This window comes from Euphorbia lathyris, chromosome 6, assembly GCF_963576675.1.
Source record: "Euphorbia lathyris chromosome 6, ddEupLath1.1, whole genome shotgun sequence".
Classification (NCBI taxonomy): Eukaryota; Viridiplantae; Streptophyta; class Magnoliopsida; order Malpighiales; family Euphorbiaceae; genus Euphorbia; species Euphorbia lathyris.
This window is the reverse complement of record NC_088915.1, coordinates 4,803,218-4,875,306: the sequence shown is the minus strand read 5'-3', so window position 1 is coordinate 4,875,306 and position 72,089 is coordinate 4,803,218. Positions and strand designations below refer to the sequence as shown.

The following is a 72,089-nucleotide window of genomic DNA, read 5'->3' as shown; positions in this document are numbered from 1 at the left end:
CCGTTGATTATGCGCGGTGCAGCTCCGTCGCAGAACCGCTTAGCAAGATCAACAGCCTTCATAAACAAACCAGATGTTGGCATTGATGTACATGAATGGAAGAAAATGACAATCAGAATTTAAAACCAAGTACAAAACAGCAGAGATTGGGAAGACGGGATGAGCTACCTCATTGATCACAATTTGATGTCGTGTTTCAAGAACAGAAATCTCGGACATCGCTAAATGGAGGATGCAGAATTCCAGAATTCTCCCAGCTGGCACATTCTGGTATGCAAAAACAGTGACATTGTGGGTAAGAATGACGATGAACACATTTGCATCAAGTTGTACAATACAGCAAATTCTTGCAGCTGTTTAAACTCAAGAATTCACAAACACGAATAAATAAATGCTGTGCAGTCAAGCTTCAGCTGCACGAATGCAAGCCATAGGACCTGCAATTTTCAATGCAGGCATATTATCGAGAGTGGTCGAAACACGACAGAGTTTCGTGCAGGAAGCAAAGATTTCAAACAAAACATTTTGGTCTCCACAATTCAGTTTAAGTACTCAAATGATGGTTAATTCCATAGGTCTGGATAGACTAGAAACTTGTTTTTGGAAGCTTACAGGTCAAAGAAAGCTAAACGCCTGGAAATTTACAAAATTATTCAAATGTTTTTATTTTAGGTGAATCCTAATTGTGCAAATTAACTTCGATACATAAATTTTTTGCCAACAAATGTACAATTTCCAGACTACTAACTTGGATCAAGTAGTTTTCATCAATCTTTTAGTATTCAGAGAAAGAATTAGTTCGACAAATTGTTCTCGTAGTGTAGCAGTGGAGATAAATTTTAACTAGTTGGACAACTTGGAAATTCTTAAGAGCACCTTAAGCAAATTCTTGCCTCTATCAAACTCAAGAATTTACAAACATGAATAAATACATGAAATCCTATCAAGTTTCAGCTGCAGAAGGACAGGCTGTAGGTGCTGCAATTTTAAATGCACACCTATTATCCAGAGTGGCTGAAGCACATCAGAGATAATAATAAAAGCTATTCTCGAGCCATACCTACCAGCTTAATTTAGCTCAAATGGTTGCTTGACAAAAGCACAACTGAATTTCATGTAGGATTTGTTTCAACAAGCAGAGATTTCGAGCGAAACATTTTGGTCTCCTTAAGTCAGTTTAATTTCGCAAACATAAAATGTGTTTCATTTGCTAAGTTAAGTGCATTTTCAAAAGTTGAAATTTTTGTTTTTGAAAGGGTTACAGGTCACAGAAAGCTAAACATCTGAAATTTACAAAATTGTTCAATGTTTTAGTTTAGGTAAATCCTAATTGCGCAAATTAACTTCAATATATGAATTCGTCACCAACATATTTACATTCGTTATACTACTAACTTAGATAGTCTCTATCAATCTTTTAGTATCTAGAGAAAGAATTACTTCCACAAATGGTCTCCATAGTGTAGCAGTGAAGGTTCATTTTAACTAATTGAACAACTTGCAACTAATTTATTCCATGAAACCATAAAATTACTTTCCTTGTATTCATTTGAAAAATCTTTGCAGTAAAATCGAACATAATCCTGGAGACAGTTTAAGAAAGCAGTGCACTAGGAAGATGACTAAAGTAACTTTCCAAAATTTTGTTGGCTTCTAAAGGAAGGTTGTTATAATCTAAAATTTGAAAAGCTAGAGGAAAATTGAAATTAGGAATTCGAACCTTCCAATTAGGCGGGGCAACTTTGTCAATAACAAGGACATGGCTGTCCCATTTATCCACAACTGCTACTAGAAGCTTCCTAGTGAAACTGCCATCAGCCATAGAATTAATAAAGTTCAATCTAGTTAAGTATCTCATCCCTCTCTCTCAAGTTACAAGGTAAACTAACTTATAAATTATAATGAAGGAGTTTACCGCAAAATTAATTTGCTGTACACCAACTTCGGTGGAGCTGAAAGGACTTCTGCTTCTGAAATGCAAAACAACAGAAGGGATCATTACATCACAAAAGAAGAACATTGGAAATTCAGTATGTATAAAAGACGTGAGAAACATAAATATGAAGAAAATGGCAGCAACACTCTAGTACATTATGGACAAACTGCATATGAGATTCATTCAAGCTTCCTATCCACATTTGGCACGATTCCATGAAACTACCCAATGTCAAGAACAAAGTAATGACATTTAATATGAAAGAGAGAAAAAAATCCTGATGCAACATCAGTGATAAGTATACTGCTTGATCAAATTCGTTCTACTTAATTGCAGGTTAACCTGCTTCTATTGGGGATTGGAAAATTTGGAACGGTCACGCGTAAGGGTTTATGGAACAACATTCCATAGAATCAAAGAATTTTGGTTGTTGGCATGCTAATGAAACATGAAAAGAAAAAGCCAGAAAAGAATATGAATGTTCTGTTATTCAGCATTATAATCTTATCACAGGCAAGAACATGATTGAACAAATATAATCATCAAACAACATGAACTAATGAGGTGAAATGACCTGCGAAATGAATGAGAAGTTACGGAAATCAAAGGTAAAAACAACCAGATAAAGAAGAGCATGATTACCAACTGCGGACTCCTTTTCATCACTACGCAAAAGTTCATCTGCTTCTTCAACAGTCTCAGCTGTGACAGGAGGCCCCCCGAAGTTCATATGATTGTATTCGACCAGTGATGCCTTGTCAAGTTCATAACCAGATTCTGAAAATGAGAATGAGAAAAAAATCCAATCAGATGAAAACCAATGACTAACAAACATTCACTCACTGCTTTTACTTGCATTACCTCTTCTTGCATTCATCCTTTTCTCAAAAAGTCGAATTGGGTCAGACCCTTCCAAACAGGCCGCATATATCGTCAATCTTGCAAATTATAACCAACCCCATAAACCAAATTTATCACACACAGAGTTAGAAAACAAAATCAGAAACTGGCTCTAAATTAGATGGAAATGAAACAAAGAAATCACAATAACAGAGATTCCCAATCGTCAAGCTTCCAATTATGTACAAGAGGTTTGTGCTTCAGTTGTTTGACAAAATAACTGAATGAAGAAAGACAGTTGCATTTTTCTATTTAAATTGTCATATCTACACTTCGAAATTGTCATACAAAATTATCACATACAAAATTATAAAAACAAAACGAAGCAAGAAGAAACAAAATTAGAAATTGTCTCTAAGTTAGAGAAGAAATTCCGAATCATCAAGATTCCAATTATGTACAATAGGTCTGTGCTTCAGTTGTTTGACAAAATAACTGAATGAAATTATTTGAAAAAATTCAAGTTGGAATCCTTCTTTGGTTGACATGTTTCATTATAGACATTCATACATACAAATAAAGAGAGAGGAGAAGAAAAAAAAGGAGGAGAGAGCATACAGAGCGAGCTCCCTGGCGGCTCTGGGGCTGCAAAACCTTCCACTCTTATCAATTTTGGGCATCATTTCTTTGTCCCTTGTTGAATTCTCGGCTGATTTCTCCACTACCAACGCAGAAGTACGAAGTGAGTTTCGGAAGGGAAGAGAAGAGACTGCCACCGACATTTGCCTCTTGTTGCTAAAGCTGAGACTAAGAGTTTGCCATTTGACGATAGAAGAAGACGAAGGATGTGAAGGATGGAAAATGAAAGCAGAAGATGAGGAAGGAGAAGAAGAAGACGAGTTTGAACAGCTTAAAATTGAACTTCCCTCCATTACCATCCTCTTCCTTCTTCTTCTTCTTCTGTAATTTTTCGACTAGGAAGAGAGTTTCAGTCTGAGGTGTGGATAAGAATATTTATTTCGGACAGTTCTATTTAATGATGGCATAATATCTTCGTCTCTGCGACACCGTTTTATATTGTCTAAGACTCGAGACAAACAATTTGAGAAAAAACAAAATTAACCCTTAATCTCTCAATTTTAGGGCTAATTACAAATCTGGCTCAACTAAAGGATCTCATTAGCATATCTAACACATTTTGCTTTCATTTTACCAAATTAGACACTTTCATTCATTTTGGACAAAATTACCCTTAGTTGTATATATCTTTCATTTTATTTTGAAATTCTCACAATAAAAGTCATCAACTCAACACAAGATCTAAGCACACTCCTACAACATTCAAGTTCATGCAAGTGTCATCTCTTCATTTTTCTTACACATTACTAGAAATACACAGTTGGTTATCGAATGTTTTTGCTTGAATCTTGAAATTATTCGATTTCGCCATTTCCGCCCGATAGGTCGCATTCCGACACTGTAAATGCGACAACTGTTGTCGTAGATGCGACAACATTGCTCTTGTCGCAGCTGCGACAACACAACTCTTGTCGCATCCGAGCGCATGTCGCATTTGGCGTCGCATGTGTTATTCGTGGTTGCATTCATTGTCGCATTTTACAGATGAATTGCTTTTGTTTTGTTTTGATCATGTGTTCATTTTACTAAATGTAGAAGCATGTCTACTAAAGAGAAGTGTACGTGTTTTTTTTTTTGTCTTGGAACGGACAGTTGAGCACAGAGGGAACTGTGATGACATACGTGGGTGGTAAAGCGAAGTTGTTGGTTTTGTCAACAGAAATTGACTTGCAAAAGTTAAAAGAAAAAGTTTATAGTGTCCTTCGCGTTGATTCAACCTCGTACGATCTCCAAATATCCATGCAGGCGACATATTGTCCAAATAAACTGCGTGGAGGGATAGCACATATTGATGATGATGGAGATGTCATGGAATTCATAGAGTATATATTGTCGAATGAATCCGACCGATTTGATTCCACTGTATGTTACTCTAAACACGCGAACAATAGATGTAGAAGTATTACGATGTAACGAGGACGGACATATTGGTCCTAGCAAACCACCGGAAATAGTAAGTTATGATCCCACCATCGAAATGGATGCTCGTAAGTAGGCTAAGGATGATAACGATGGTGGAAATGATATTGATTATCAGAACTACAATAATGATGATTATCTGAATAATGATAATCATGAGCATTATGATAATTATTATTGTTACGATAATGGTGACAATGTGGAAACTGAAGATATCGCTCGGAATGAAAATCAGGTTAAAGGTGTTCATGAAACATCTAAACAATCTGATCATGTTCAAGGTATTCTATATAAAAATGGTGATAAAGCTAGAAGGAAATGGGTGATTGATCCATTTCAATGGCTTCTAAAGGCATGTGCCGCGCCAGTGAATCTGATTGCATCAAAGCAATCAAACGGAGGGACTACCATGAGGGTGAATGATATATTTTCAAACAAAGTTGAATTGCAAGATTCACTTGGGAAATATGCAATGGAAAATTCGTTTGAATGGAAGGTTTACAAATCGAACAAGTCTTTGTTTGAAGTAAATGTAAAGATGTTGACAAATGTAGCTGGAGGGCTAGAGGGATCGTCATTCCAGGTTCTGATATGTTCAGGCTTTCAAGAATGGATGATATAGACATACACAGTTGTGGGAGAGATCAGATATGTCCTCACCATAGACAAGCAGGGAAACGTGTTGCAGGGATACTACTCTGAAATAGATTTGATTTGGAAAATCGGGTGCATCGACCAAAGGATATTGTTTTCAATTTTGAACGAGATTTTTCCGTTAATCTCTCTTACATGCAAGCTTGGAGAGAAAGAAACTAGGCATTGGAAGCTCAGAGTGGTTCGCCGGAGGAATTGTTTATGTTGTTACCGGACTACTGTGAGATGTTGAAGAGTACCAACCCGGGAACTGTGACACATATCGAAACTGATGATGATAATCACTTTAGCTTCTTCTTTATGGCTATTGGTGCTTCATTTAGAGGTTTTAAACAACATATTCGACTTGTCTTAGCCGTTGATGAAACTTTCCCAAAAGGTAAATCTCACGGCATTGTATACATTGCAGTTTCCCTTGATGGGAATAATTGGATTTTTCCTATTGCATTTGGAGTTGGCCTGAAAGAAAGTAATGAATCATGGCTTTGGTTTATAACTAAATTGAAAGAGTGTATGTATGATGTTGAAGATCTAGCCATTATATCAGACCAAAAGCATAGCATTATACATGTAGTTAATTTGGTTTTTCCAAATGTCGTACATGGGGCATGCGCTCGTCATTTGCAACAAAATGTGAAAGCCAAATTTTGAGGAATTCGTAAGATATATGAGGCGTTTTGGAAATGTGCAAAATCCTATCAGGTATCTGATTTTGAGAAAAAGTTCGCAACACTTCGTGCACTACATTCTGGTGCTGCCGACTATTTGGTGCAAGCTGGAAAAAAGAAATGGTTACATGCCTTATTTTGTGATCGTCGGTATAACATTATCACAATGAATATAGCAGAATCATTCAACTCGTTGATGGTCGAGGCTAGACGTCTACCAATCACAATGTTGGTTGAGTTCATACGAACCAATCTCTAGAAATGGTTTTACGAGAGACGTACATAAACAGGTTATAAACATGTCTTGTATTTTATTTATTTTTATAATACCTTTACTAAGATGTTTTTTTTTTTGTTTTTTTTTTGTGTTGCAGAAGAACATGGAGGGTATTTGACCAAATGGGAAGAAAAGAAGATGCAAAAGCGTGTACATAAAGTAATACGTTGTTCATATTTCCATGTCGATAATGCATATAGGTGGGTGCACTGTTACTACACCAACGAATCACTTAAATTGGCATGGGCTGAGTCGATATATCCACTTGTTCACCAGTCAGAATGGAAGGTAAACGAGAATCATGTGAAAGTGCTACCTCATAAGAAGGACGGGCGGTTTGCTGGTCGTCCAAAAGGTCAGGAAAGAAGGCCATCAGTGGGTGAAGATGCAATTCGCACAAGGTGTAGCAGATGCGAGACCATTGGTCATAATCATTTGAATTGTCCCACCATGCTCCCAAATACCACACGACTTCCTAGTGTAATCTCAAGTTCCACAAGTTGTTCTAACACTACTACCTCGAAGCATTTATGGTTGAGTTGATTATTCAAGTTGTTATATCACTTCTCAACATTGAGTTTGTTCAAACTTGTGAACTTAATACTTTATGATTCTAATGCGTAATGAGTGTAATATATTGTGATTTAGTGCCTCATATTTATCGAAACATGTCACATTTGGTCGCATTTTGTTGCATTTGGACCTAAATGCGACTCATCATGCTTAAATCAGAAAATATTATCGCATCTAGTCGCATTTTGGACTAAATGCGACAAAATATGTATCAAATTATATACTTATCAAACAATATAATATACATAAAGGAACAAACTATATAGATATAAAACAATATAATATACATAAAGGAACATACTATATAAATATAAAACAACATAATATACATAAAGGACATAATGTGCCAAAAGAACATAATGCAAAGGAACATATTACAATATCATTTGAACCTATCTTACAAACGGCCATGGAACAACTCAAATGCAAGTCGTAAACAGAAAAATGCACCATCAATAGAGTTATATGGATAGTCATATGAGTCATCATGCGGTAGACACTTTAATCCACTCAAGAATTGTGCATTTATGCAAGTCAATATATCCGCTCATTTGTTGTGGGACCGCAAGAACTCTATTCCAAGTAATTAGCCATCTCACATTATCACGTCCATCAGAAAAATAACCACTCAAGTCCATGACTCTAACAATGACTTCTAACAGCATTTTGAGGAACGCATCCAAAGGTTCCTCTGGCATGTTTGAGACGAGACTGTCATATATGTGAAGGTGCATAGTCTCCAATTCTAACACTCCTAGAATCCAGTGCTCTTGCTTGTAGTTGATTGGAATAAACACTCTTTTCACTGTGTGCGAAGGGTGAATGAAATTGTCTACATCACCTTTTACTCGTAATGTGAAAAAATGTTCACTTTCCCACCCTGGTACATTGAACCCCTTTACATATATGACATGACTCATTAACCCAACAAAATCTGTATCAACTGTAGTTCATTCCATATTCATCCCAGTATTAAATGACAGCTGCCTCAGTAAATACAGCCACACAGTGATGTGCTATAACAAGGATTATGTAAACATTTAAGAATACAATACAAGATAACAATTACAATAAAAAGGGAATATTGGAGGAAACAAGGTTACCTCATTGAAGATATACTTCCCCTCAGTCTGAAGGGTGCTAAACCACGATCCATCCGGTCGGTGGAATTGTAAACCAACCACTTCTCTTCTCTTGCTTGACGCTGGTTTATTGATCCACGCTTGTAGCTCCCCTACCAAATCTGCATCTATACATTGGCGATGATCGTCAACATTGCAAACCACTAGAGTTTCCTCAAAGCTATCAACATATTTGTCACCATGTAGGGCTAATGGATCGATGTACTGTAATGGATCAGTGTATGGGGAATTCAAATACTTGCTCACTTTAGGAACCCGTCTACCCCGTTCGCGTACTCCCCTCTACCTCTACTTGTACCTCCACCCCTACTTGGACCTTTACCTCCTCCTTTTTCAGTACCTCTACCAACACCTATTCCACCTTTACTCCCTTTATCTTGTATAGCAACCACCCGCAAAAGGAAAAACTTGAGAAAATTGACAAAAATTCCATGTCACGGTTGAGCTCATTCACACTCAAATGTGACAAAGGTTGTACATTCATTGTCGCAGTTGAGCGCATTCACACTCAAGTGCGACAAGGTTTACACTAGTACCTTGTCGTAGTTGAGCGTATTCACGCTCGAATGCGACAAAGGTTATACTAGCTCTTGTCACAGTTGAGCGCATTCATGCTCAAATATGACTAAAAAATACAAGTTCATAAGTAACTGGTCGTATTGGAGCGCACTTGCCGTGAAATGTGACAAATTCACGTTAACAATTTGAAAGTTTACCTTATGTACTTCTTTCTTCACTTGTATTTGTGATTTTGGCACCTTTTCTTGTATTTGATCTCTTGGCACATGTTCTTGTACTTATGCTTTTGGAACATCTTCTTGAGGTTGTTCTTTGGGCACATCTTCCAGAGGTTGTGCCTTGGACACATCTTCATGAGGTTGTTCCTTGGACACATCTTCATGAGGTTGAACATCATCCTTTGGCAGATCCTCTTCATGTTGGACAACTTCATTAGGCACATAATCATCTAATATGATTATAACCTCCTCTTTATCCTTGGGTGTCTCGATAACCTTCTCAACCTCATATTGGACAACTTCCTTATGTGGCTCATCCCCCTTGGTTACCTCGCTAACCTGAGCTGCCTCATCACCCTTAATTGGAACACTAACCTCCTCAACCTCCTCTTGCTCCTTTCCTTCCTTAATTGGCTCACACACCTTCTCTTCACCCTCTCGACCCTTCTCAACCTCATCACTCTTATTTTTCCCTTCTGTATCTGCATTCTTTGTTGGTCCCGTGTAACGTAACAAGATTAGTTCCAAGGAGGGGGGGGGTTAGGAACTAATATAACTTTTCCGCTTAATAAAGCTAAGTGTGATATGAGACAGCTTTAATCAGATGCTGACTAGAGCTGTTTCAGTTGTGAGTTGGGAAATAACACTTAAGTCAGTTTCCAACTCAGCACTCAGATTACTCAGCATCAGCTTGTATAGACTATTTACTAAGTAATTTTAAGCAAGCAACACATACATACATACATATATATATATATATATATATATATATATATATATATATATATATATATATATTAAGAGAAAGGGTTAGAAGTTACTCAGCAGATCATGGTTCGGCCTCTCCGCCTACGTCCAGTCCTCGGAATCCCTCCGAGCTTTTTCAATCCTCTACTGAGCTCTTTAAAGGTAAAGCACAAACCTTTTACAATAGCAACTGAGTATGCAAGAGTACCGTCCTCTATTCATCTACTCAATCCTATCTACCACTGAACACTATAACCGAGTATTAAGATTTTCTCTACTATTGAGTACTATAACTGAGTACTCAGCTTCACTCTTCTAACCTTTACAATTGATACAAGATTGTTCTCACAAAACGAAGAACACTTTAGATGAATAAAATTCGCTCTAAACTTTTACACAATGATTGGAATTTGGTGTAAGCACTTGCTTTTTCTATTCAGACAACTTCTCTTTTGGATTTTTGACTAAGTAAAGATTTTGCTTGTCTGTATCTCCCTTGTATTTTTCTTGTTCTTGCATGGTGATCCAAGTGACGAACTTGTCCATTTATAGTGAGTTATGAAGCTTCAATGATTTGAATTCCGACATAGCCGTTGTGGGAGAAACGGTCTTCTTCGTCATCATGTGGTCAGCTTTCAGAGCTGCAGGCCAATCGTGTCGTCTGTTTTTAGCAGTGGCCAGATTTGTCTTCTTGCACTAGGTTCGTCTTCTAGCGCTAGGTTTGTCTTCTTGCCAAACGTCAGATGGTCCATGCGTCTCGAAAAGGTCATTGAAATAGATTTTCGAGGCGTCTGATTTGTTTCAGAAATGTGTCAAACCTTGTCTTCCAAGTTGACGGATTATTGACGCTGACTTGATTATTACTCAGCTTGACTCAGGGGCTACGCCTTCAAGCTTTTCTGAAGAAGACATTTCCTTCGCAAAGCTGAGTTGCATTCTACTCAGCTTCTGCTTCGTGATTTGCTTATGCTGACTTTGTTCTGTCTTTCTTTTATAGACTTTCAGTTCCTGTTCTCGTTAGTTAACTTACTCCACAAAACACATTAGTACAATTAAATCAAAGCACTTAAATTTAATTGTTTAATCATGGGATTAACATAAATAATTTTGTCAAATCAAAAACATGTGAAAAGGTGTTTCAACATTCTTTCCCTCCCCTCCCTCAATACCATCATCATGACTATAGTGGACACCTTGGGATATATCTATTGGAGCACCGTTGGTTCGACTAGACACCTTTAAATCTTGTATATCCCTCTCAATCAATGATACTCGCTCCCCTAGGCTACCCAACTTCCTATCAACCTTGTCAAATTTACCCTTGCACCATGTATGATGATCTTCAAGCACCTACAATAGAACTTTCTTTAGTTGATCTATACCATTCGTTTGTGTTCTTAGTGCAATCATAAACTTATCAACATCATCATCCCTTCCCTCCTTGTCATCACCTCCCTCCTCATCATCCCCTTCTTCCTCACCCTCCTCATCATCCCCACCCTCCTCACCCTCAACTTCTTTCCCAACTTGATCAAATATGGCATCTATATCAACCTCACGTTCTTCGATATGGTCCAACAAATACTTGTACCAGTCCTTGTTTTTCTCTTCCTCCTCGACCACAAGAAACACGTCTGGACGATCAACAACCTTAACATTGCAAATAAATTGCGATGTATTAGTAAATAAATACAAAGAAAAGCAAATAGGACAATAATCTCATTACATTTACAACAAATATTTCTCTAACTGTTTGGTGCAAGAGAGTTACTTTCTGGGTCCATCTCAGTAAATGTGGTAGTGGATTGCCTGCTCTCCTACTATAATACGTATGAGTAACATTCCACAGCTCAAGAATCCAACTCTGCAAGGAAGAGGTACATTATCATAAGCAATAAATACATATATAAATACAACCTTGTCATATTTATGGTTGAATGCGCTCCGATGCGACAATGTTACAGAAATTCTTTGTCGCATTCGTGGTTGAATGCGCTCCAACGCGATAAGGGTTACACTATAGCCTTGTCACCTTATGGTTGAATACACTCTAATGCGATAAGGGTTACACTATGGCCTTGTCGCATTGGAGCGCGCTCGACCACGAATACGACACAGAGTTACACATAAATGTCACCTTCGAGCGCATTCATCACAAATGTGGCAAATTCACGTTAACAAAACAACATATATACCGTACATACCATACACGCCAAATCCAACAACACTATATATATATATATATTTACCATACATATCATATAGTAAATCAAACAACACTTTCATGTGCATATCAATTCAAGTTAAAAACATATATATACCATACATATCAAATCAAACAACACTACATATATATACCATGCATATCATACACACCAAATCCAACAACACTATATATATATATATATATATATATATATATACCATACATATCATATACCAAATCAATAACATATTTTGAAAACATAGCTGGAAGACGTGTGTAAATCCTATAAGTTGATATGGAACTCATCCCCTTTCTCCCGATGCATTTGCAGCACAAGCCTTCATTCTTTTCTTAATAGACCAATCCAATGACTTATAGGTCTCCTCCCAAGCCAATGCACCCCATAGGAACTCATTAAACAGTTTTGGTTAATCTGCAAGATCGATTATCCAATCCCTCACATGCCTCTCGTTAGCGTTATCCAGTACATTGCCATGCACAAAGTACAATATGGAAATCATAACAGCGTCTTAGTTAAATTGGTTGGTCGCTTCCTTCTTCTTCTTCCAATCTACCGTTTTCAAAACTTCAGCGAAATGAACTGTCCTTATTGACTCATATTTCTTAAAATACTTCTTTCGCAATCTTTGCAGCATCTTTAGTTTTTCATCCTTTTCGTAAAGTCTCACGTGTTTACTCCAAACCTTAATCCGCTAATCAGTCCAAACTCCCAATCTCCAAACCTCATCTCAACTCCTCTTACCTTGAACCACATCTCCATGTGTTTACTTTCTTTATGGTAAATTTCCTTCGCTAGGACATGATGAACTATGGCAGACGAAAAACTAGCAATCTTCATATCCAAGTATTGTCCAAAACATGTTTTGCTGAAGATTTCTAACTGCTTTTCACTCAAGTGCTTCTTTATCAATGCCCTAGAATCCAAATTGAATATCATGGTTATTTTATCGTCCGAATCAAAGGCCTCCGGATATTTGTAATTAGAGCTCTTTTCGCTCTTTTTTGCTTCCCTAGGATCATTTTGCAATATAACACAAGCAACACATATACACAAAAATTTCAATAACAATACTTGTCGCACTTGAGCGCATTTCCAGTAGAATGCGATAAGGTTATATAATACACCTTGCTGCACTCAAGCGCATTTACAGTAGAATGCGACAAGGTTTAATATATAGCCTTGTCGCATTCAAGCGCATTCATAAAACAAATGCGACAAGGTTCACGTACATAATCATTGTCTAATTCAAACGCATTTGTAGTAAAATGCGACAAGGTTTACCCATTAACCATTGACGTCGCATTCGAGCGCATTCAAGCTTCCTATGGTGAAATTTAACGAAGAAGATGATGGAGACCACTTACCTTATGTTTAGTCCGTTCTTCCTCCTTATTCGCGGCTGTCGCCTTCCTTTTTCTAGCCACGTCGAAATCGCGCCAGAGGTAGAAGATGAAAATAACTTGAAAATGCAGAACAGAAGAGAGTCAAATATATATATATATATATGGAAATTAAATGTATAATGAAGTTGAAATGAACTGAAATTGAAGAAGATGAACCACGAAGAAGTTGAAATGACGAAGAACCAGAAGATGAATAAGATGTCGAAGTGGAAGCGGGAGGTAGGAGATGAACTTTCAAACTAGAATAAGGGTAATTTTGTCCAAAATGGATGAAAGTGTCTAATTTAGTAAAATGGAAGCAATGTGGATTAGATATGTAAATGAGGTCCTTTAGTTGGATAAGATTTATAATTAGTCCTCAATTTTATCATTAGGTCTAACTTTAAATTCAATTAACATTTTGACTTGAATAAAGAAGAATCTCAAGTTGCTTAAGCTAATAATTTCGAGTTCGAATCTTATTATATATTTAAAATTTTAATTAAGAGAAAATCCGTGTAAAAGTATTAGATAAAACTATCAAAATAGAATAGATTAATATTTAATATTTAACATTGGGATAAGATACTAAAACAGGTCTATGGTTTTTGAGAAATATTAATTTAGGCTCTACGTATAAAATAATATCAATATAGGTTTAAAGTTTAAAAAATGTGTCAATTTAGGCATCGATAATGGAACGTGACACATTATTCATATGACTCCGTTTACGGCCGGTCTTGACATTTTATGAGCCTTAGGCGAAATAAGAGATAAAAGATCTTTAATAAAAAAAATTGTACTTAAAAGTTTTAAATAGAATTAGAGCCCAGTTTGAATCTAAAATATCATATTATTTGATCATTTTTAAATTTGAATGAGTATTATAAATAAATTTATAATAAAAAAATGTAAACAAAAAATTTATGACCCTTTTGGCCTGGGCCCTAGGAGGTCGCGCTTCCGGCCTATGTCCAGGGTTGAGCCTGACTCCGTTAAGTTATGATTTCTCTCTATATACAATTAACAGAACTTAAAAAAATAATATAAATGATGTGTCACATTCCGTTATCGAGACCTAAATTGCTATAATTTTTTAAACATTAAGCCTGTATTGGTACTATTTTGTACGTGAGACCTAAATTGATACGCAATCATTTGATCTTTTGACTTACATTGATGACTTTTTTTTTGAAAGGCAACAGAACTTTATTAAGATAAAGAAGAAGCATCCCTAACTAGGATGTCTCTAATGAATACAAGGAAAGAGTAATGAATGAAAAAATTAGCATATGCCTGAGCATTCTTTGCGAAGGCATGGGCTGCATCGTTCGCTAATCTTGAAACAAAGACTACTGAAAAACCTGAATGAGAATATAGAATGAACCTAATATCTGCAATCATGTTTCCAAATTCAGTCAAATCAGTTGTAGATGAGGAAATTGCGTCAACGACCACTTTTGCATCTGTCTCAAAAATTATGTTGTTATAGTCGAGTGTATTGTGCGGAATTAATGAAAGATAAAATAATAAACAATCGAAAAACACAGATTTACGTGGTTCACCATTGTGTTGGCTAGTCCACGAGCAGAAGGAGAATAGTATTATTAGGAAGCGAAAATCAGATTACAATGATTAGGTTACATAATGGGGTATTTATAATACCCAATCTAACCTAATCCCATTAGAAACCCATGATCCTAATCCCACTAGGATCATGATCCCAAACCCAATCCAACTAGGAACCCATGATCCCTATCCAACTAGAAACTCATGATCCTAATCCAACTAGGAATCTGAAACCCAATACTACTCCGAATAGGAAACAAGATATACTGATTCAAGGCATTACGATAAATCTCGACCTTGACTTGAATCCTCCTGAAAACATAACAGATGCACCCATGACAGTGCCAGATGAACAGACTTCTCCCTATGCCTCAGATTCGCCCCCCACAGGGCAACTAATAATCTATATTCCTAGAATTTTCGATCTTCACATTCATCGCAGACATCTTTCTCTCCATAAAACAAAACCCCGATCGGAAACCGAAAGCTCTGATACCAGTTTGTTGTGAGGAATTAATGAAAGATAAAATAATAAACAATCGAAAAACATAGATTTACGTGGTTCACCGTTGTGTTGGCTAGTCCACGGGCAGAAGGAGAATAGTATTATTAAGAGGCGAAAATCAGATTACAATGATTAGGTTATATAATGAGGTATTTATAATACCCAATCTAACCTAATCCCACTAAGAACCCATGATCCTAATCCCACTAGGATTATGATCCCAAACCCAATCTAACTAGGAACCCATGATCCCAATCCAACTAGAAACTCATGATCCTAATCCAACTAGGAATCTGAAACCCAATACTACTCCGAATAGGAAACAAGATATACTGATTCAAGGCATTACGACAGAGTGATTGGGCCCAAGTTAGGCTCTCTTGCAATGCTAATGCCTCTGCGAGTTTTGCTGAGATTTTTCCATCATTGTGTGTGCCTAAGCCGACTAGAAATGTACCTTTAAAACCGCGGATGACAGCACTTGCACCAAAATGGCCATCTTCGTGCCAAATCGCAGTATCAACATTGCATAATATTAAACTAATTGGTAGTTTTAATATACATTGATAATCAAATTGACGATTTTAAAAAATTAGTTTGGAAAATTATTTACAACTACGTATGTACTAATTTAGATAATATCAAACTAAATATATCACTATTTTTTATATATTTTAAGAACTAAGTTTTATGAATTAGTGGTCTAACATATACTCCTTCTGTTTCATTTTAATTGTCTTTTAATGTTTATACACAAATATTAAGAAACCTATTAATTAGCCTAGAAAGTAGTTAAACATTAACTCATTACCCTCTTGCAATTAATGCTTAAATTTCTCTCCAAATTTTTTTCCTCTTATTATATGCGGACAAAGTTGGAAAAAACACATTTAATGCTTATTGAAAAGTGTAAAATGTCAAGTTGAATACGGATGGCTCCTGCCTTAGTAATGGCAGAATTGCTGCTGGTGGAGTTCTTCGGGATGCTGGTGGCGCCTGGCTGGCTGGGTTTACCCATAACTTAGGTACGGGCTCCTCCTTTACTGCAGAGCTCTGGGGGATCTTGTCTGGCATTAAACTCGCCATTCGCATGGGTGTTAAAAGACTTTCGGTGGAGTCTGACAATTTGGAGGCTATCAACAGGATTTCGGATAGACAGACTGTTTGTCTTAAGAGTCAGAATCTCATTAAAGCCATCTTGAGGCTTCGTCCTGCCTTCGATTCTCTTACCTTCTCCCATATTTATAGGGAGCAAAACCGCGTGGCGGATCGCTTGGCAGCTGCTGGGCATGGGGGGATGTTAGGTGTTTCTACCCTTTCCGTTCCTCCTTCTTTTCTGTTACCTTCTCTTCTTGAGGATAGGATTGGGGTCAGTCTTCCTAGACTGATCCCGGGTTAGGTTTTTGTTTGTTTGTTTTTTTTCTTCCCTTCTTACCAAAAAAAAAAAAAAAAAAAGTGTAAAATGTCAAATAATTGGAAACAAAAATTTTTCTCAAAACGACAATTATTATGAAACGGATGAAGTATTTATTAGGGTTTATAATTTATAAATTTAGGTCTAAAATTTATAAATTAGGACATAAAATCATACTTTTTTGTGCTATGTGATATATTGAGAATTAAATTTTGTAATATGATTTAATTGAAATTTTATATTTATATATGATTTTCCAGTAAAAACTGGAACTTTTAATAGTATAATTAAAAAAGACACACCTTCAAAAAAAAAATTAAAAAAGACATAATGCTCATTTGGATCCATAAACTAAGACTTCAAGGTCAATTAGGATCTTAAACTATCAAAATCATTAACTAGATCATTGAACTAACAAGAAATCATCAATTGGATTTTCACTCTAAACAAAAATCTTCAATTGAGTCCTCATTGAAAATCATTCAGTTGAACAGTTTTAGATTTTCTTCCCTAAACTCATTTTGAACCAATTATCACAGTCTATATGAAATAATCAAAGTTTTTGATTTTAGGATATGATGATGATTCAATTGATGATTTTCGCTTAGTTTAAAAATCTAATTAATGGTTTTGATAATTTAAGATTCCAATTGATTTTGAAGCTTTAGTTTAGAAACCGTGTAATGAAAAAAAAAATAAAGACTAACTAACTTTTTAAAGGGTTAAGGTGTAAAAATACCCCTTAACGTTTTAGGTTAGGAGCAATTTTATCCTTAACGTCTACAATGATGCAATTTTGCCCCTAACGTTGGAAGTGAAGAGAAATTTTACCCCTAACGTTAATAAATTAGATCAATTTCAGACACTATTATTTTTGTTCCTCATTCAGCACCAATTGCATAACAATTTGTTCTAAAAAAAATGATTTCATGTTTTTTTATAATTTAATAATAAAATTTGAGATTAATATTTATAAATTTGGTGAATTTTTTGTATTTATTTTATCTAATTCGTACAAAAGACAGTATGCTTTTTTTGTTTTTTTTATTTTTTTCACATCCCAACGTATGTTTATGATTTGTTACTGATAAAATGACACACGTATGAAGTGTAGATGACAAGATTCATGACCGAGAAGACAGTTTGATGAATTATTTCTCAAATTGACCCAATTTATTAACGTTTGGGGTAAAATTGCTTTTGGCTTCCTACGTTAGGGGCAAAATTGCACCACAAGATAAGATGTTATTCTTATCTTTTTATTTTGTCTTGTTCCTAAGGTTTTTCCTATATAAGGAAGCCTTAACTCATTTGTAAGATCATCCTTTGCTTCCATTGTAAAATCCTCTTTGTGTAATAAAAGTTATGGCTTTCTAAATCCTTCTCTCTTTACAAAGTACTTTCTTAATTTAGTTTAGTCATATTATATCTTAAGTAATGATCCTAGTTTCTGGTCTCCTTGCAATAAAAGAACCATGTCGTGGCCATTAACGATGTAAGAGGCCTTCGTTTCGGTGTGAATTGCAGGAGCTCCCAGTCTCTGGTATCAGAGCCATAAGATAGAGGTATGATTGATTAAATTAAGGAGTACAGAGGAAAGATCATTCAATCATGGAATTACCTTCAACTTCTACTTCTAATCCCATTCAACTTTCTTCTTCTCTTTCCATCCCATCATCCTTTCGACAAACCAAAACCTCAAAAATTGAAAATCTTGTGGAATACTCTTATGTTCCAGAAGATGCTCAAATCCACTCAACCAATTTACCCTTGATCAATCCCTACAACATTTATAGACGTGATTCTTCTATCACACGCAGTATCAGGTCTTTGATCTCCACCAGACGACCGCATGCTAAAGAATATGTCCAAACTTCCAAAATGGACCAATGTTCTCTGAAGGCTACCAGTGCAGAACAATATGTAACCTTGGAGATTCCTACTTCTTTCATATCCAAATGGAGGCAAGAAGGATACTCCCATTTTCACCTTGGGGCAGTACGTATTATTCTGACTCTTCATGGTAGGAAGGGTCTTCCAGTCACAGCACGAGTAAGCCTATTGGATACTAGATTTCTTAAGTTTGAACATGTTGTCATCGGCACAGTTTTAAAAACACTCAATGCCGGTAGTATTGTTATAACATTTTTTCCAAACTTCAACCTTTCATTACATGACCCAAACCTTCCTTCCACCTTTAAGATTCAAGTACAACTAATTGGTGCTGAACAGATCTCAACAGCTGTTGCAGCAACAATTCACCACCAACTCATTTATCGGCTCCAGAATCATGCACTTGACATGCCAACCCAGAGTACTTCATCTGAAGCCTTGTTTTTAATTGCGGAGGAAGATGATAATCCAACAATTGTACAAATCCCTCACCAGATCTCCAAGGAAGAGCTTACTCAGTTGATGCCTCTTGAATGGCTCACTGCATATGAGAAATTGCACCAGATTTCTCAACCTGTCCAAACCACTTCGTCATCCTTTCAGAACAGGGAAGATGGACTGGTAAAGATAGTTTTCAGCCCCCAAGGCACTCCTTTCACCAAGACATGATGATCTCTCCGGCCTCTTTTCCGAGAGAAAAGAAGATTCCCATCCATAGTTTTGGGCCTGATGGTCGACACACCTATGTTTCACACATAGATGGTCATTTCATCTGGGATGTTCCCGGTAGTGGGATGTGTGATCCATCATGCACATGTGTAGAAGATCTTGATTCTGATGATGATTCTTGCGATAATTACTCGCACAAGAAAACAGCAAAGCCATCCAAGAAAGGAGCCTATCGCTCGTCTTCAACTAGAGCTCCGACAAAGCCTGATGATGATGATGCGCCCTGGATCGATATCCATCCCAGGAAAGATATCACTCCAGACCCTCAATTTAAGGTCACCCCAGCTTATCTAAAGCCTCTTGCAATCTATAAAAGGGAGCTTGAATTTCTTGCAAAATTAAAAAGACGGTGTCATCCTTCTCCACCTGTTCATTCTCCAGAACTACCACCTCTTGTACAACCATGTATGATGAACACCAGTTTTACCCCATAAGATTTCCCACCTTTGACAAAACAAACCAACACCCAGTCTAAAACAGTATCCTTTCCTTACATACCTTCCCATACTGTTATGGCCATCTTGAAGAACCTAAACCCTTTGAGTCTGTGCTAAACTGGCAGACTGACAATGCCATAGCCCAGAATAATTATCTTCAAAAGATTGATCACAAGCTTGAGCATATGGTTTCCTCCCAGAAACACATGTCCCAAAAGGTTGATTCTTTGACAGAGTTTGCACTCAAAATGCAGAAAGATCTGACACAACAGATCCAAAAGGTTGACAACAATCTTCGAACTTTGATTTCCCAGCGAAGATTTGGTCAAGAATTCAACCAGAAAGAAGCCGAGATTAGGAGGTTAAAAGATCAGTTAGCTCAAGTAGAAGCAGACTTGGAAAAGGTTCAATCTCAACCTTCAACCTCTCCTCCAGAATTTGTGGATCCCTTTTCCAGATCCCCTCGTCATTTTTCACCTTTTCCACCTCCAGCACAAACATATACTCCTTTTCAGATGATCCATGAAGGCCATGATCAAGATTTTTGAGCCCATCCTTCATAGTGCTCTTATCTACATTGATGATATCTTACTCTTCTCAAAAGACGTCCAGGCCCATAATAGTCTTTTGGCCCAATTCCAGCACATTATAGACCAGCATGGCATAATGCTTTCTGAAAAGAAGAGCATTATTGGACAGGACTCAGTGGAGTTTTTAGGCATGAGATTCCATGATGGCCAATATCAGCCTGGACCCCACATTTCTCAAGAATTATTGAAATTCCTTGATAAGAATCTTTCTGTAAAACAAATTCAGCAATTTTTGGGAATCATCAATTACATCCGGGAATTCATCCCTCATGTCTCTGAGCACACTAGCCAATTATAAAAAAAATGCTGAAAAAGAATGCACCATCGTGGAGTCATGTCCAAACTAAAGTTGTTCAGCAACTTAAAGTTGTGGCTCAAAATCCTCCAGCATTAAAGATACCTGGCACTGGAAAGCGTGTTTTACAAACAGATGCTAGTGATGAACATTGGGGTGCATTGCTTATTGAAGAAGTTGATGGAACTTCTCATTAATATGGACATGCTAGTGGAAAATTCAAAGCTGCAGAGCAACATTATCACACCACGATCAAAGAGATTCTTGCGGTAAAAATGGTATAAAGAAATTTGAATTCATCTCATCGGCCATCATTTCACTGTCAGAATGGATAATTCATCTTTTCCGAAAATCCTTGAATTCAAAAATAAGTCTCTCCCTAGCCAACAATTATTGAGACTTAAGGACTGGTTTGCAAAATATGACTTCCATGTGGAGCATATAAAAGGACATCAGAACCTCATCCCAGACTTGCTTTCCAGACCACAACCTTCACTTATTACCTCTATAGCCTCTCTACCTTTCATCTTCATGGCATCCTCTACTCCTAAGAATCCTGTAGCCATTCGCCCCTTTCCTCCTAGAACTAATTTCAAAAATATTTTTGAAATTCAGTGTTATGCCAAAACCCACCTGTTTGTTCACTTCAAAGACTTCCTCACTGCAAGGAACCTCCCTAAACCTGATGAATTTTACCAAGATTGCCCTTTCCTCATCCTTTTCCGTCTGAAACCCACACAAGATCTCCTCTCTTCCGAATTATGGTGCATTTGGTGCTTAACGGTTCTCTATTCCATTGCCATTGAAATACCAGTCTTGGAAATGTTTCATCACCTCCATGAAGAACAGAAATGTGATTCCCTATTATGGACTTTAATGGACTGGTATGCCCCCCTTTCGTGGTGGCGAAAGGAACTCCAGAAAATAATTGAAAGACTCAAGCTCAAGGATAGTGCAACGTCCCATTTATCAACCAGTGCAGTCTTTATCATCCACAGGCCATACTTCCAAGACATGCAAGGGAAATTTTGGACTCAAAATGAAGCTTATGAGTGGAATACTTTTTTAACTCCAATACAGGAAACCAAAGGCAATGAAAAAATGGCACTCAAAAATTATCTTTGTTGCCTTAATGGTTATGATCTCAATGCTAACCAAATTCTTAGTACAACTCTGTACCCTGCCAAGCCAGTCAACATTCACTTAGTGTCAAATCGGACTCCATTTATGGCTTCACAACAACAACCAGAACCAGGACAAGCATCTTCTTCCAGATCAAGACCACCTCAAGTGCCACCTCAAATGCCACCTCAAGCAACTCAAGTGCCACCTAATATTTATACTTACAACATCTTGATTAATTGGTATTGTAAGAGGAAAATGATAGATTTTGCCGAACATCTTATTGATGAAATGCTTCGTGAAGGTTTGTTTCCCAATGTTTATACTTGTACCTCTTTTATACACGGTCTATGCCTTGTAAAAGGACCTTGGGTAGCACTAGACTTTTCTAAGAAGTTGGGTGCACGTGGCTATCTTTTGAATAATGTAACTTACTCCATTCTGCTACATGGCTTTTGTCAACAAGGGTGCCTTGATGTTGCTCTTTCGTTGTTTCATGAAATGCAAGTGCACAATTTGAAGCCTAATATAGTTACATATAACATCCTAATAGATGGCATGTGCAAAGCTGGAAGGCTTAAGGATGCAAAGGAATTACTTTCTAGGCTTTCTATTGATGGGTTGCAGCCAAATGTGTACACATTTAATATCTTAATTGGTGGACTTATTAAAGGAGGAAGGTTGGATGAAGCACACAGTGTCTTTAAGAAAATGGAAGAGAATGGTTGCTTGCCAGATAGATGCTGTTATAATGTCATGATCGGTGGATTTCTCTGGCACAATGATCTATCAAGAGCAAAAGAACTAATTCATGAGATGCGTGATAAGGGATTGTGGGGAGTTGGAAGCACACTTGCGTTGGCCGTGGATACTAATCTCGTCCTAAAATTACTATAAGATTTTAATTGGTGGATACCAAGGTAAAACAATGAACTGAAGTTTTCTTATGTTACAACTTCTTTCATCTTATTTTTGTGTTGCACTAAGTTGCTATAAGCTTATATTACTTGCATTGTTCTGAAATTTAATGTTTGCTTTTGAAAGCTCGGTGAGCATTTGGTAAAAGGGAGGCTCTTACAAAATGAAGAATTACTAGAGAAGTGGTGGATGATGCATGGTTAATTTTGACTTGGAAGATCGATCTACTGAAGATGGAGACGTTGGATTGCTGCCACAGTTAGTTGATTAATCTACCAATGTGAGCCAATTATGTTGTCACACATCGCTGCATCTTTTGCTACAATTGACCAATGTCAATAGATAAATTTCTGTGATATCAGACAGGCAGCTTGGAATGAATAGGTGCCAATGTCGATAGATTTTTCTGTCTTCACCTCAAGACCTATCATTCCTGTAGACTTGTCATACTCATAATGGTTTTGAACGTTTTTTACTTCAAAAAACACTGAAAGAAAAAGTATAGTAAATCATAACGTTAATAGTTGAACATGAAGATGGTATTTATGTTTGCATTCTTAGTTTTGCTTCAAATTCTAAGTTTTCATATCAAATAGAAATTCTGAAATGTTTGGAGCTGGTTCAAAGACAAGAAGCAAGATTACTTAAAGTTTAGGCTGTTATCTTATTCAATTTACTGCCCTGTATTACCAGAGGATACTGATATTAATAAAAAGCATGAGATTATTATAATCTCAGATTTTGAAGTTAGATCTTCTTCAACAGTCCATTGAAAAAGTGTTTAATCTGGTCATTCAGGAAGAAAGACAGTTGCATTTTTTGAGTTTTAATTGTCAATTCTACACTTTTAATCTAATGCCGATTTCTGTGGCAAAAGAATGGCATGCTTCAAGAGCATGATTGATTTTCCATCAAATTTAAAATTCTTATGCTGGAAATGTTGATATTGATGCTGCCTTTTAATCTTAATTTTTCATCTTCCTGCTGTTTTTGTTATTTAGTATTTAGGATCTATTATCCAAAAGGATGGAGAAGTAGATGGAGATGTTGCTCATAAATTCTACCGCACGTTAATCCGACCCGCACTGTTATATGATACAGAGTGTTGGGCAGTGAAACACTGTCACATTAATAAGATGTCGGTGACGGAGATGCATATGTTGAGATGGATGTGTGGTCATACGAGAAAGGACCGAGTGAGTAATGAAATAATTAGGACAAAAGTAGGGGTTACATCTATTGAAAATAAAATGAGGGAAAACCGACTAAGGTGGTTTGGCCATGTAAGACGAAGAGCGCTTGATGCGCCGGTTAGGAGGATTGAAAAGTGCTAAAGGGATGTAGTGGTGAGGGATAGGGGAAGACCTAAGCAAACTTGGAAGAGGGTGATCGAGAGTGATGAGTTTATTGGGGATTGAGGAAAATATGGTAGTGGATAGGACAGAGTGAAGGGAGAGAATTTGTGTCGCTGACACGACTTGATTTCACGGTTTCATATGATGGTTCATGTTAGCCGACTCCGAATCATTTCGGGACTAAGGCTTTGTTGTTGTTGCTGCTGCTTCTGTTTTCGATAGAGGCCCTGCAACTTTTATAATGTTTTTCTTTTTTCTTTAGAATGTTTATGTTATAATAGTAAGTAGTTTTCTCAGGAGAACGTAATTGGGTGTTTGTGCAACTTAGCCAAAGATGTCTGTTTCAATTTTAGCTTCCGTTGTTCATTCTAAAAAGTGCAGCAAGCAGTGCTGGTTTACACTTGAAGAAACTTGGTGAGGTTGATATACAAGTATCAAACAAGCTATGGATTTGAAGATGATTCATTCATTTGTATGTATATCACAAGCTTGTGTTTACTTTTACTTATTTTGTTCATGGAACTATTAACTTGCATTAGGAATAAACATTGCTAGTATGTTGTTTTTGGTATTATTTTCTTTGCTTTTTTACAACTCAATTTTATCTAAAAACAATATTGTACTTATAATGTTTAAGACGGCCCTATGATGACAGAGTATCTCTTTTCTCAAACGGGTTTCTCTAATTATGTCTTTTATTGGATTTTCATATGCTTGGATCTAACTTTTGTGTTCATAAGCTGAGAAAATGTTGTTTTTGGTATTATTTTCTCAACCTGTTGATTTCCCTAGTGAATCAAAATGGACTGTTTGGTTTAGTTTTAGCTGTTTGCGGTTGGAGTAAGTTATTTGATGTTGTTATTAACTGTTTGCGGTCAGAGAAATACGTAAATTTACAGAATTGATTTTCGTCTCGAAAGATGATTTTGAGAGAGATTACAGAATTGAGAGATTATGAAAGAGAGAATGAGAGGTTTTGATAAATTCATATAAAAAGGATAAAATTATCCAATGGAGATGGTAACTTATAATTAGGAGGCGGTAAATAGTAACATTCTAAGAAAATCTAATTAACTAAATATTAAATTGAATTTAAACCTTTCTTTAGTCAATGAATCACAACTTGAGCACATTGAAGGGTTCAAATCCCATGTACGCATTTCCAGTGTGAGAAGTGAATTAGCCACAACTGTGAAGAGTTCAAAATTGTTAGAGCTTTCTTTCCCACTCGCACCCTCTCTTTCCCACTCAAAAAGTACCATGCCAGTAATCGGTTCTTTTTTTTTGTCTGATCTCATTTCTGACATGATTTTCGTATCGAAAGGTGATTTTAAGAGAGATTACAGAGAATGAGAGGTTTTGATAAATTTATACGAAAAGAGTAAAATTGTTCAATAGGAGGCTGTTAGCAACACCCTTAATATATTGTGTTTACCTTAGAATTAGGTATTTTTAGAGTTGAATGCGTTCTATCTTCAAGCCATGAGATGGACATGGTGCAACTGTAGGATGTGATTAACCAAAAAATAAAACAAACGCAGAAAAAACATATTAACAGTAAACAGAAAATCAAAATAATGAGATAGACAAATCTGAGGCCTGTATTAGCAGTTTCCTTAAGACAGATCTTGCCGCTATTGACAATCATCTACCAGGATACAACAGATTACGCAAGCGAACTCAAACCGTGTGTAGCCTAGTTATCACCGGAGTAGGAAAACAAGAACTTTATGAACAGATAAAGAGCAGGAAAAATTCAAGAACAATATTTTTTCTAACTGTTTTTCTGACTGTTTGTGAATTTGACAATCCATTCTATATAAATAGAACTTGGAAGGATATGTCATTTCACGAACAAACACGACTATGCACGGACAGACACGACTGTTTACGTACAAACACGACTGTTCACGAAGGGCACAACTGATCATGTAAGGAGGTGTTTGTTGGTATTAAATTTAACAAATAATTTTATTCAAATTTTTCCAACAGCAATTAAAGATGAGAGACATATAGAAACTGAAACTGTTTAGTTGTATTTCCATTTTGCATTTGATCTTATGATGCACCATAGAGTTATATCATTTTTACTTCAATTAATGCCTCAAAATGATCATTGATGACCTAAAATAAAAATTCCAAGAATTGACCATATTCTGAATAATTTTAATTCTTCAAATTTTTCGTTTTGATGTCATTTATGTGTTGTTTGGTTAGGAGAGAAGGAAAAACGAATATTTAGAAAGAGAAAGCTTTAGAAATGGTAATTTTGGAAAATAATAAAATGTGGTTTCATTGTAAATGTGATTCTAAATACTTTAATTCTTTAGCGTTTCTAGTTTGAGGTCGTAACGGTCATTTTGAGATGTTAATTGAAGTTTAGTGATCATAATGTTAGAAAATGTAAAGTTTTACGACATTTTTCAAACAGCAAATTGTAATAAGAAATAGTAAATGAAACAAACGGATCTTTAGTCACAATATGTGAGAAAACTAAAATTCAAAGGCTTAATTTGAAGAAGTAAATAATTAGGGGTTTAATTCGTAAACTACGAAAACTTCAAAACCTTAATTATTATGTTTTTAGTATAGGGATGACAATGGATAGGGTTTACCAATCTCAAACTCTTACCCGTTTATTTTTTCATTACTTATACTCGTCTCGTTATCCTAAAGGATATTGATGACTGGTGATGAACTCTTGATCTGAATCCTTCCCTGCGGGGGGCGCCGTTGGGATCGGCGGGGGAAGCTCCGATGCCAAAGTCAGTATATGATAATAGAGTAAACTGTAATAACAAAGTAGGGTTTAGGGAGAGCATGAATCTGTACCTCAATAGCTTGGGATGCAAGCTATTTATAGTCATGTAGTTGTAACCCTTAGTAACTAGAAAGTCTCTATTAATGCTCCATTAATGGCGGTTACTGATCTCATTCGAGTATGACCGTTAGTTTATTAATAGGTCATTAGTTGCCTTTATCGGGAGTCGGCTCAGCCGTTCAGGGGGTGGATCGAGACAAGATAGCGGGTCTCCCATAGGTTTGACTAGGGATAGCTGATAGCTCCCATTTATATAGGATTTTTAGGCCTTTTCTAGTTCATTTTTGCCTCGTTTTCTTTAACTTCTGCGCTCATTTTATTCGTTTTTAGCAAAAATAAGTCTTTTCTAGTATTTATGGTAGTTTCTGTGTTTTTCAGGTGTTCGAAGGCGTAGTCGAGTATTCCCGAACCAGACCCGAACCTTTTGGAGCAATTCCGGACAATCCAGGGACCGTCGGAGCACTTTTGGGACTCATCAGGGACCATTAGAGCGGATTTCGGAAGCCCAAGGACCAAAACGGAAGAAACAACTCGGATTTGCCCCTCTTGGTAGCCTGTCTCGCCGGGACAAAGGCCTGTCTCGCCGAGACAGGCAGTGTCTCGCCGAGACAATAGGTTGTCTCGATGAGACAGCCACTCGCCTCGACGAGACAGCCCTTGTCTCGGCGAGACGAGACGAGAGAGGCGCAAAAACGCCTCTCCCCAGCTGGAAACTCGAGCCTTTAGCCCTTTTTCAACCTACTTTACTCGGGAAATACCGTTTTTACCCCTAAAAAGCCTAGGTTTGCTGCCTATCACTATAAATAGGCAGCTTAACATATGACCTAGGGAGCTTTTTCTTTTTTTCTCTTTCCACCAGAAACACTAGAATAGGACCTTTAATTTTCTGCAGTTTAGTTTAGTTTAGTTTATTCTTCATCTTGTATTCGAAGAACTGCTAAAAGGGTGGAGGCTCTACCTTGTTTACATTGTAATCAGACGAAAACGGGTTTTGGATTTCCTATACCTTTACCTTAATCTTATTGGAGTGGTTTAAACATGATTTCATCTGTCATTCATTACAGTTATGCATTGATTGGTTTGTCTATGAGCTAATCCCCATCCAATCTAGGATGGGGATGAAATTGTCGAGATGACCATGAATGTTAGGGTTTAGGGTTTAAGATTTGTTATTGATTTGATCAGTTTATGCATGCTTAATGCCTAGAAAATCATTAAGAACAGGATTTATGCTAGAATGAACATTGATATTGATCAACTAGCCTGTTTATGTATATAATGTGCCTAATGCCTGTGACCCTGACATTAAATTGGAATATAGATAGATGAGAACCTGACCACGGAATCGTCTATACCGAACTTGTATTAACCTGACTTCGCTAGAGACCACTAGGAATGAGGCCTTGTGGCTGGGCCACGGCTTAAGCCTTAATTGCCAACGAACCTAATGCTTTGCATGACCTAGGGTATATGCCTAATCAAGCCGTCACCCGAATGCATGTGAATAGGGAGGACAATACTGATCACATTAGTCCTTCACTTAGGGTAATTACCTTCAATCTTTAGTCAAGCTTAAATCTGAACCCCTTGTACCGCATTTGTGGTAATTGATCAATTGATTCCCCTACCTGGATTGCAACTACCATAAATCACAATCCACCCTGCGGCACATTCTGTTTACTGCTTTCCTAGTTTAGGTATTTCTTTCTTTAGTCTATCAACAAATTTGCTTCCGACTCTGCTGAATAGACAAATTCCCAGTTGAATTTGACTAATTAGGATAGTAGTCCTTATGGTTCGATCTCGTGCTTAGCACAATATTACTTGTTGCGATAGGATACACTTGTCTTATTAACTGCTATATACTTTACGAGCATCAATAGCGTGTGGTGGAATCCATGTGATCCGCTGCTTTGGTAGCTTGCTTGATACGCCATAGCTTTCCCGATTAGTTGGATACACAGTCGTTTTGGTTAATATCCCTTTTAGTCCGTAGATAATATCTCGATGTTATCAGATATACTTTATGAGTCCTATTCCCGTCCCATTTAGGAGTATAACGAGAAACTTTAAATAAAATTGAGGGGCCGAATAAACCTTTTTTAAAAGGATATTGCTATATACAGCAAAAGTTATACTTTCCACCGCACTCTTTTGACATTTATGCCCTCCTCACAATTTCAAACCAATAACCAAAAACTCTCAAATCATCTCTAGCTTTTGAAGCTTTTCATAAAACCCGACCTAAAACGACATACCGCCAAAGGAAGGAAGAGGAAAAAGCTTAATGAATCTTCCGATAAGTTTTTAAAAAAAAAAATATATCCGAAATCGGAGGCGGAACCCGTTTTTTTTCCCTAAACGGAAATCCGACGCCGTTGCCACCACGGGCAGAACGGACGAACTGTTCGTTCCGTCTGTGGTGGCAACGGCGTCGGCCATACTTTCCACCGTAAGGTGGAACTGGTTCTGCGCTCGTTCCACCGTATGGTGAAACTGGGTGGTGCATCGTTTAGGCTTATTCCTTAAAAAGAAAAATCAAAATTTAAAAAACGGATTTCTACATTTTATATCAAATTAGTTGAAAGTTTCAGTAACTGTGAGTAATGTACCATGAATCACAATTTCTACATTGCACAAAGCATTTTCAAATTTCACACAAATTGTTAGGGTTTCTCCTCTCTCTATCTCTGCAAATCCAGCATTCACACAATGTCTATGCTTCTTTCTTCCTCTTCGGCTCGACTTCTGGTTCGTTCTCCATTTCTTCAGTTTTTTGGTATCATTTCTCCTCTCCATACTCGTGCTTCACCTTCAAGGTCAGATGATTTTGTTTCTTCTTTTGACAAGTTTCTTTGTATGGATCCCTTACCTGCTACTCAGTTCAATAATTTATTGTTTGATCTTAGAAGGATGAAACCTTCGGTCATTGAGTTCAACAAATTGTTGTCTGCTTTTGTTAGGATGAACCGTTTTCAGACTGCCATTTCTTTGTCCGAGAACATGGATTACTTGAGAATAACACCTAATATTTATTCTTGTAACATCTTGATTAATTGCTTCTGCAATTTAGATAGTGTGGGTTTTGGATTCTCTGTTCTGGGTAGAATTTTCAAATCGGGTTTTCAGCCTGACATTGTTACCTTTACTTCTCTGATTGATGGATTATGCAAGGAAGGTAAAATTGATGATGCAGTGATATTGTTTAATAAGTTATCAGCTATGAGTTATAAACCTAATGTTTTTACTTATAATGTGATTGTGAATGGTTTGTGTAAAGTGGGAAAGGTTCACATGGCCAAGTGTTTGATTGAAAAAATGGCTAAAAGAGGTTGCGAGCCTAATTTGGTGGTGTATAATACTATCATTGATGGTCTTTGCAAACATAATTTAGTTACTCAATCATTTGACCTTTTCAAAAAGATCAAGAGTCGAGGCATTTTGCCGGATGTTGTGACTTATAGCTCATTAATTCATTGTCTATGCTATTCGAGCAAGTGGAAGGAAGTTGCATTTTTGGTCAATGAAATGTTGGATAGCAACGTAGTTCTAAATATAGTTACTTATAGCATATTGATCGATCAACTTTGTAAGGAAGGAATGGTAATGAAGTCTGAATGTATCTTTGGAATAATGATCCATAGAGGTTTAGAGCCAAATGTGATCACCTACAATTCATTAATAGATGGGTATGGTCTACACAGACAAATGCATCGAGTAGAGAAAGTGTTTTACATGATGAGGAGGAAAGGTTGTAAACCTAATATTTATACTTACAACATCTTGATTAATTGGTATTGTAAGAGGAAAATGATAGATTTTGCCGAACATCTTATTGATGAAATGCTTCGTGAAGGTTTGTTTCCCAATGTTTATACTTGTACCTCTTTTATACACGGTCTATGCCTTGTAAAAGGACCTTGGGTAGCACTAGACTTTTCTAAGAAGTTGGGTGCACGTGGCTATCTTTTGAATAATGTAACTTACTCCATTCTGCTACATGGCTTTTGTCAACAAGGGTGCCTTGATGTTGCTCTTTCGTTGTTTCATGAAATGCAAGTGCACAATTTGAAGCCTAATATAGTTACATATAACATCCTAATAGATGGCATGTGCAAAGCTGGAAGGCTTAAGGATGCAAAGGAATTACTTTCTAGGCTTTCTATTGATGGGTTGCAGCCAAATGTGTACACATTTAATATCTTAATTGGTGGACTTATTAAAGGAGGAAGGTTGGATGAAGCACACAGTGTCTTTAAGAAAATGGAAGAGAATGGTTGCTTGCCAGATAGATGCTGTTATAATGTCATGATCGGTGGATTTCTCTGGCACAATGATCTATCAAGAGCAAAAGAACTAATTCATGAGATGCGTGATAAGGGATTGTGGGGAGTTGGAAGCACACTTGCGTTGGCCGTGGATACTAATCTCGTCCTAAAATTACTATAAGATTTTAATTGGTGGATACCAAGGTAAAACAATGAACTGAAGTTTTCTTATGTTACAACTTCTTTCATCTTATTTTTGTGTTGCACTAAGTTGCTATAAGCTTATATTACTTGCATTGTTCTGAAATTTAATGTTTGCTTTTGAAAGCTCGGTGAGCATTTGGTAAAAGGGAGGCTCTTACAAAATGAAGAATTACTAGAGAAGTGGTGGATGATGCATGGTTAATTTTGACTTGGAAGATCGATCTACTGAAGATGGAGACGTTGGATTGCTGCCACAGTTAGTTGATTAATCTACCAATGTGAGCCAGTTATTTGACTTGATTGCTTGTAGATTATGATTATTATCGGACATGGGAAACATTTTTGTAACACAATGCTGTATCTTTTAAAGAGGGTATTTATGTTTGCACTTAATATCAAATTTGGGTTAACTATAAAATTCCGTTTTGCTTCAAATTCAAGTTTTCAGATCAAATAGAAATTCTGAAATGGTTGGCAATTGTGTGGTTCTGTTAAATCTACTTGGCAAGAATGTTTGGGACCTGTTTCTCAAAAAATGCAATGGTTTTCTGTTGTCTGGTGTAAGGATCACATTCCAAGTTTGAGTTTGATTTTCTGTTGTCTGGTGATAGGGAAACCATCTCTCATTTGTTTTTGTTTTTTATTGTGTAGTTTGGTTGAATGTGGCTAATCGATGTCAGATCACAGTGGTTCATCCTTGGAATAGGATTGTTTCGTGATTAGAGAGATTGTTGGGGTAGTTAGAAATAGAATGTATAGTAGTGATAGAAATAATGAGAGGGTGATTTGGAGGAATTTGGTTCTGATTTGGACAAAATTGTGAACTATGAACTTAGCTTGGTATGGGTTAAACAGATTTAAAACTTAACTTGGCTAATTCTGCTGTTACAGATTTGAGTTACATCCATGAGATCGTTATAATCTCAAGACCAAAACAAGATTAAGGGCTATGTATGTTTTTTTTGTCTCAACTCAGACCAAAACTACTTCGTTTTCGAATTCTGCTAATACTGGCAGCCTAAAACAGAAAAACCAAACCAATTGGAAATTTGTTTCAACAGTTACAGTCACCAACTTATCTAAGTAAATATATATTTAGTTAGAGAAATGAAATGCACTTACTTTTTCTGGGTAGTTGCAAAGAATAACTCATTGTGAACAAACACAACATCTCACATGGTTTCCCTTACCTGAGCAAGCAACAAAAAAGGCCAATTAAAGTAGTCATAATTGGTTTTTATATTGTAAGTAGGATTCATAAGTTCAATTCACGGAATCATAAAAACTGTTGTTATAACCCATAGAAGATATTGATGTTTTTTCAGAAAAATACACACAGTGCGTTACAAATGGCTTTATAATTAGAACAACATATCAAGAGTTCATTGTGTATGGTCATTCGTGAGATGGGAGAGTAACGTTTTGGAGAAATCTGTTTTTGATATAGGGATTCTAGTTTGGAAAAGGGGCACTGCCCTATGGAAGCAGAAGTTTTTTTTCCCTTCAAATAAGTTCCTTTCCTTTGTTTTTCTTTCTTGGTTTTTCTTGTAAGTTGCTTCTCAATGCTTGGTAAGGAGATTCAATTTCTAGTACTCATATTTAAGTTTGTATTTAATATGTCAATGGGTCTGACAAAAAACTGGGGTGAAATGGAAACTCGACTTCAAGTCACATTTGAGAAGCCATAAGTGCAAGCATAAGTAATGTAATTTTTTATGCGCGCATATTATCTAGAGTGGTTGAAGCAGGATTGAGTGGCATGCAGGATGTGTTTCAACAAGCAGAGGTTTCCAATGCAACAATTTGGCCTCCGCCCCTCAAATCAGGGGCAGAGACAAGGGGTGCCAGGGAGGGCTCCGGCCTCGGGACTCTGGAATCACCCCTACCACCGATGGTTCCGACCCATTGTCTCCAGAAAATTGAGGGTTTGCAGTGCAAGACGACCCCTCAAAAGTATCTGCTGAATTTTTTTTCATCTGAGAAAGATGTAAAGGAATATTGTGACAAGTTTTCGTACTTGTATAAATAAGAAATATTACTGTGCGGATGACCATTGGGTGCCCTCTGAACGCTGTGCGGATGACCATTGCATTTGTGTAGACTGCAAAGGAATATTGTGAACAGTTGTCCTGATACCAGTCACAGAAATCGACTCCAAACTCGGTTCCTGGAACATCATGCGAGTGAGAGAATCATTATTGATAGCAGTAACAATCTGGTTGTTTTGGTTCTTTGAATTAACATCCTTGCTTTTCTACCAAGTGTTATTAAATTCAGGTTCTGATGTTGTTCTAATATATAAATTCTGATTTGTAGAGTCCTCGTTATGAGCTAGCATACTTGGCTGATTATTTAGCATAACTGACACTGATTGACTACAGTTTCTTGAGTATCCTTCCCCCAGTCATTGCTGCACCAGCTGTATTTCTTGCTAGATGGAAAATGGATCAAGATATCCATCCTTAGGTACGCATTCTTTTACAGTCGTATGTACCTTAGATTTTGCATTTGGAGCCTGATTTTGATTATGTATTTGGCAGAATAATAATCTGGCATTACACTTATTACGAGGCATCGATTATTGAATGTTTTGCGAATGAAGTATAGGCAGCAAAATGTATTAACAACTGTACAATACTGCTGATATGACTGCTTTTCGTTGCAGTTAAAGAAAAATGCATACTGTGTGTTGCGTGATCTTGCTTCAATATGCTAATTGGCTGCTTTGTTTTCTCCAATATTGCTGGAGACATTGTTCTAATGAGTAGTTGGCTGGTACTATGATATTAGAAGTGTTTGCTAGCAATTAACACTTGTGTAATGAAGTTCCGTCTGGACTTTTCTTCCCGACGTTATACCTGGTAGCTCTCTAACTATAACCATCTCTCCTTCTACACGAAACTTCCATCTTTATTTGGTCCGAAAATCTCTGTTTATAGGTTTTTGTGACGTGTATTGATTTTACTACCTCTTAATTAATTAAAGATACATCTAAGAACAGGTTTGGCATGCCACTTTAGCTAGAACTATTAGCACATCAACCACCAAGAAACGCGATCCTACTCTGGCTCTTTTTGCATATAGAAGTGGACAAAGTGACGAGGAATTTATCAATGTCACGAGTAAGAACTCTGCTGCAATTTCTTTTTCATTTTGGATAGAACTATTGATATAAAGATAAAAGATGCTTATTTGCTGTTAATCCATTGCAGATATAGAAGATGACTCATCGACCAAGTTGTATCTACTGCTCTGCCTGAAAGCAAGTTTCTTTCTGTAGCAGGAAAGGCTTTCATCACTGCTGATCTGCTATATGAGGAAGCATTTGCAATTTTCAACTTAAATGTTCAACGTTGTCATAATCTTAGAAGCATGAAAAATTAGGATTTTTGGGAAATAAACATGAAAAGGAATGAAGTAGTCAAATTCTATAAGATTTTAATTTTATTTTTTTGAAATTAAGAAAGCTTGATCTGAAATCAAATCAATAATAGCTAAAAATTTCGCCTACTTTTCTCAAATCTAAATAAATAAACAAAGCTTGATCTGAAAAATTTCGCCTACTTTCCTCGTGGGGGGATGTTAGGTGTTTCTACCCTTTCTGTTCCTCCTCCTTTCCTTTTGCCTATTCTTCTCGAAGATAGGGTTGGGGTCAGCCTTCTTAGACTGATCCCGAGTTAGGTTTTTTGCTTTGTTGTTTTTCCTTTCCTTTTCCTATAAAAAAAAATAAATAAACAAAACTTCATATGCAGCTTTTATATATTTTTGGAGCTTTCACTTCCTTCTATCATCAAGCCATGGGATGTACAAGAAACTATTAAAGATGAGAGATATAGAAACTGAAACCGAAAAAAAAAAGCATTATTAAGTTATGGATTAGGCTTTTATTTAATTTTTCCATCTGTAAGGACGATTCGGTCTGTTGACATGAACAAATAAAATTCAAAGACTTAATTTGAAAAAAATAAATAATTAGAGATTTAATTCGTATATCACTAAAAGTTCAAAAAATTAATGATTATGTGTTTAGCCTAGGGTTGAAAACGAATAGGTAATTGCGGGTAGTACCAATCTCAAACGCTTATCAGTTTATATTTTCATTATTCGTACCAAACTTTCATAACTTAACGGGTATACTTCATGACTCCCATTTTCATGCATTTAGGAGTATAATGAGAAACTTTAAGTAAATTGAGGAGCCGAATAAACTTTTTTAAAATTTAAAGGGCCAATCGGATATATGAATAATTTTTAGTTAAAATTAGTTGAAAATTAATTGAAATAAACAATAAGATAACGAGCAAAAAAAGACTGAAATGGTTTTAATGATGAATCACAATTTCTACATTGAACGACCTCCTCTGCACAATTTCTACATTGCACAAAGCATTTTCAGCGTGATAATATGCAACCATAGAAGAACCTCTTTTTATAGACCTAGAGTCAGTAGCACAATTTCTACTTTCAAATTTGAGACAAATTGTTAGGGTTTCTCCTCTCTCTCTCTCTCTCTGCAACTCCACCATTCACACAATGTCTATGCTTCTTTCTTCCTCTTCGGCTCGACTTCTGCTTGGTTCTCCATTTCTTCAGTTTTTTGGTATCATTTTTCCTCTCCATACTCTTACTTCACCTTCAAGGTCAGATGATTTCGTTTCTTCTTTTGACAAGTTCCTTCGTATGGATCCTTACCTGCTACTGAATTCAATAATTTATTGTCTGAGCTTAGAAGGATGAAACCTTCAGTCATTGAGTTCAGCAAATTGTTGTCTGCGTTTGTTAGGATGAACCGTTTTCAGACTGCCATTTCTTTGTCCGAGAAAATGAAATACTTGAGAATAAGACATGATCTTTATTCTTGTACCATCTTGATTAATTGCTTCTGCAATTTAGATTGCGTGAGTTTTGGATTCTCTGTTCTAACTAGAATTTTCAAAATTGGTTTTCAGCCTAACATTATTACATTTACTTCTCTAATTGATGGACTCTGTAGGGAAGGTAAAATTGATGACGCGATGATCTTGTTTAATAAGATACTGGCCATGAACTATAAACCTAACGTTCATACTTACTGTGTGATTGTCAATGGTCTATCTAAAGCCGGAAATGTTCATGTGGCTAGGTGTTTAACTGGTAAAATGGCTAGGAGTGGTTGTGAGCCTAATGTGGTGACTTACAGTGCCATCATTGATGGCCTTTGCAAGCATAATTTCGTTTCTCAATCATTTGATCTTTTCAAAAAGATTAAGAGTCGAGGCATTTTGCCTAAAGTTGTTACTTATAACTCATTGATTCATTGTCTATGCTATTCAAGTAAGTGGAAGGAAGTTGCAACTTTGCTCAATGAAATGTTGGATAGTAACGTAGCACTAGATATAGTTACTTATAGTATATTGATCGATCAATTTTGTAAAGAAGGAATTGTAATGAAGTCTGAATGTATCTTTGGAATGATGATCCAAAGAGGTTTGGAGCCTAATGTGATCACATACACTTCATTAATAGATGGGTATGGTCTACACGGACAAATGCATCGAGTAGACAAAGTGTTTAATGTGATGAGGAGGAAAGGTTGTAATCCTAATGTTTATACTTACAGCATCTTGATTAATTGGTATTGTAAGAGGAAAATGATAGATGTTGCTGAGCATCTTATTGATGAAATGCTTTGTGAAGGTTTAATTCCCAATTTTTGTACTTATAACTCTTATATACATGGTCTATGTCTTGCAAAAGGGCCTTGGGTAGCCTTGGATTTTTTTTAAGAAGATGGGTGCAAGTGGCTATCTTCTGAATACTAGAACTTACTCAATCTTGCTACATGGTTTTTGCCAACAAGGTTGTCTTGATGTTGCACTATCTTTATTTCATGAAATGCATGTGCACAAGTTGAAGGCTGACATAGTTACATATAGTATCCTAATAGATAGCATGTTCAAAGTGGGAAGGCTTGAAGGTGCAAAAGAATTACTTTCTAGGCTTTCTGTTGATGGGTTGCTGCCAAATATTTACACATTTAATATAATAATTGGTGGACTTATCAAAGGAGGAAGGGTGGATGAAGCATACAGTGTCTTTAAGAAGACAGAAGAGAATGGTTGCTTACCTAATATGTCGTCTTACAATGTCATGATTGGTGGATTTCTACGGAACAATGATCTATCAAGTGCAAAAGAGCTTATTCATCAGATGCATGATAAGGGATTAAGGGGAGTTGACACCACAGTTGAGATTGCGGTGGATACTAATGTCATTCTGAAATTACTATAAATTTATGTCTGGATATCAAGGTAACATGAACTGAATTTCTTATGTTACAACTTCTTTCAAATGATTTTTGTGTTTGCATTAAGATGCTATAAACTTATATTACTTTCATCTTGTTTTTTTCTAGTTATACTTTGAATACTCACCAAATCTTTTGTGTTGCTTTGTTTTTTAGTTGTCTTTTCTGCTGGGAATTCAACATACAATATGCACGTAACACGTTTTATGAATATAGTTTAAACTTTAACTGTTATAGTTCAACTTGTAGATGGTACTAAAATGCCATCCGTGGTCTTAATGTTGTGCAGTTGTGATGATAAGTGGCATGTGCTGTACCAGAAAGTGAAGAATGTGACACGAAGGTAAAATTAGTTGTTGTCAGTTTTTTTTTTTTGCTTTTGTTGTAATTGTTTAGGGCTGCAGCACTATGGTGTGAGATTAGGGGTTTTTGTAGTGAAGTTCTGCTGTAAGATTTTTGTGAGGGTGGTTTATGAATAACATTCGAATCTGATTACTTCACTGTTATTATTCTTTATGATTATAATTTGTGTTCATTTCGAATATCATGTGCCAAGTGCAGTGATGTGTAACACTATGCCAAGTACTTGAAAGCATTTACATGATTTAATCCATATTTGAAATCGTCCATTTCCATTTGGTATTTGAGCTTCTGCTGCACCAAAGTTAGTATTTTTATATGTTTCTTGAAATAAATAGTTAATTTCTAGGAGTGGTTTCAAAGACAATTGTTCTTCTCATTGCAATTTTGCAAAAGATTAGGAGTGGTTTCAATCAGTCGTGTTCGTATTGTCCATTATGGTTTTATCTATCTCCAACTGTATTCGCTAGTGTTTGCTTGTGTTACTTGACGTTCTTTCAGGCACTTGTTTGGTACCCTTTCACGAGAATGGGCTTTGGAGTCCATGAATGTTATTATGTTATGTCATGCCCTTGTTTGGTGTTTGCTTGGCTTCAAGTTGATGTTTAGTAGGGCCAAGATCTATATATTTCACATAATTATAAATGATATAATTGATACGAAAAATAATAATCATATTAAGTGTAATTGTCTACATACAATATGCTAGGCCTATGAATAAGATTAATGAAGTTATATCAGTTCATATGTTTTATGCCTGATGATATGAGCTTTCGGTTGTTTGAAGGTGTTGTTTTCTGGTTGCTTCAAAAAACGGACTGTATTCAGTAAAGTCACTTTACTTTCCGGCAGAACAGATTCGAAGATGTGAAGAATGCAGCGGTCGTGATTCTTCAGTTAATGGCAACGATGAACTGTGGAAAATTATTTGGAAGAGAAGTAAATGTGAGAGATGTTTGCTGTCATTTTGCTTCAAATTCAAGTTTTCAGATAAGTAAATTGAGTTTATGTCCAAATGCAAAGGAATTATGTAAAGAGATTTGATGTTAATAGAAGATGTTGCTTCATCAAGTTTATAGTTCCAATTTACAAACTCATAAACTCATTTTGGTGGCTTTGTTGCAAATTTAAATTTTATTATTATATGGGCTTTGATTATTCTTCATTTTACACTTGTTATTCTCTATTATAGATCTAATAATTTCAGATTCATGAAGAAAATTATTATCTTTACCCGAGGCCAATGTTGCTTAGAAGTGATTATTCTAATGGAATATCGTTTCGGCTTTCTGTGTAGAAACTTAATGAAACCTATAAAGTTATGAGGGTTAAGGTGCAAAAATACCCTTAACGTTTTGGGTCAGGAGCAATTTTACCCCTAACGTCTAAAATGGTGCAATTTTAATGTTGGAAGCTAAGAGCAATTTTACCTCTAACATTGATAAATTGGGTTAATTTGAAAAATAATTCATCAAACTCATGGATCTTGTCATCTACACTTCACACGTGCATCATTTTATCAGTAACAAATCACAAACATATGTTGGGATGTAAAAAAAATAAAAAAATATACTGTCTTTTATACGAATTGGACAAAAAAATTCAAAAAATTCATCGAATTTATAAATGTTAATCTCTAGTTCTATTATTAAATTATAAAAAACATGAAATCCTTTTTTTAGAATGAATTAATATGCAATTGGTACAAAATAAGAGACAAAAATATCTGTGTTTTACAAAAATATCTGAGCAGGGTCTAAGAATAATTTTTTTTTGTCCAAAACCGGCCTAGGGGACAGAGACCTGGATGGTAGAGAAAGATTTCCTCATAACCCTAAAGCGAGGAAGATTACTACCCTCTTGCGGAATCTCTTCAAGGTTGTGAATTGAGCATTTGTTGTAGGAACAATTGGCACGAACACGGGCATCCCAAGACAGATTTCTAACCTTAAACAAATTTGAAAAAACATAAAATATGGATTCCTTTTGATTTTTTTGCTTTGAGGAGATAAAAAAAACACACGTTTTGATACAAATCAAATAAAAAAGAAACTTTGTTCATGTTGTTCGATAATAGAAAACATAAAATCAAATAACACAAACACTCAATTACTCAATCAATCAATACAACCATTCTATCGAATGATCCCACAACTTTCTTCAGGCTTTGATACCAATAAAGAGATTAACGATAATTAATCTATTTGAGATATACGGGTTCGATTGTACCTTATTGAATAGCAGAACCGGTAGATCTTTCAGAGTAGCAAAAGCGGATCTTAGCACCATGATTTTGTACCACCGGTAACAGGCAACCACACCGCTTTAGCTGGGGAAGACTAAATAATCCACAGACTAGAAGATGAAGAATGAGAGGAAGAGAGAGGAAGAATTCGGCCAACATGGAGTTAGGAAGAGATGTGTTGTGATTAGTTAAGCCTATTTTTGATTCGATTTTACTAAATAATTTTAGGTTTCGTTTTTTATTCGATTTTAGTAAAAAAAAAAACTGATTAACCAAACTAAAATTAATATATTATATATATATATATATATATATATATATATATGATATTAACATATATTTTTCCACTAAACCTAAATTGAAATATGAAAAAATTATAAATACTAATCAACCGAATGGAAAATATAAAATAATCGAACCGATTGTAGAAATTAAAAATATTATAAATTATTGATATAAAACAAAAAAAATTATATATGTCACTTATTGATAGTTTCAATATATGTTGAAGACTTGATTTACAGTTTTAATATATTGATAATCTAATTGGTGATTTTAGAAGATTATAGAGCTAATAATTTTCAAAATATAAATATTAAATTGTGAATTTAACTTATGATTTAAAAAAGGGTAATTAATTTATTAGTCCCTATATTTTAACAAAACACACTGTTTAGTCCTTGTATTTTCAAAAACATATGATACAGTCCCTAACTTTTTTCCTAATGAACTGTTTAGTCCCTAATGTTTTTCTCAGTGAACTGTTTAGTCCCTACCGTTAGACTCTCATGAAGATTTTGTTAGTCAATTTGGATTTGCGTTCTTCTTTTTTTTATTTTCCTTTCCGTTACACTCTAATGCATCTGAAATCAACTTTGAGTATTCTTCTTCTTAATGTTCTTCTTAATCGTTCAAATTCGTAAGCATTGGATCTGTTCTTTTTCTTGTTCTCCATACAAATAGCTTCTTTTTCTAAATTGGATTTTCTCTTATGAAGTTTGAAGGTAAATAGTAAAGGGTAATTTAGTCATTTCCGAAGTCATAAACAGTAAAAAATCTAAGAAACAGACGGAAGGACTAAACAGTTCACTGAAAAAAAAGGTTAGGGACCTTACCATGTGTTTTTCAAAATATAGGGACTAAACAGTGTGTTTTGTCAAAATATAGGGACTAATAAATTAATTACCCTTTAAAAAAAGGTGTTGCTATTCACCGCACCTATTTTACTTATCAACACTCTTATTTGACAATTTTGCCTTTCTCATTTTATTTTGACCAACAACTGAAAATTCTTTCTCCCTTTCGAGTAAAATCGAAATTCTAAAAAAAATGGATCCGAGAAAATCCTGTCTGTCCAAAGAGCGTGCAGATGAACTTCCCGACTGCCCTTTGGACAGACGGGAGATTCATCCGCCTAGTAAGCGGATGAAGAGTTCTGTCTTCAAATCCGGAGACAGAACTCGTATTTTCGATGAAAATTTAACAAAAAAAAAAAATGTAACCTTTTAACAAATTTATCGTAATTTCCCATCATGAGGGGTTTGTTTTTTATTTGAAAGATTAGAGAATGAGAAATTTTGGTTAAAGAAAATAAAAACATCAAACGAGTGGCAATGATAAATAATTAGTGGACAACAATCCACTTAGAAAAACCTAATTAACTTTTAAATATTAAATTGAATTTAAATATTTCTTTAGTCAAATGACTCACAACTCCCAGCGTGAAGAGCGGGGAATTAGCCACAACAGCAACAAGTTTTGTTTAATTAATCACAACACTGAAAAGTTCAAAATTGTTAGAGCTTTCTTTCCCTCTCTTCTCCAATTGTTAGGGTTTCTTCCCCTGTCTGGAACTTCACCATTCACACCATGTCCATGCTTAGACGCGGTCTCCTTTCTCCCTCTTCGGCTCGACTTCTGGTTCGTTCTCCATTTCTTCAGTTTTTTGGTATCATCTCTCCTCTCCATACTCGTACTTCACCCTCAAGGTCGGATGATTTCGTTTCTTCTTTTGATAAGTTTCTTCTTGTGGATCCCTTACCTGCTACTCAATTCAATAAATTATTGTTTGAGCTTATAAAGATTAAACCTACAGTCATTGAGTTCAACACATTGTTGTCTGCGTTTGTTAGGATGCACCGTTTTCAGACTGCCATTTCTTTGTCGGAGGAAATGGAATTCTTGAGAATAACACCTGATGTTTATTCTTGTACTATCTTGATTAATTGCTTCTGCAAATTAGATCGTGTGGGTTTTGGATTCTCTGTTTTGGCTAGGATTTTCAAAATTGGGTTTCAGCCTGACATTGTTACCTTTAACCCTCTTATTGATGGATGGTGTAGGGAAGGTAAAATTGTTGATGCAGTGCTATTGTTTAATAAAATAGCAGCTATGAATTATAGACCTAGTGTTATAACTTATACCGCTATCGTTAATGGTCTATGTAAAGTGGGAAATGTTCATGTGGCTAAGTGTTTGATTGGTAAAATGGCTAGGAGTGGTTGTGAGCCTAATGTGGTGACTTACAATGCCATCATTGATGGCCTTTGCAAGCATAATTTTGTTACTCAATCATTTGACCTTCTAAAAAAGATGAAGGGTCGAGGCATTTTGCCTAATGTTGTTACTTATAGCTCGTTAATTCATATGGTCTATCCTATTCAAGAAAGTGGAAGGAAGTTGCAATTTTACTCAATGAAATGTTGGATAGTAAGGTAGCACTAAATATTGTTACTTACAGCATATTGATCGATCAATTTTGCAAGGAAGGATTTATAACGAAGTCTGAATGTATCTTTGGAATGATGATCCAAAGAGGTTTAAAACCAAATGTGATCACATACACTTCATTAATAGATGGGTATGGTCTACACGGACAAATGCGTCGAGTAGACAAAGTGTTTAATGGGATGAGGAGGAAGGGATGTAATCCTAATGTTTATACTTATAACATCTTGATTAATTTGTATTGTAAGAGGAAAATGATAGATGCTGCTGAGCATCTTATTGATGAAATGCTTTGTGAAGGGTTGGTTCCCAATGTTTGTACTTATAGCTCTGTTTTACATGGCTTAGTCCTTGTAAAAGGTCCTTGGGTAGCCCTAGAGTTTTCTAAGAAGTTGTTTGCACATGGCTATCTTCTAGATACGGTAGCTTATTCAATTTTGCTACATGGCTTTTGTCAACGAGGGTGCCTTGATGTTGCTCTTTCGTTGTTTCATGAAATGCAAGTGCACAATTTGAAGCCTAATATAGTTACATATAGTATCCTAATAGATGGCATGTGCAAAGTTGGAAGGCTTGAAGATGCAAAGGAATTACTTTCTAGGCTTTCTGTTGATGGGTTGCAGCCAAATAATTACACATTTAATGTAATAATTGGGGGACTTATCAAAGGAGGAAGATTGGATGAAGCATATAGTGTCTTTACGAAAATGGAAGAGAATGGTTGCTTGCCAAATAGATGCTGTTATAGTGTCATGATCGGTGGATTTCTCCGGCACAATGATCTATCAAGAGCAAAAGAACTAATTCATGAGATGCGTGATAAGGGATTAGGAGGAGTTGAAAGCACACTTGCGTTGGCAGTGGATACTAATCTCGTTCTGAAATTACTATAAAATTTTATTTGTGGATATTAAGGTAAAACAATGAACTGAACTTTTCTTATGTTACAACTTGTTTCACCTTATGTTTGTGTTGCACTAAGTTGCTATAAACTTATATTACTTGCATCGTTCTGAAATTTATTGTTTGCTTTTGAAAGGTCGGTGAGCATTTGGCAAAAGGGAGGCTCTTACAAAATGAAGAATCACTAGAGAAGTGGTGGATGATGCACAGTTAATTTTGACTTGGAAGATCTATCTACTGAAGATGGAGATGTTGGATTGCAGCCACAATTAGTTGATTAATCTACCAATGTGAGCCAATTTGACTTGATTGCTTGGAGATTCAGATTGCTGCAACTTTTGAAGATGGTATTTATTTATGTTTGCATTCTTAGTATCAAATTTGGGTTAACAATAAAATTCCATTTTGCTTCAGATCAAATAGAAATCCTGAAATGTTTGGAGGTGGTTGAATGTTATTATGTTATTTGTCTTCTAAATAACAATTTTCTCTTGTGTTTGTCATTATGTTATGTCCTTCTTTGGTGCTTGCTTGGTTTCAAGTTGATTTTTAGTAGGGGTGGGTGTTAAAAGCTCAAAATGTTTTATCGGGTCATAATTGTTTTATGTAATCTATATATTTCACATAATTATAAATGACATAACTTATACGAAAATAATAATCATATTAAGTTGAGTTGATAAATTATGTGCTATCAGTTGGATATGTTTCCTGATGCTATGAGCTTTCAGTTGTTTAAAGATGTTGTTTTCTGGTTGCTTAAATAAACGGACTGTATTCAGTAAAGTCGCATTACTTTGTGGCAGACCAGATTCGAAGAAGTTGAGAATGCGGCGACAGCAACGATGAGAGATGTTTGGTAAAGAGATTTGATGTTAATGGAAGATGTTGCTTCATCAAGTTTATAGTTCCAATCTACAAACTCCTAAACTCATTTTGGTGGCTTTGTTGCAAATTTAAGTTTTACACTTGTTATTCTCTATTTCAGATCTAATAATTTCAGATTCATGAAGAAATTTGTTATTTTTACCCGAGACAAATGTTGCTAAGAAGTGATCGTTTTCTTTTCTATATTTTTTTTTTCCATAAATGCGGACGAATTTTTATGTTTCACTTCGAAAATTATCAGTTATACTAGCTAATAATGAAAGGGAATAAATGTTGAAATTTTTATATTGTAAAAATTTATTCGGTAATCCAATATCTTATACAATGTGGGAGTAGAGATTAGGGGCAATTTATGTAAGTTGATTGTGTCTATTAACAGGTTAGTGTCAAATGTGTCATTCTAATCCAATTAAAAAAAAGTCGTAATTAGTGTTAATTCAATTCGGTTAGTGTTATATCAATTCATTCACGCAAGTGTCGTGTTTACAAGACCGATATGTAAAATTATGTTGTGTTGTCAAGCTATGTATACAATTATCACCTCCACTCTATACCAACATTGCAAAGAAATGATTATTTCGAATGCGAAAAACAAGGGAAATCGAACAATAATTTAGAAAACCAAACACTTAACGGCTTCAACCGATTGAAATTTTTGTTGTTTGGGCAATTCTAATAATAGACTGAATGAAGCCTATGAAGAATAGGATATGTTTAAGAATACAGACCTAAAATATAGATTGTCTAAATAAGAGTTTCTAAACGGATTAAAGTATCATATATGATCTATACATTTTAAATAATTATAAATGATATAAAAATAATAATCGTATCAAACTGAAAATATACTAAAAAGGTTATATACCGCATTGTATTGACATGTCAGAGGTGCCTTCTATGGTTACTTTGTTTTTGACAAAGTACCATTACTTGGTGTGTTTTCACCATTGGATGATGGAGTATAAAACCAATACAATAGTGAAAACACACAAATAAGACTTAGGTGTCGTTTGATAAAACTGAAAATTAAGTGTTGAAAAAATAAGTACTGAATTTTAAGTGTTGAATATTATAAGTGCTGAAAATATTGAGTGATATAATTATTATAAAAATATTAGTTGATCATATTTAACTTAAAATGTTAAGTTAAAAATTTTGACTTATCAAAATAAGTGTTTTTTATCTTAATTTATTAATTTAAGTGGTGGAAAAATAATTGTTATCAAACGCACTTAGATTAAATAAGTGCTTAATATTTTAATTTAAGTCATTAAGTGGCTTATCAAACAAGGCCTTACTTTGTCAAAAACAAAGTAACCATAGCCTTTGTCCATGTCAGGGTGCCTTCTATGTGTTGTCAAAAATTAATAGTTCAATAGAAAATATTAAATATCTGAAAGAATCATTATTGGTCATTAATTAAAAAAAATTACAAAAACACAACAAAACTTTATAGGATTCTTTACATCAAAATGACCAAAAATAACTTAACAGACCCTAAAACCATAATAGTACACATAAACACCACTCTTTCATCGCATGACCAAAAACATTTTTAAATGTGTCAATCTATATACTCTAAAATGATTATAAATGATATAAAAATAATAATTGTATCAAAACATTTCTATATATAGTATTGTCATGTCAGAATATCATAATGCCATTTCGGAAATTAATAGTTCTATATCTGAAAATACAGTGTTCACCTAGATCCTGAATGACCAAATAAATTTGGCCATTCACCGTTAGATCTAGGTTCATTATAATAAAAAAGTGGAGATCCAAAGCATCCTAAGGTGTAGATTTAATAAACCTAGATCTAACGGTGAATGACCAAATTCATTTGACGATTCTACTGTCTGAAAATATTATCATTTGTCATTAATAATTTTTAAAAAAAACACACAACAAAATTTTATATAATTCTTTAACTCAAAATGACCAAAATAACCTAAAGACCCTAAGAGCACAACAGTATCCACTCTTTCATCATATGACCAAAAACACTTTTAATGTGATGAGGTTGATAAATAACTCAACTAACCAAAAGATTTCTATTTAATACTACATTCTTAATATAGTTTAAGATTAGATCAAATCAAAATTGTGATTAAAAAAAATACAAACTCGGTCATGTTGAAGCTTTTTTACGGGCAAATCTACGCAAAGCGCTTGGTTGTGCATCTTCCACACTAATTTTCTGTCTTTTAGCCAATTTTTCAGCATCTTTCATGTGTTGATCCAAGAAAGGTCTCTTAGCTTTATCAATCATCTCCTTTCTCTTCTTCGTCTTCTTGCTATCCTTATTCCTTCCTTTCGTCTTGTTCTTTAATTTGACTTCCTTCACAGTTTCGATGGCAGCTTCCATTTCGGCTTCAAGTTCTAGCTTCGTTGGTTTCTCTTTCTTCCTTGTTGGCCTCACTGTACCGATCTTTGAAGGATCCAACATGATTGACTCAGGCGGGAGCTTGTCAAGAAGAGTGCGGACTTCCTTCTCTCTCCGCTGTTTAGATGTTTCAAACGGATTTGCTAACCAAGTGTCAAAGTTAGGTTCACCAGACCCCGGGATAAGAATAGAGGAATATCCCATGGAATGTCCGATGCTCAAAACATCTTCATATGGCCTAAACAACACTTGTCCTACCTGATAACCTTTAACCAGATGATGAGTCATGTACCTGCCGTAATGCTGTGATTCTGATAAATCACCCAGAATCTGAATAAACGACCCAGTTCCAGCAGCCAGCAGTCCCTTCTGACTGAAATCCAAGGTTTTCGCATGGCCTGGTACAGTTTGGAGAACCTCGAATTTCCTCAAGTCCCAAATCTTAATTTTCTTGTCCTTTCCAGACGTGGCCATAAGATGGCCATTAGGGTGGAATGCCATTGCTGAAATGGGACCACGATGGCACAGCATTTTGACAAGGGGAGCTGCACAGGTTGGCTTCCACATGCTCACTACGCCGCCGGAATGGCCCAAACCAACCACCCCATTGAAGGAACTAACCTGCATCACATCACTACGGCCTAAACCTGTTCGGATATTCCCAATCATCCCGCCCATTGTTACATCTTGATAATGAAGTTGTCCAAATTTGTTTATTGATGCCAAAAGGAAATGATTTCTCAGAAACCCAAGCTTACGCACTGCACCGTGTTCCTACAAGAATATAATGCAAACTTAATTCTGCAAGCAATAAAATAACAGTTGGTCGGATCCATGTTTTATTAGACTATTGCACAACAATGCAAATTTATGTGACAACATCCAAAAAAAAAAAAATCCAACCAGTCGATCAAAAATCAACGAAGTCTAAAAAGGCTCCATGAGCCACAAATTCAGAAAGATTAATCAATGAGAAAAGTGGGACACTTATACAGCAACATAGATGCACCAGGTGAATTTAATTTAAAACAGATTGCAATCAGCATCAAACTTCAACATTTTACAAGCACAGTCTACAAGAGTATTGGATGGTAATGATGTACGAGTTCAAAGACACTTTGCACAAGCAAATTGACCATAGTGCTTCTATTTCCCAGCTTTCCCATTCTAAAAAACCTTTCGCCCAAAGTGCTGTAACAAAAAAAAAACACCGGCCAGTCCAAAACATAACATTTATTGACCAATTTTTTTAAAACCAGGGTGATACTAATTTGAATTTGACAAAACCTATACTTAGTGTTCTTGTGCTCAAGTTCTTAGTGCAACAATATTCAGCCCCCACTTATCATCAATAACAGGTGTAATATGATATATGGCAAAAGACAAGTGTCTGACACTCAGAGATGATAGCTTTAGAAATAAACACTTGACGTCACAAGAAACAAAGCTGCAAAGTGCCATAAAAATAGTTTAACCACCTAATAATATCTCCAGAGAAAGAATCTGACCTTTAAACAATGAAGTTCAGTGCCATCCCTGTTATAAATGTAAGGGTACCTGAAAAGTTCTTAATTATTAGAAACATATTCAAGATAGAGATCTATAACAAGTAAACTAACAGAAAGATTAGAAATGACAACGGTGTTTGCCAGTAATAAGTTCATCTAAGACATTAAGTAATAACCAATAATGATAATACATGCATGGTATAAACTCAATAAGGAAACATATAAAATCATCAAACGGACATGCACAAGATTCAGAACTGAGACTTAACTTCAGCCGTAATCTATTATCCAATAAAGCCCACAGGGCATCAATAATAAGTAAGCAAACATGCCATATAAATTTATTCAGCGGTTACCACTTATCTAATAGATATTTAGCTTCTGGAGAAATGAAGTACACTTACTTTTTCTGGGCAGCTGCAAAGAAGAACTCATTGTGCAGAAACACAACATCTCGCACCGTTTCCCTCACCTGAGCAAGCAACAAAAAAGGCCAAGTAAAGTTGTCAAAACTAATATTTATACTGAAAGTACGATTCATAAATTCAAATCTTGAAATCATAAGAACTGCTGCTACAACCCACAGAAGCTATTGATTTTTCTGAGAAAAATTAGAGTGGAAAGAAAATTATAATGATCAGAAGGATAAGACTATCTATTGGACTACACAAGCATATACTCATTTATGAAACCCAATAAACAGAGATTGCATTAAATAGTTCTGTTTCATTCGAACAACATATCCTGATAGAGAATGGTATAGAGTGAAAAAGCGTAAGATTCGTTGTGTATGGTTATTTGTGAGAGATTTCTTAGCTTGATTAGGGATTGGTGACAAATATTTGAGCTATATATGTGTGTTTGTTTAGGGGTCGTGAGATGGTATAGAGTGAAAAGCGTAAGAGTTCAACGTAGGAAGCATTTGAGCTAGTAACGATTGATTTGTTTGCGTGCCTCCTATTACTTTTTTATGCAGTCCTGTGTTCTTAGGATACAATTTGATCCTTCAAAGGCCAAATCTTCAATTTGTGGAAAGCTTTTGATAGCTTCCTTGTGAGAACATCAATTTCTATTTGGGTGTAAATGATACATCTTTGTTCTTCATGATATTGACCATATCTTTCATCACTATTTTCATTTCAGTGGGTTTATAGAGCTTTAAAGAGTAGGCTGCGGTTTGCATGTTTTTATTACACTTGGAATAATAAGTAGCAAGATATGCAGAGCAAATGCTCTTTAGGTCAAACAGTGTGAGCTTCTGAATTCAACCATTTAGCCCCTACTAGTAAAGCTACATAGATCCAGGCAACTTGGCTAGAGAACACCTTACTGCAGGGGGTTAATAACAGATATAACACATTTAACTTATTTCGGATTGGTAATTTTAATTCTGATCAAAGTTTGGTTGAAGTGATCAGAACATCTGTAAATCATCTAAGCATAAGTATGTGAACTGGGATAGTAGATTTCACAACTCAATTGCAACCTATTAAAGACCATCTTGACCTGAAAGTGCGAAAGCATACCTGCATCTCTTTAATTAGGTTCACATTCTTCATGTCTACAACTGCCAGGTGCCCCTTCCGTCCAGCAACAGCCATGTATCTCCCACTTGAGGTGAAATCCAGGGTGTATGGACCAAGATCTACACATTTTAGTAAGGAGTAAGTTACATCAGGGTAGGAGTAGAGCATTAGGCTCAAACAAGATAACTTTGGTATGGGAAAGTTAGCTAGAACGATTTTAAAAACACATCCCATGCACACTGAAAATAACCACAATATAGGGCTAAATTAGAGTTCAGAATTGACAGCACAGAACTGGTTATCAATACTAAAAGAACTCCATTCATAATTAACTATGCTGACTTGTCAACATGATTGTGGCTATATATTTTCAATTAAATGGACCGTTAATACATTGTAGAGAAAAGGAAATGAGCACTAATAAGATAACAGACAACCTGGTAAGATTACATCATGTTGATTCTTTGAGCTTAAGATATCAACTTCCGGAGCAATTGATTCTTGTTGAATCCTCCATGTCCTTTCAACACCTTCAGGCTCGAGATAGCCTCCAGGAATTGGCGGAAGCCACTGATTAGAAATATCACATATTAGAAAAGGAAAGAAAAAAGAATTCTACTTTATATGGGAAGGGTCAACAGTGTGGAGAGAAAAATCTAGCATTTACAGTACAATAACATGCCAGGATCTAAGAACAGAAAAACTAACCATCCTTCAAGTAAGAAACTATTTTGATATATCAAGTAACGTTAATGAAACAAATTGAGAATCACTTTACAACACTCACCCTTTATACCTTTCAAAACCAGAGATGAAAAGAGAAGTTACAAAATTAGAACAAACTATAAGATATAAAGTAGCAAGTAATTCACCTTCTCAGCCTTGGCAGCAGCTTGGGCAGATGTTCGGTATAATCCTTCTCTATCAGAAAGTTGTCCCTTTAGTTTTTTGTCTTTTAATACCTGCAAATAATTGAGAAATCGAAATGAGAGGGAAAATAATAAATAAATAAATAACTCTGCCACTAGAAATCTCAATCACCAATCCCGCACCTCCAAATTAGCACCCTCTCCTCTAAGAAACTTTACTTCCGCATCCAACTCATGGGGTAACTCCTGCAAATAAGAAGCACAGTCCATTAATTTTACATCCGCACTAATGTTTCGGGTCACTTACTATGGATTAAAAATGTGATCTAATGTGGTACCTGCTCCATAGGGGGTTGCTTGATACCATCTTGCTTGACATCCATGTTTACAGGCTGCAGGTTTAATAAGAAAACAAATCCATTTAGTACTTTTGGCCAAATAGACGAAACTATTTTGATTTATGCATGTTACATAGTAGAGGGCACAACAAAAATATAAACTATGCTCAAACTATAGCAGTACTGAGTTATGATAATCAAGGAACTAATAAGGTTGAACAAAAATGAAGCTTCGAATTTATTATCACTAGCTTGTCCAACTCACATGCATTCAAGTTCGTTAACGGAAAAGGCAATAAGTGCTGAAAGCTCAAGTGAACTACAATTACTAGAAAAGAAACCACATTTCCCAAATAAAATTTAGTACAGTTTCACTAGATTCGAGTTTAAGGGAAACAAATTAAATTTGAAATTTAGTACATTTCCCAACATCTGGTTTCCATGGACCTTGAGAAAGGTTATGATTAGTTCAAATTGGAGAAGTAGAAGATTCATGCCAAGAATATTCATGCAACTAAAGACATGTATAATGAAGTGGTTATGGCTGTGAAGAACCTTGACAGGGGAATCAAGAGAAATCCCTATAATTGTTTAGTTAACAATCTGCTTTGAGTCCTTATCTTTTTACCTTAGTAATAGATAAGCTTAACCAAGCATATACAGAGGAGATCCCCTGATGAGACTTGAAGAGGGAGTAAATATTAAGTTGGAACTATGCGAAGTACACTAGATGATAAGGGATTCAAGTTGAATTAAACAGAATTAAGCATATGCAACGTAAATTTCAAAATAGTCAAGGCTAATATAGACGTTAAAGTATGCCTTGGAGGATGCCAGTACCTTTGTCTAACTACCTCCTAAAATTAGGATTTATAACTCATAATACATAAAATATGGCAGAGGAATGATGTCAGACATAAGAGACTAACAAACAGATTGTATATTGACATTCAAAATGGAAGAGACTAACAAACAGATTATATAATCATCTGACCTTACAAAGATGGAAGAGACTAACAAACAGATGGAAGAGACTAACAATATACTACTACCCTAAATATACCAACCAAGCTATGCGGCAGAAAAATCCCAAATAACCACCATGAACAGAAATTTAACCCAGAAATTAATTCATCACAAACATGAATAGTAGAAATTTAACCCAGAAATTTACTTACATCGCATGTGCGAGACGGAATAGAACAACGAGACGGAACGACACTGTGCAAGAAGGAACGACGAGAAGGAACGACGCTGTGCGAGACGGTGGAGGAACGAGAGCGCTCGGAAGGGATGAACGGTGGAGGAACGGATGGAGGAACCGCGATCGATCAGGTGTTGGTGGTGGTGGTGGTGGTGGTGGTGGCGGCTGGCTGGCTGGCTGCTTTGAGAAGTCTCTTATGGCGAGATGCTGATAGACGAGTAGAGGAGAGGAGAGTCCCGTAAAATTATTCAGGGTTTTAGGGTTTAAGGCCAATCATAGTCTTATTTTTATTGGCAAAAAGCACTATTAGGCCCTTGATCTTTTATTTTTCGGTCCATTAAGCTCTTGATTTTTTATTTGGACATATTAAATCCCTGACCATTAATCCCTTCATGATCAAATTAGTAAGTTGTGAACATCTAATTCGGCTAACAAACTGTTATTTATTGTACTTGCATTCGAAATTTATATTTTTCACTGTTTGAAAACAATTTTGGATGTATAATGTGCCCATCTGAAAACTATAAAAACTTTAATTCCAACTACAAAAAATATTTTTTTTAATAATTTCAAATACAGATGAAATTAATAACATATTTTTAACAGAATTAGATATTCACAATTTACTAATTTGGTCATAAATGACTTAATGAGATCAAAAATAAATGATCAGATTTTTAATGTATCCAAATAAAAGATCAAGAGTTTAATTAAGTGGGCTGCTATATACCGCAAAGGTTATACTTTCCACCGCACCTTTTTGACAATTTTGCTCTCCTCATAATTTGAACTCAAAAATTCAAAACTCTCAAATCCTCTCTAACTTTTTGGATTTTCAAAAAACCCGACCTAAAACGACATGCCGCCAAAGGCAGGAGCGGGTAAAGGCTTCATGAATGCTCCGGTAAGGTTTTTTTTTTAAATTATTCCGAAATCACGGGTTCCGCCTCCGAATCGGAGGCGGAACCCGTATGAATTTTGCCTAAATGGACGGCGCCGTCTCCACCACGGGTGGAATAGACGAACTGTCCGTTCCACCCGTGGTGGAGACGGCACGAGCTGTTCGTTCCACCGTATGGTGGAACGAACAGTATGCTCGTTCCACCGTAAGGTGGAACGAACGGCATGGTGGAACGAACAGCATGCTCGTTCCACCGTAAGGTGGAACGAACGGCTTACGGTGGAACGAGCGGCGCATCCGTTCCACCGTAAGGTGGAACGGGCACGGCGCCCAGGTCGGCCTTGTGGCCGATACGAGCGCCGCAACCGTTCGGCCGAATGGTTGCGGCGCTCTGTTTAGGCAAAAATGGGCCCGGAATTTTGTTTTTTTAAATAACTTCGTTCGATCCGGCCTATGGCAATGCCAAATTATTAAAAAACCGAAAAACGAGAAATTGAGTATATTTAAATAAAAATGCGTTATTTGCTTATATATGTAAAATGTTTTTGGTTTCACAGACTGATATTGCTGAGGCCCGTTCTGGACAGAGACATACAAGGTCACGTGTTGTGACTGCTGTTAGACGAGGTGTCGCGGCCTAATCTTCCGGGCGGACCGGGGGGTGGACACCTCATGGCGACGTAAGCGGTGATTGGCGCCGAAAGCAACCAATCGTGGAATCAAGCTGCTCGGCAGGACCGGAGCTCGGAGTATGGAAGAGTCGCCACCCACGAATGGGAAAATGAACACCGATCCCTTGCGGGAGACCGGTGAGGGTTCGGGAAACTTAGGTACGAGCCGAGAAGGCTAGCTCCTTTCCGAAGAAATGCTACTAGGCACTCCGACATCGCCCGGTTATGAACCACCGGCCTCCTACTCAGCGTGTTAGGCGATAACGGACTAATCGCATATCTCTTTAAGTTTGAAATTCATTTGAAGAATTTTCTTTCTCGTTTTGAAACCGTTTTGAGCACATATTATTGAAAGCCATTTTGGTAAAGAATCATCCATTTACATCAGTTCAAAATACATAGGAGAGAGAGGGGGAGAAGAAAGAGTCGATTTTTATAGTGTGTCTTGTGTTTCGATTCATATGTTAACTCTACGCTAAACTCACTCCCCTAAAACGAGTTAATTTACATGGTTCGTACCTTAATCGCCGTTGGAACGATTTAGGTGCGTTTCAAAACCCTGTTGATTTACATGGCATCTACTCGAATCGCCGTTGGAACGACTCGAGTGTTTGAAAATGTTGAGATAAAAGCTTTAACGGGAAAACGTGATTAAGCATATAAGTCAATTTATTTTGTACAAAACCTTTTAACAAGGAAAACAATTCAAAAACTCTATTATTTACAATTAAAAGCAATTTTAATTACAAGGTTCGCTTAATCCGTCGTTGGAACGAATTAAGGTTTTAAAACGTGATGTTTTAAGAAATGGTTTAAAAAATGTCAAGAAAACATTATTTACACTTTAAGAACATCTAGAAAAGCTTTAATTTTAAACAACCAAATTAAACTCTCTTTTTGTGATTTTACTTTCCCATTTTCACTCAATTAAGCTTTAACATTATCATAATTACAACAATAAACCAACTAAACCAAAATTTACCCAACCAAATGCATTTGAAAGAATATACATATAAGTAGGAAAATAGAGTGAATATATATAGATATACATGTGTACAAAAATAAGTAATAATACCCCTTAAAATACAATAGAGAAAATAATATAAATTAATGAGTAAAAATGATGATGAAAATACAAATAAGTATAATGAATTTTTATTCTAATCCAAAGCACAAAAAAATGAATAAGATTTATGAATAAGAAATTAGTATTTAATTCCTCCCAAAATGATGTATGATAAGCATGTATAGAAAATAATCCCAAATACTCCTAAAATGCCCAAATATGTCTAGTTTAAATGAATAAAAAGGAAAAATCTATATATATACATATACTTTTATTAAATCAAACTAATGAAAAATAATATATAAACACATTAAATAACTATATGTACCAAAAATGGATCATAGTCTATAACGGAGATTCCTAAAACGACGTTTTTGTTTTAAAACATTATTTGGAAATATTTTTAAAACTTATAATTACAACGTTTATAATACCCGAACTACCTTTGAATCGGATCACGGTTCGTATTGGGATATCAAAACGAGGTTTTTATTTTAAGGCTAAACCGAATTTTTATTTAACACGGGATGAAAATAAATAAATACGGGAAATTAAATAAAACGTGACAAATAAATAAATAAATAAATAAATAAAATTATAACATAAAAATAAATAAAGAAAATAAAACAAATGAAATAAATAAAACGAGTCTAGTCCTCGGATAATACCTCAAGTTCGGTATTGACGGTTGAAGTCGGTTGATTCCACAAATCGTGCCTTTACAGTGTTTTTTGTGTTTTTGGTAAAATCTTAACTTTTATGAAATTCGAAATTTTTAGGAAAAAAAATGTTTTTTCCCAAAAAAAAGTCACTTCTCTCTCTAAAATGTTAGAGGAAGAAGTTTCCCTCCCAAAAAAATCCTCTTCAAATGCATGGGGATCCGTGCCTTATATAGGCACCGGATCCCCGGAAACTTTGGGCGACGCCCGAAGAAAATTGGGCGTCGCCCAAAGTCAGTTGGGCGAACGCCCAACTTATGTTGGGCGTTCGCCCGACGATCGTTGGGCGTCCGCCCAACGTTGCTGGGCGCTCGCCCAGCGGCTGCCGGGCGCACTCGCCCAGCGGCCGTCGGGCGTGCGCGCCCCATGGTCGTCGAGTGCGCGCTCCGCGCTGCCGGGCATACGCGCCCAACGGACGTCGAGCGTGCGCCCTGCACGGCCGGGCGTGCGTCCAACTGTCGTCGCACCACGTCGCTGAGCACTCGCGAGCCGTCCACTTGACGACCGCGACTCACATTAACTTTTCTTTTCTTATTATATATTTTTGTTTTAAAACTTCCGGAATCCACCGCTTCGACCGTCTTGTTTACAGGTTTTCGTCACAGGTCCTCCGACTCGGTGTCTACAACTTCCTCTGCCCGGAGGGAACGGGCGGAGCAACGGACAGAGCAGATATTGATGGGGGATGCCCAGAGGGCACAGCCTGAGGAGATGGCGGATGCTGTGGAGATAGACGGAGATGACTCTATGCCTCCTCAGAGTTCATCCTCTGTGCGAGTACCTACTAAGACCATACCAAGGGGTCGTGACGGACGTTTTGTTTCTACAGTAGGGTCGTCTTCGGGTGAGAAATTTAAATTTAATTATTATTATGTGATTTATTCGTGGTTATTATAAATATACAAATATTCTGAAATGAGTTTACTGTAATTTCAGGTAGCAGCAAGCGCTCGATGAATGATGGAGAGGATGACTAGATCGTGAAGACCTCGGTTTCTGGGGGTCCATCTGATGGTCTTATGATCCCGAGCTTCCTGGGACATATTGCCAATGCTATCTGGAGCGGGCAGGATAGGGGCCTCCTCAGGTGTCAGACACAATCAGTATATTGTGCGAAGCTGTGTGTATGGTACGGTGGTGCTTCTAAGCAGATCCAGAAGCGTATAGAGTCAACTGGATTGTCCTATTTACCCAATATCATGTATGGCCACATCGATGCGCCCCTGATTGCGGCTTTTGTGGAGCGGTGGCAGCCAGACACGTCATCATTTCACATGCCGTTTGGTTAGATGAGCATTATGTTGCATGATGTGTGGCAGATTTTGCGCATCCCCATCGATGGGGCTATGATGACTGCTGATGCGAGTGTTGAGGAGCTTCAGTCTTGTGTGATGGAGTTGTTTGGTATGACTCGCGGGGAGTTGCAGAAGGGTCACTACAGTAATGGCGGTATACGAGCAGCTTCCATCCTGGATTATTGTCAAGGAGATCGGATTCCTGATGCACGGGCTACTGCTTGGACGTTTCTGATGCTCGGTTGCACATTGTTCGTGGACAAAAGTGGGGACCACATTCGACCTTCTTCTCTGTTGGAGGTACAGGACTCTGTAGCTGGAGCCATTGGACTCTCGTGGAGCTCAGCTGCACTAGCATATCTATACAGTCATCTATGTATTGCTAGTAGAGGAGACTGCGGGCAAATCACGGGTTGTCTGACACTGCTTCAGGCATGGATTTATGAGTACTTCCCGTGCTTCAGGCCTCAGCGGGAGGGAGTCACATTGGATCCAGCGATGCCGATGGCTTGCATGTGGCCATCTATACCATTGGAGAAGAGTGGGGATCCACTGAGATCATATCGCGTCCGGCTTGATAGATTGACTGTTGATGAGGTACAATTTCAATTTAATTAAATAAACCAAATTCATTTACTTGTATTATTTGTATATTAATGTTGTTGTATACGTCTGTAGGTGATGTGGATGTCGTATGGTTCTGATGTCATTACGCATACCCCTAGGACGATATACGCCGGATGGATACGTTACAGGGATGTGATCAAGCTGTACATACCGGTGTTAAGCCCAAAATATACCTAAAATATCATCAATAATTACATCAATATTGCTACGAATTTGTGCTATTTATATCTGTTTAGAAAGCTTTTACTCTCGAATATGTTTCTTTTATGCAATGTACATAAATATTTGGTAAAATCCAAATAGGAACAAAAAGAGCTCAAAAACAGAAGAAAAACCCTACAAAAGGAGTCGAAGACGACGAAAATTAATAACGCCAAATCGAGGACGAGAACGAAAGTCGAAGACGACGAAACGTTCCGTGCCGCGACCACGGCCCCCTTATTCTCGGTCGTGACACGCTCCCTGCAGCTTCTCCTTCCCTTCGTTCGAAAACCAATTGATGCTCCCCCATTCTCGGTAGAGAATTAAATATTCTCGGTAAGAGCAGGAATCTGTAGAAGCCAAATTGCACACTTTCGTTTTCAACGAAACGCGATCGTTCGGGTGGATAAAGACGTCCCTTCACAACGGATACGATCCTTCACAACGGACACGACACTTCAATCAAGACTCTTCAACATCTATAAATAAAGAGTTGATGGAGAGTTGAAGATATGTAGAAGAAAGAGATTAGTATAGAATTTATGCAGAAATTCTGAGTCAAGTGATTCAGAAGTTAGATTTCGATTCTGTAAAAAGCAATATGATGTACACACATTGTTTATTCAATAATAACAAATTCAGTAGCGTTTAGACATTGTTCCAATTTAGTTTTCATTTTGGTAGTAGACCGACCAAGTCTCTAGTACGAAGATTCAACGAGAAGATTGAGTAGAGGATCTGCCCCTGAGCCTGACAAACTCTAACGAAACCCAAGGAAAGGATTGACAACCCGTTCACTTGCAAGTCGTCGAATGTTTCCATGCTCAATGTTCTCTGTAAACTTGTATCAATTTATATTTCATCTAATAAAGTCTGTTCTATTCGATAGATTTTTATGCAGCACTTTGGTAAAGGATCCGAAGTGGATTGATGCTGGTGTTTTCATTAAAACGTAGTTTAATTCAAAATCTTTACAAGAAAACTTTGTTGAACACTTAGGCAAATTATTATCTCGGTAGAGTTTTAATTTGATTAAGGACAATTATCCCGGATAATGGTTTTGTCATGTTCAAAGCCTAATAATTAGAGGTTCCGTCATTTATTTCATCCTTATAATTCATACAAAGTTTAAAGTTGTTTTCTTTGCTTAATTCAAACAAATACATTTGTTTACTTTTCTAAAAAGTACTAAACGTTCCTGTCTTGCAAATTCATTCTTAAATCATAATATTTTCTAACATCTTCATACTCTAATCTAATTCTTATTCTAGCAATTTCAAAACCAAAACCGATTAAACGATTTTCCATATTATAAACCTTAAACGTAAATTTAACCGATTCAAAATAAGTTTAGTTAAAAAAAGTTCCCTGTGGGATCGATATCTTTTATTACTACAAGCGTATACCGTGCACTTGCGGAAATCGCCCAACAAGTTTTTGGCGCCGTTGCCGGGGAACGTCAAAATTTTTGACAAAATTTTAAATTTTTCGTGTTTTATTTCGAATCTAGGTTTATTCATACTTATTTTAATTTTTTGTAATTTAATAATTTTCAATTACTAATATATTTATTCTTCAAATTCTGTTTTGTAGGTAGTTTCGGTTCGTGCAAGATTTCAAGTTCATGCGCAGTTCTCGAAGTTCAGGCATACCACCAAAACCACTAGACCCAGAAATTGAAAAGACTCTTAAGAAGAACAAAAACAACAACAAGTTTTTGGCGCCGTTGCCGGGGAATTGAAGTTTATTTATTTTTTTTTCTTTTTTTTTTTATTTTTCCAAATGCCATTTTTATGATTAGATGACTTTATGTTATGATTTAAATTCATAAAATATGTTTATTTCATGATTTTAGATTTGATTTTAGAAAATTAGAATGAAATTGAAGTTTCAGGCAATTCTCTGCCGAGAATTTGGAATTCTCAGCCGAGAATCCTATTTTTCAGAGTTGTCCAAATAGGTTAGGTTTTTTTCTGAACTTACCGAGAATATTAAATTCTCTACCGTGAATCAGGAAATAGGTTACGACGCCTGATTTCCGCAAGGAAATCGACGTGTCGTGACCGAGAATTTGGAATTCTCGGTCGCGACACGCGTTATTCCTGCACAATCAGGCCTGAATCATCCTAAACCTTCAGACGAACCCTTTGACAAACAAAACCTTAAGTTTCTTCATTTCCGAAAGGTGTAAATTTATACCTTTTCGCATTAAAACAACACCTCTTTTCATCTTTAAATCTTATAAATTAGTCCTAGAGGATTCAAGTTCTGTTACAGATCTTTTCATCTTTGTCAGATTTCTGATTTCTTTAAACACAATTTTTCATTAAGTAACAGAAACTTTGTTTCTTTAAATTCTACACCATGCCTACCAAATACAAACCTTCAAAGCACAATGCTGCCTCAAGCAACAAACGCCCAGACTTATCCAAACGATATGGGGCGCCTTTTCCTATCTTCAAGAGGCTCCGTTACAAATTCTTCACTAGAATGTTGTATATGGATGACTTTCTTAACACACAACTTGGAATTAGTGATGACATGAGCCGCTATATGGAACGCTTAGGGTGGACAAAATTTTCCAAAATACGATTTCCAATAATAGGCGACTGGATACTCGAATTCTTTTGTACCGTTCGTTTCACTAACAAACGACGGGTACGTCTCAGTTTTCGTCGAGATGGCGAAATCTTCACTTTCGGCTATCCCGAGTTGCATGCTTGGTTTGGTTTTCCCCCGAGGGATACAATCAAACGTCATCCTGGAAAAGACATGACATCCACCGATATTTAGAGAATGCTCACTAGATTCTAGCGATTCGATTCAAAATTCGCCTATAATCACTCCTTTCACTCCAACTCCATGTTGTATTTACACAAATTCTTGTGTCACAATTTGTTCGGTCGCACATTTAGTAGTGTGATCCGTGACACAGATCTTTATGTTCTTGGAGATATATTCTAGGGGAATGTAGTGGATTCTTCAAGGATTCTGATGGAGGGACTTGTCGCCGCTTCTCGATCCAAGGATAAAAAGATTGGGTTCGGCAATATAATCTGTGGAATAATTCTAGGTTCCAAGGGTACCATTGATGTTCCTTGGAGTGATGATGAATTCTTCCCAACGATAGATTATGAGTTTCTAGAGTTTGAAGGACTTGTGAAACGTGTTTTTCGCGCAGGGCCTCACTTTCTTTCTGCACCGGAACGTCAAACTTTCGTGCAGTTGCAAATTGATCGTATTAGGGCCACTGAAATCCCGCTTGATAGGGATGAATATGTAGAGTAGTTTAGGTTTTTCATTTTTCATTTTTAATTTGTATATATTTTTCTTATTTTTGTTGTAATTTATTTGTTTGTTTTTAATTTTGTACATATATGATTCAATTAATAAATTCACTTTGTTCAATATATTTCATCTTTGTTCATTTATTTTCTAATAGTTGCAAATATTGGTTACATGACAATAATTAAATGTTTAGATTAGTCTACAAATATTTCTTATTTAAAAACACATAATCCTGTTTCACTAACTTAATTCATTAAGTTTAATACATTAGGATTTACCAATTCATTCAATTGATTAAATTCATATAATTAATATTTATTCATATGCACTTAATATGATTCTTTTAACTTGTATGCATAAATAAACATTTAAGTTTCATTAATTCTTCATACAACATTTATTTCACTTTAATTCAATTTATTAAGGTTAAACCTTTGATTTTCCTTGCAATTAATGTAATTTATTTTAGTTTTTAAGTGCAGTGACACTTTATATTAAGTTCATGAACCAATCCATCAACAAAATTGCACAAACCTAGTCATTAGGCATCCAAATAGCCAGTTTTGACCAATTCTCTACCGAGAATTAATAATTCTCGGTATGAGCAGAAAAAACGGACCGATTTCAGGGCAAAAATTCTCTGAAATTCGCGTGCCGCGGCCGCGGCTTTGCCATTCGCGGTCGCGACACGCGATTTATATGCCCTTTTGATTCCGATCTTTGACACAATTTTTGCCTATTCCTATTCCTATTCTATCTCTACATCTACCTAATCCCCCTATATAAACCTACCTCTTACACAAACCTCACATCACCTCTATTTTTACTCAATCCCTTCCTCCAAACTATTCCCCATAAACCTACTTTTACTCTTCCCAATTTATTCATTACAATTTCTATACTCTTTTCCATTCAATCACTTCCAATTACAACTCCCAAACTCATCTTCAAGCTTTGCTCTTTCTCTCTATTTTTATTTTCTTCATCTTCTTCTCAAACCCTAAACACCATTACCATGGTAAGAACTAAGCGTGTTGGTAACAAGCCCACTGTTACAGAAGCTAATCGCCTTCGAGTTCAATGTGGAGCTTATTTCGACATCGCTTCGGAGGAGGAAGCCGCTCGTTTCAAACATTTTTCACAAGCCGATCGCCAATTTGTGGACATGCACTTCCTAGACTTCCATTCGGTAAGAGCATTGAATTTCTCTACTAGAATTGATGCTTTTATTGAGGCTTTGGGTTGGCAATAATTCGTTAATATGCGTTTTCCCCGTATTAATGAGTATGTGGTGGAATTTTTGGTCACTTTGACCATGAACAAGAAGAAAACTTCAATCTCTTTTAGGAATAATGGTACCACTTACACCATTGATTATGAAGCAATGGGAAACATGTTTGGTTTCCCTACTTCTGATTTTTATGATAAGCCTAAAGATTTTGATAATGATGCTGTTTGGCAAACTCTTTCGGACCAAGAGTATTTTAATTCGAAAAACACCTCAAGCAAGTTGATTAAGGACAATTGTGTGTTCTTCTTTCACAAATTTTTTAGTTTCTCCTTGTTTGGTCGTGTTGAGAGTTTAAAGATTCGGGTTCGAGATTTGTTTGTTTTGGATAGTTTGTTTAAAGGCTTGAGGATTGATAGCATTGGTATTCTGTTTGACAATTTGTTCCGTGCCTCGAGGGCTACTACCATTCAAATCCCTCTTTGTAATTTTATCACCGCTATTGTGTTGGGAGCGCGGGGTGAATTGGCAGATTATGACATGTCCACCTACCGTGGGTATGTTCCACTCTTGGACATCTCGGCTCTTGAGCGGGCTCATTTATTGCTTCCGCAAGGTCCCCCCGTCTTTATTTTGTACGCCTCCCGTATTGCCCACCTTCGTGGCACTATGGGTGGTGGCGCTTCAAGTTCTCCATTTGTAGGTACCGACGGTGGCGGCGAGGCGGAAGGCGAGGAAGATGCACAACAAGCTCAACCACAACCCCAAGCGCCTCAAGCGGATGATCCGGTGGATTTACGGAGGATTTTGAACCAAATCAATTCCAACAATCGTCAAATGAACTTAAGAATTGATGATTTGGTAGAAAACAACATGGTGATGAATGACAACCTCAACCTTTTGAGGCGTGAGCGTAGATCGACTCGGCATCGGATGCTTTCCTTTTTCCGACGCCGAAATGTGGAGACTTCACCAACACCTCCGGATTCCCCGCCTCAAGCATATGTTGTTTTCTTTATTTTTATTTTTATCTTGTTATAATTTGGTACAATTTTCTTTTTATTATGTTTCGTACAATTTTTAATTTTCTGTTGAATGTTTCCTTTGCTACATTTCTATCTTTCTTATCGTATGCCTTATTTCGTATTTATTTTTTATGTTTTCTCAAATTTTTTGCACCAATGAGGACATGGTCCAATTTAAGTGTGGGAGGAGATATACATATATCATTTACACATATACGAATAAATGCAACGAAAATATTATTTTGCAAACGAAAAATGCTATACGAGTAATTTTATGCGAATGCAACATATATTGCAACACAATTTATTTAACATTATTTTTCATAACTTTACATTTTCATATGTTTTAAAATGTTTAACTTATGATTATTTTTGGGTTATCATTATCGTTAGAAATAATATTTCTATACAGGTAATAATTTTTAAAAAACATTTTCACAAATCTCCGATACGATTTTAAGTAAAATTGTCTCGAGTGAATGTATTTTAATTAAATAAATTCTTTATTTTTAATCTCTATTTTTTATCATGAAATTCATGATACAATAAATCTTATTTTAAATTTTCAATTAGGTTTATAGGCATTAAATTGAACTAACAATTTTTAGCTCGGTTTGATTTCGTCTTACATTAACACCAATTGAAGTTTTTAAGGAAACTTTAGCCATAATACATGTTGAATTTTAAGTCAATATAGGATGAATGTGCTATATTTCTTTTTCCCAATTTCAAATTTATATTTCATTAATTAATCAATTAGTTGAATTCTTAACTTTTGGCCACGATTGAGACCAACCTTATCACAATCGAGGTATGAAAGGGAAGAAAATTAAGTACCGTTTACTTTTGGCCACGATTGAGACCACCCTTATCACAATCGAGGTATGGAAGTAGCGATAAAAAAAACAAAAAAAAATATATATAAGCGTGTTTAAGTTTAAAGTAACGATTGCGTCCACCCATGGCATGGTCGGTACCTCTTAAGCAAACACTAAGCAATAAAATACGTATAAAGTTACGATCAAGACCACCCTTATCTCGGGCGTAACTAAGCAAATAATTAACCTAAGTACTTATTTTAATTTAATATATCTCATATATTAGTTTAGGTTTGGGAAAGGAAATTTTGTGCTTTGAAATGCCTTGAGACGAAAGACTCAATAACATGCGTGCTTACATTGTCCCGAATGCTTCGATTCAAAATTGAAAATACAAGACGAATGATATATCGTATATTATACTAAGTTAGTTTGATATTTTGCGTATAAATTTGCCATGCGAAGTTAGTCTTTTCGGCTTAACTAATTTAAGAGGTAATACCAAGATATATGTTTTATTTTCATAAAAAGATTAGTTTAAGAATAAATTCAGTGAAATTTTGCTCGGGACTAGCAAAAGATTAAGTATGGAGATTTGTTAAGCCCAAAATATACCTAAAATATCATCAGTAATTACATCAATATTGCTACGAATTTGTGCTATTTATATCTGTTTAGAAAGCTTTTACTCTCGAATATGTTTCTTTTATGCAAGGTACATAAATATTTGGTAAAATCCAAATAGGAACAAAAAGAGCTCAAAAACAGAAGAAAAACCCTACAAAAGGAGTCGAAGACGACGAAAATTAATAACGCCAAATCGAGGACGAGAACGAAAGTCAAAGACGACGAAACGTTCCGTGCCGCGGACCGCGGCCCCCTTATTCTCGGTCGCGACACGCTCCCTTCAGCTTCTCCTTCCCTTCGTTTGAAGACCAATTGATGCTCCCCCATTCTCGGTAGAGAATTAAATATTCTCGGTAAGAGCAGGAATCTGTAGAAGCCAAATTGCACACTTTCGTTTTCGACGAAACGCGATCGTTCGGGTGGATAAAGACGTCCCTTCACAACGGATACGATCCTTCACAACGGACACGACACTTCAATCAAGACTCTTCAACATCTATAAATAAAGAGTTGATGGAGAGTTGAAGATATGTAGAAGAAAGAGATTAGTATAGAATTTATGCAGAAATTCTGAGTCAAGTGATTCAGAAGTTAGATTTCGATTCTGTAAAAAGCAATATGATGTACACACATTGTTTATTCAATAATAACAAATTCAGTAGCGTTTAGACGTTGTTCCAATTTAGTTTTCATTTTGGTAGTAGACCGACCAAGTCTCTATTACGAAGATTCAACGAGAAGATTGAGTAGAGGATCCGCCCCTGAGCCTGACAAACTCTAACGAAACCCAAGGAAAGGATTGACAACCCATTCACTTGCAAGTCGTCGAATGTTTCCATGCTCCATGTTCTCTGTAAACTTGTATCAATTTATATTTCATCTAATAAAGTCCGTTCTATTCGATAGATTTTTATGCAGCACTTTGGTAAAGGATCCGAAGTGGATTGATGCTGGTGTTTTCATTAAAACGTAGTTTAATTCAAAATCTTTACAAAGAAACTTTGTTGAACACTTAGGCAAATTATTATCTCGGTAGAGTTTTAATTTGATTAAGGGCAATTATCCCGGATAAGGGTTTTGTCATGTTCAAAGCCTAATAATTAGAGGTTCCGTCATTTATTTCATCCTTATAATTCATACAAAGTTTAAAGTTGTTTTCTTTGCTTAATGCAAACAAATACATTTGTTTACTTTTCTAAAAAGTACTAAACGTTCCTGTCTTGCAAATTCATTCTTAAATCAGAATATTTTCTAACATCTTCATACTCTAATCTAATTCTTATTCTAGCAATTTCAAAACCAAAACCGATTAAACGATTTTCCATATTATAAACCTTAAAAGTAAATTTAACCGATTCAAAATAAGTTTAGTTAAAAAAACGTTCCCTGTGGGATCGATATCTTTTATTACTACAAGCGTATACCGTGCACTTGCGGAAATTGCCCAACAAAAACAAAACCCTAGTAAAGACAAATACCGAATCTGGTAAAATGGCAGACCCACCAACACTTATGGATTACGCTAGGCCAGGTGTGGCCGGTGTGACCAATAGTATCGTTAGACCCAGAATCACCGCAAACCAATTTGAAATTAAGCCAGCTTTGCTTAATATGTTGCAAAATAATGTAACATTTTATGGGTGACCTAACGAAAATCCTAACACCCATTTAACAAATTTTCTTGAAATTTGTGACACTTTTAAAATCCCAGATGTGACTGCAGAAGCAATCAAACTTCGTCTTTTTCCTTTCACTTTGAAGGATAGGGCTAAAGAATGATTAACTTCTATGCCAGCCGCAACTTTTGCCACTTGGGAACAATTAACCTAAGCATTTTTATCAAAAAAATTTCCTTTAGCAAAAACCGCAAGAGTAATTAAAGAGTTAACATCTTTTTCTCAAAATGATAATGAAACTCTTTATGAGGCTTGGGAACGTTTTAAAGAACTTCAACGTTTATGCCCACACCACCAATTGCCCGCTGAACTTTTAATGCAAACATTTTATAATGGACTAAATCCTACAACTAGAGGTTCATTGGACGCTATGTCTGGAGGGTTATTCATGAAGAAAACATCTGCCCAAGCAAGAGAACTTTTGGAGGAAATGGTAATCAACAGCAGTATGTGGCCCGCGGAACGTGGGCACATACCAGTAGTGAAACCATCATCCTCAACAACGTCATCAGTTAAAGCTATAGTGAATCTTGATCCAGTAGCGATGTTGCAAGCCCAATTTTCTGCCCTATCGCACAAAATTGATAGGTTTATGGCACCGTGTGATCCTAATGGTAACCCAATCCAAACGGATGTGGATTACGAAAGTATGAGTGAAATTGAACAGGTAAATTTTGTCCAAGGGCAAAACCAAAACAATAACCCTTATTCCAATACATATAATCCTGGATGGAGAAATCATCCTAACTTTAACTGGAGAGACAATAATAATAATGCTAATGCTAATCAAAATCGTACTGCTAATTATCAAAATCAATCAAGAGATACGATTAACACTTTATCTTCTAAAATCGACAAATTTATTGATGCTATGAGCGGAAAAATAAGTAATCACGACGATGGTTTTAAACGGATCGAGAATAAATTCGATCAGCTTATTAAAAACCAATCATCTAGCATCCATAATTTGGAGGTTCAAATTGGACAACTCGCTAAATCAATTCCATCCCGCAAAGAGGGAAGTCTTCCAAGCCATACGGAAGAAAATCCGAAAGAGCATGTTAAGGCTATCACTCTTCGTTCAGGGAAAAATTACTTAGGTCCGGAAATGCCCGGAAATTCGACTTTACCTGGAACTGATTTACCGAAGCCCAAAGAAGATAAATTAAATCAAAAAGATGCACCAATTGACTCTATTACAAAAACTTTTGTACCCAAACCACCTTTTCCACACAAAGTCCGCAATAAGGACTATGACAAACAACTTTTAACATTTTTAGACAAACTTAAAAATTTGCATATTAATTTGACGTTTATGGATGCGATTATGCAAATTCCCAATTATGGTAAATTCCTCAAAGATGTAATTTCAAAGAAAATCAGTTGGGAAGGAATTTCATCCATTTCAATAACTGAAGATTGCAGTTCAATTGTGTCAAGTAATTTGCTCATAAAACTCAAAGATCCCGGATGTTTTACCATTCCGTGTAAATTGGGAGATATTGAATTCCCAAGTTGTCTTTGTGATTTAGGAGCAAGCATTAACTTGATGCCATTATCTATTTTTAATAAGTTAGGCTTAGAAGAAGATATCAAACGTACCAATATGGTTTTGCAATTAGCGGATCAAACCACTAAAAGACCATATGGTATAATCGAGGATGTTTTAGTTAAAGTTGACAAATTTATTTTTCCTACCGATTTCGTTATTTTAGATTTTGCTTATGACGTTAATTGTCCGCTAATCTTTGGTAGACCGTTCATGAACACGGGACGTGCTCTAGTTGATGTGTCGGAAGGGAAAGTAGTTTTACGAATAGGAGATGATAAGATTGAGTTTGATATGAACCAAGCGATGAAATATCCTATGGAAGATTTCGCTTGTATGAAACTTGATTTAATTGAAGAATGTGTAAATGACATTGTTCAAAAAGAAGAAATAATAGAACCTTTAATGAGTGAGGAACTAGAAGATAAGGACCCAGAACCTTTAAATCGAGAAGATGGACCAGTTCCGCCTTCGATTATAGTTCCACCTAAATTAGAACTTAAAGAATTACCAAGTCATTTGAGGTACGCTTTCTTAGGCGAAGGCGATTCTCTACCTATAATTATCTCTAACAAGTTAACACAGGTTTAAGAAGAGAAATTGAAAGAAGTTGTTAGAAATAGGATAGGAAGTATGGGTTGGCAAATTTCAGAATTAAAAGGTATTAATCCGAGTATTGTAATGCATAGAATTCATTTAGAAGAAGATAAGCCACCTAAAGCGGATAGGCAAAGACGCCTAAATCCGAATATGAAAGAAGTAGTAAAAAATGAGATTGCTAAACTTCTGGACAATGGAATCATCTACCCTATTTCGGATAGTGAATGGGTTAGTCTAATCCATTGTGTACCTAAAAAGGGAGGCATAACAGTTGCAAGGAATGAAGAAGGTGAATTAATACCTACACGAACCACCACTGGTTGGAGAGTTTGTATAGATTATAGAAATCTAAATAAAGCAACTAGGAAAGATCATTTTCCTCTTCCTTTCATTGACCAAATGATCGAAAGGATAGCTGGTCATGCTTTCTACTGTTTTCTAGATGGTTACTCTGGATTCTTTCAAATATACATTTACCCGGATGACCAAGATAAAACAACCTTCACATGTCCTTACGGAACATTTGCATATAGGAGAATGCCCTTTGGTCTATATAACGCACCTGCAACATTTCAACGTTGTATGACTGCAATTTTTAATAATTTCATTGAAGATATCATGGAAGTTTTTATGGATGATTTTTCAGTTTATGGAGATTCTTTTGATTCGTGCCTAAAAAACTTGGATAAAGTTTTGTCTAGGTGTGAAGAAACAAATTTGGTATTAAACTGGGAAAAATGTCATTTCATGGTTGACGAATGAATTGTTTTAGGTCACAAAATATCTGAAAAAGGATTAGAAGTGGATAGAGCAAAAACTTCAGTAATAGAAAAGTTACCCCCTCCAACTACTGTTAAGGGAGTAAGGTCATTTTTAGGACATGACGGTTTTTACAGAAGATTTATTAAGAATTTTTCTGTAATTTCCAAACCACTCACTAATCTACTCATGAAAGATTCAACCTTTGATTTTAATGTAGACTACGTTAAAGCTTTTGAAATATTGAAAACAGCTTTAGTCAGTGCACCTATTATTGCTAAACCCGATTGGGATTTACCATTTGAAATTATGTGTGATGCAAGTCATTTAGCTGTCGGATGTGTTTTAAGTCAAAGGAAGGATAAGAAACTTCATGTCATTTATTATGCAAGTCACACACTGTCCGGTGCACAATTAAACTACACCACAACTGAGAAAAAAATGTTAGCTGTAGTTTTTGCATGTGATAAGTTTAGGTCATACTTGTTAGGTTCAAAAGTTATTATTTATACTGATCATGCAGCATTAAGATATTTATTTGCTAAAAAGGATGCAAAACCGCGTCTAATTAGATGGGTTTTATTGTTACAAGAATTTGATATAGAAATAAAAGACAAAAAGGGAGTAGAAAACTTTGTCGCCGATCATCTATCGAGACTTGAAGATGAGAATGGTCCTATAGGTGAAACTATCGGTATACGAGATGATTTCCCTGATGAACATCTCTTTCAAATGAAAAGCGTCATGTCGCCATGGTATGCAGATATTGCTAATTATCTTGCAGCCAATATTGTTCCGGAAGGATTAACTTTCCAACAAAAGAAGAAATTTTTCTTCGACATTAAACAGTGTTTTTGGGAAGATCCTTTTTTGTTCAAGACTTGTGGTGACGGGATAATTAGGAGATGCGTTGGTGAAAATGAATATGAATCCATAATGTCGGAATACCATTCTAACTCTTATGGAGGACATAATGGAGTTAACAAGACAGAAGCTAGAATATTTGAATGTGGTTTCTTTTGGCCTACGATGTTTAAAGACGTCCGTTCATTTATTAGTCGTTGTGATAAGTGCCAAAGAACAGGAAATCTAGGAAGGAAAGATGAGATGCCCCTCACAACCATATTAGAAGTTGAAGTCTTCGATATGTGGGGAATAGATTTCATGGGACCTTTTCCCCCTTCTTTTGGTAAAACTTACATATTAGTTGCCGTTGATTATGTTTCAAAGTGGGTTGAAGCAATTGCAACCCCGACGAATGATTCTAAAGTAGTCATTAATTTTCTTGACGATATATTTTGTAGATTTAGTTGTCCAAGAGTCATCGTTAGTGATGGCGGTACTCATTTTATAAACCGAAGTTTTGAAACGCTTATGAAAAAATATGGAGTACGCCACCGCGTATCAACACCATACCATCCTCAGTCAAATGGTCAGGCGGAGATATCAAATAGAGAACTCAAATGGATTCTAGAGAAAACAGTTTCATCTTCAAGAAAAGATTGGTCTTGTAAACTAAATAATGCGTTATGGGCATACCGTACTGCATTTAAAACGCCAATAGGAATGACTCCATACCGCTTAGTGTATGGGAAGGCATGTCATTTGCCAGTCGAATTAGAACATAAAGCCTATTGGGCTATTAGGGAACTTAACTTTGATTTACGACAAGCAGGTAAGAAAAACGTTTGCTCAATTTAAATGAGTTAGATGAGTTACACCATCTATCTTATGAAAATGCAAAGATTTATAAAGAAAAAGTGAAAAAATGGCACGATGCCAAAATTAAAGTCAAACACTTTAATGTTGGGGATAAAGTGATGTTATTTAATTCACGACTTCGTTTATTTCCAGGAAAACTTAAGTCCAGATGGATAGGGCCATATTTAGTCGTCAAAACATTCGATTATGGTTCTTTAGAACTCGAAGGTCCTAACGGAATTCGTTTCAAAGTTAATGGTAATCGATGTAAAATCTATTACGAAAATATTTCACAAATAGGAATTGAATTCGTAACAAGATTATCTGACGTCTAAATCACTCAGTTTTTCTCACACAGTTTATTTTGTTTTATTTCTTTTTATATTTTTGTTCATTTTTATTTTTTTTTTATTTTTACTTTATTTTTACTTTTTTTTTATTTTATTTTTCCAAATGCCATTTTTATGATTAGATGACTTTATGTTATGATTTAAATGCATAAAATATGTTTATTTCATGATTTTAGATTTGATTTTAGGAAATTAGAATGGAATTGAAGTTTCAGGCAATTCTCTGCCGAGAATTTGGAATTCTCAGCCGAGAATCCTATTTTTCAGAGTTGTCCAAATAGGTTAGGTTTTTTCTGAACTTACCGAGAATAATAAATTCTCTACCGTGAATCAGGAAATAGGGTACGACGCCTGATTTCCGAAAGGAAATCAGCGTGTCACGA

The 72,089-nt window shown here is 36.0% G+C and overlaps 4 protein-coding genes, 1 non-coding gene and 1 pseudogene across 7 annotated transcripts in view; 3 read left to right on the top strand and 3 right to left on the bottom strand.

Moving 5' to 3' along the window:
* Positions 1-3,795, bottom strand: part of LOC136234160 (uncharacterized) — a 4,235-nt gene extending 440 nt beyond the window's left edge. The window contains exons 1-7 of the mRNA XM_066023942.1: positions 3,395-3,795; positions 2,798-2,874; positions 2,579-2,713; positions 1,916-1,970; positions 1,721-1,808; positions 169-267; positions 1-56 (exon numbers count right to left, since the gene is read on the bottom strand). The exon at positions 1-56 is cut by the window's left edge and continues 440 nt beyond it. Of these exons, the coding sequence (XP_065880014.1) occupies positions 1-56; positions 169-267; positions 1,721-1,808; positions 1,916-1,970; positions 2,579-2,713; positions 2,798-2,874; positions 3,395-3,714 (830 nt within the window). The 5' untranslated portion in view covers positions 3,715-3,795. The remainder of the gene's footprint in view (positions 57-168; positions 268-1,720; positions 1,809-1,915; positions 1,971-2,578; positions 2,714-2,797; positions 2,875-3,394) is intronic.
* A 25,684-nt stretch (positions 3,796-29,479) lies between these two features.
* Positions 29,480-34,861, top strand: LOC136231954 (pentatricopeptide repeat-containing protein At1g63330-like). 2 transcript variants are annotated; one of them, XM_066020991.1, is made up of 4 exons: positions 29,480-31,362; positions 31,487-34,223; positions 34,364-34,484; positions 34,575-34,861. In XM_066020991.1, exon 1 carries the CDS (start codon positions 29,603-29,605, stop codon positions 31,337-31,339), a length of 1,737 nt encoding a protein of 578 aa, XP_065877063.1. In that variant the 5' UTR covers positions 29,480-29,602; the 3' UTR covers positions 31,340-31,362; positions 31,487-34,223; positions 34,364-34,484; positions 34,575-34,861. The 2 variants fall into 2 exon arrangements, with proteins under 2 accessions (XP_065877063.1, XP_065877062.1); XM_066020990.1 differs by having other exon boundaries at positions 31,487-34,484.
* Positions 34,862-35,495: 634 nt separating this feature from the next.
* Positions 35,496-39,173, top strand: LOC136231864 (uncharacterized). Of its 2 annotated transcripts, none has more exons than XM_066020836.1 (3): positions 35,496-36,002; positions 37,938-37,991; positions 38,796-39,173. In XM_066020836.1, exons 1-3 carry the CDS (start codon positions 35,896-35,898, stop codon positions 39,004-39,006), a joined length of 372 nt encoding a protein of 123 aa, XP_065876908.1. In that variant the 5' UTR covers positions 35,496-35,895; the 3' UTR covers positions 39,007-39,173. The 2 variants fall into 2 exon arrangements, 1 of the variants encoding a protein (XP_065876908.1); XR_010690137.1 differs by lacking the exon at positions 35,496-36,002 and adding an exon at positions 37,629-37,842.
* A 2,825-nt stretch (positions 39,174-41,998) lies between these two features.
* LOC136232051 (pentatricopeptide repeat-containing protein At1g62930, chloroplastic-like) lies at positions 41,999-44,954 on the top strand (annotated as a pseudogene).
* Positions 44,955-46,768: 1,814 nt separating this feature from the next.
* On the bottom strand, positions 46,769-52,847 carry LOC136232858 (probable U3 small nucleolar RNA-associated protein 7). The gene is made up of 9 exons (XM_066022302.1): positions 52,580-52,847; positions 51,402-51,455; positions 51,247-51,309; positions 51,067-51,156; positions 50,632-50,764; positions 50,195-50,313; positions 49,073-49,140; positions 48,669-48,717; positions 46,769-47,934 (listed from the first exon to the last, which is right to left on the bottom strand). Exons 2-9 carry the CDS (start codon positions 51,444-51,446, stop codon positions 46,906-46,908), a joined length of 1,596 nt encoding a protein of 531 aa, XP_065878374.1. The 5' UTR covers positions 51,447-51,455; positions 52,580-52,847; the 3' UTR covers positions 46,769-46,905.
* Positions 52,848-66,940: 14,093 nt separating this feature from the next.
* On the bottom strand, positions 66,941-67,047 carry LOC136234542 (small nucleolar RNA R71). Its single transcript, XR_010691413.1, has one exon. It is a non-coding gene; the product is annotated as a small nucleolar RNA R71 (small nucleolar RNA).
* Between the last annotated feature and the right edge of the window lie 5,042 nt (positions 67,048-72,089).

What these genes read in the sequence shown, in the direction of transcription:
- LOC136231954 (XM_066020991.1), top strand. Translation starts at nt 29,603, where the DNA reads ATGTCTATGCTTCTTTCTTCCTCTTCGGCTCGACTTCTGGTTCGTTCT.
- LOC136231864 (XM_066020836.1), top strand. Translation starts at nt 35,896, where the DNA reads ATGTCTATGCTTCTTTCTTCCTCTTCGGCTCGACTTCTGCTTGGTTCT. An exon ending in ACTCTTACTTCACCTTCAAG is followed by an intron (nt 36,003 to 37,937) that starts GTCAGATGATTT and finishes AATGTTGTGCAG; the next exon opens with TTGTGATGATAAGTGGCATG. An exon ending in GTGAAGAATGTGACACGAAG is followed by an intron (nt 37,992 to 38,795) that starts GTAAAATTAGTT and finishes GGTTGTTTGAAG; the next exon opens with GTGTTGTTTTCTGGTTGCTT.
- LOC136232858 (XM_066022302.1), bottom strand. Translation starts at nt 51,446, where the DNA reads ATGGATGTCAAGCAAGATGGTATCAAGCAACCCCCTATGGAGCAG. An exon ending in ACCTAATTAAAGAGATGCAG is followed by an intron (nt 49,141 to 50,194) that starts GTATGCTTTCGC and finishes TTGCTTGCTCAG; the next exon opens with GTGAGGGAAACGGTGCGAGA. An exon ending in TTTGCAGCTGCCCAGAAAAA is followed by an intron (nt 48,718 to 49,072) that starts GTAAGTGTACTT and finishes AGAACTTTTCAG; the next exon opens with GTACCCTTACATTTATAACA.